At 39.5% G+C, this 71,463-nt stretch overlaps 3 protein-coding genes and 1 long non-coding RNA gene across 8 annotated transcripts; 2 read left to right on the top strand and 2 right to left on the bottom strand.

The window, feature by feature from the left end:
• Positions 1–4,438: 4,438 nt before the first annotated feature.
• DNAAF10 (dynein axonemal assembly factor 10) lies at positions 4,439–12,550 on the bottom strand. Of its 2 annotated transcripts, none has more exons than XM_068408730.1 (8): positions 12,325–12,550; positions 11,383–11,483; positions 10,101–10,231; positions 9,538–9,639; positions 8,161–8,276; positions 7,675–7,809; positions 6,067–6,164; positions 4,439–5,313 (listed from the first exon to the last, which is right to left on the bottom strand). In XM_068408730.1, the coding sequence occupies exons 1-8, from the start codon at positions 12,511–12,513 to the stop codon at positions 5,106–5,108; spliced, it is 1,080 nt and encodes a 359-aa protein (XP_068264831.1). In that variant the 5' UTR covers positions 12,514–12,550; the 3' UTR covers positions 4,439–5,105. The 2 variants fall into 2 exon arrangements, with proteins under 2 accessions (XP_068264831.1, XP_068264832.1); XM_068408731.1 differs by having other exon boundaries at positions 4,441–5,313; positions 12,434–12,455.
• A 42-nt stretch (positions 12,551–12,592) lies between these two features.
• On the top strand, positions 12,593–18,248 carry PNO1 (partner of NOB1 homolog). The gene is made up of 7 exons (XM_068408743.1): positions 12,593–12,839; positions 12,963–13,112; positions 15,410–15,493; positions 16,151–16,211; positions 16,935–17,052; positions 17,578–17,648; positions 17,950–18,248. Exons 1-7 carry the CDS (start codon positions 12,663–12,665, stop codon positions 18,015–18,017), a joined length of 729 nt encoding a protein of 242 aa, XP_068264844.1. The 5' UTR covers positions 12,593–12,662; the 3' UTR covers positions 18,018–18,248.
• Positions 18,249–19,717: 1,469 nt separating this feature from the next.
• Positions 19,718–61,074, bottom strand: PPP3R1 (protein phosphatase 3 regulatory subunit B, alpha). Its single transcript, XM_068403912.1, has 6 exons — positions 60,838–61,074; positions 37,202–37,241; positions 27,689–27,865; positions 25,332–25,391; positions 24,177–24,361; positions 19,718–21,910 (listed from the first exon to the last, which is right to left on the bottom strand). Exons 1-6 carry the CDS (start codon positions 60,838–60,840, stop codon positions 21,863–21,865), a joined length of 513 nt encoding a protein of 170 aa, XP_068260013.1. The 5' UTR covers positions 60,841–61,074; the 3' UTR covers positions 19,718–21,862.
• Positions 61,075–61,245: 171 nt separating this feature from the next.
• LOC137665162 (uncharacterized) lies at positions 61,246–70,286 on the top strand. 4 transcript variants are annotated; one of them, XR_011048452.1, is made up of 10 exons: positions 61,246–61,590; positions 62,498–62,966; positions 63,895–64,005; positions 65,765–65,827; positions 66,257–66,327; positions 66,603–66,730; positions 67,858–68,008; positions 68,102–68,336; positions 68,592–68,635; positions 69,967–70,286. It is a non-coding gene; the product is annotated as an uncharacterized lncRNA (long non-coding RNA). The 4 variants fall into 4 exon arrangements; XR_011048466.1 differs by having other exon boundaries at positions 68,592–68,669; XR_011048456.1 differs by lacking the exons at positions 67,858–68,008; positions 68,102–68,336.
• Positions 70,287–71,463: the final 1,177 nt, after the last annotated feature.

Raw genomic sequence — 71,463 nt, 5'->3', positions numbered from 1 at the left:
CTGAAGTTATCACTAGAGGACAGGTGTCTTTTTTTCCACACAATTCCCTGTCTTCCTTCTGTGCACCAGTTCCGTGATGTCCCTAACAGCATCAGTGGTTGTGAAGGGGCAAGGGCATGTGAACTTCCAAATGTCAGTATAGGCTGTGCACCTCACAGGTTTGCCATTTATTCCCTGCTTCAGCTCTGCCCTTCAGAGTTACAGTTGCTACCTTGGATGGCACAAGCAATAAGTAATTACAAACTAATACAGTTCACACTTGAGCCATTCTGACTTCACTGGGTAATTCTCAAATGCTGGCATGCTACTTAACTTTTTCCTCAGTCCTTTCTTCTGTCATGGCTCTTTTGTTGCTCATTCTGGTTTTGAGTACCTTCTATATCACACCTTTGGAAAAATCAGAGGCAATAGGTGATGTTTCACCCACCTTGACAGCGCATTGTATCGTAGCTTCTCATACAGAGTTGTAACTTGCCTTGCTTTGCTTAAAATACAATCCAAAGCATGGCTAAGCTGTAATTATTTTTTTTTTTGGTGATGAAAACTATATAGTGTAGGCCAAATATAGACTACCTGCCCAGAAATTTGGAGGGCTGTAATCTCCAAGGACCTGTACAAATGGTGAAAGTCAAAGTAACTATATTGATGTAAAAGAAAAAAACCTGATTTGTAATAGCTGAGGATTTGGGCAACACCTGGTAAAAAAAAATAATCAAACAACTGTGTAACATGTACTTATATTCTGGCTGCAGTCATGCCCATAAACAGATTTTTCTCTTCCATGAGCATACAGGGATGGTTTGCACAGGAAACAAGAGAGAGCTGCCAAGCAGATACACTTGTTAAACGCGATCACTCGCGGTACAGCCGTCAAACTCGGTAGCACATTCCATTCCCTGGCCAAGGCAGGGGTTTTCCAGAGTGTGCCTCAGTGCTGCGTCAGAGAGGATTTGGCCCCGTGCATTTCATCTCTGATGCGTTATGATTTTATTTAGAACACACTTTAGTTTTCAGCCTCCAGGCTGCAAAGGCAAGGTGCCAGTCTTCAGCAAGAGGGGGAAGGACTATAAATAGAGCAGGCTAGGCTGCCACAGGCAAGCTTTTGGTCTGCTTAAGTTTCTTCTTTAGCCTGGGAGAAGCAGAAATCCAATCTGCTGAGGAGATACAGCATAGTACAGGCACTAGCAACAGCTCTTCTCTCCAGCTAGTAACTTATCTTTAATTTTTTAGGTACACAGATACAGCCACTTACCTTTCCTGAACAAGAACAGCACTATCATTCATCTATACTTCCCTAAAGCCCTCTCAGCTTTTTGCAAACTCTTGCCATGCAAACCATCATGTATTTTCATGAAACCAGCTATTCATGAGGGAAATGCATTCCTTCATTTTCAAAACGACAAATAAAATGAATCCCAAAATTTAAGTACCCAGAGGTAACACACATTTCATCTTTTGTCGGTCCCTGGAGATTTAAAAGTGTTGTTTATTAGTTCTTGCTCTAATTTGTATCACCATCATGTAGGCTCACTAGGAGCTCTCCCTGGAGTTGTTTATATAAGTGTCCTGGTTTGGCCCAAATCAGGCCAATTAGTCTTAGAGAAACCAAGGTCACTGCTAAATTCCTCACTGCTTATGAGTGAAGAGCCGAAGGGGGCTCGCACCTGCAGGGAGGAGCAGACAGGGCAGCTGGCCCAGAATTGACCAACGACGTATTCCATCCCACACAAGTCATTCTCACTTTCCTATTTATCACTAACCCACTGCCTCCTGGAGGTGGGGCCCAGGAGGGAGGGGCCCTCCTGTCTCCCACTGATTGGTACCAGCTTTGCCAATTCTCCAGTTAAAAGCCTGCAGGTGTGATGGCAGGGGAGCTACTGCATTTTCCCCTCTGCCTGTGCTGGGGGGAGCTACTGCATTTTCCCTTCTGCCCGTGCTGGGGGGAGCAACTCTGCCTGAGGAGGATTTCCAAGCTCTCAGTCTTGGTTTTGTATATATTTGTATATATTTGTATATATTTGATTATTTCTATTATTATTGTTATTATACTCTTTTTCATTATTATAGTTTATTAAAACTGTTTTAACTTTCCAACCCATAGTCTCTCTCCCTTTTCCCTTTCCCTTAGGCGGGGGGGAGAGGGTTAACAGAGAGCATCTGCCACCTGGTTAATAGCCAGCCCAGCTTTAAACCGTGACAGTAAGGAAGGGACATTTTTGCTGCAGGCCACGTATGTAATAAAAATACCACCAAGAGCCCAGTCCTGCACTCGAGTTCTTTGTTTTCCCTCACAGGTACCTATACTGAGAGCTTTTTCTTCCCTTACTCTGCACTTGACTCAGAATTACTATTAAAGAGAGAAAACGTATTTCCACAAATTTCTGCTGCCTAGCATACCTTTCAGTGAGTCTATTTATTTACAGCACAAAGCTAGTGGATGCCATCTCTGAACAGTACATTTTAGACTCAAAGCACTTCAGTTGATTCTTTGAACTCCATACCCCCCGCTTTTCAAACCAAGGGAAATTTAAAATAATTTCAGAATATGCTCTCAGCATTACACTATGCACGCAAGCAGATGGGATTACTTGTGTCAGGAAAAAAAATCATATACTAAATATTACACTTGAAAGCAAACCATCAAGTCTTCCCTAAGACAGCTGGATGTCATAAATCTTTGCCTTCCACCAAATATTTTGCCTCCATCTCTTGAAACACCACTTGCAGACCTACGTACATCTAACATGCTACACAACCTGCCATTTGCTTGCCAAGCCAGAGTGAAACCTGCACATACACCTGCACCAGAGGTTAGCACGCCATGTTCTGACAAATGGACAGACCTCATTAGCCCTTGCCCAGGGATCTTGAAATTCTGGGCTCAGCCTTCTCAGTTCTGGTGCTGGCCCACAGCACTGGGAACCCTCCTCGCCACAGCATCCCCATGGTTCTGGCCACACTGAGACACCTTACTGGTGCCAAGCCACTGAGCAAGATGCTCCTTCACAGGGGGATGGATTCCCACTGGTCAAACATAAGGGCTGCTTTACTGGAAATAAACTTTTGTTACAGTTTCAGATACCTCCCAGTCTGTTACTGTCAGTTACTGTGCTTTCATCCCTGCTGGCTCGCGCTGAACCCCAGATATAAGAGACTAAATTTGAAGGCAAGCTAAAGCTGAGGATCACTGACCTACTAAAACCATGTACTTCCACAGACACGCTGGGTTTATGGTCTATTGCAATCTTCCTGCTGGCTCCTCTCTGCTACAAAAGCATTAATGATTTTTCCATTCCACAAGGTTTAAGGCTTAAGAGCATGTGAGCCTTTTCTACCCACAGGTGCCTGCTCTCTTTTTTCCTCAGCTGGTTTCGTCAATTAACATACCCAGGAGTTAATAAGGACAATTATCTCTCACTTGTATTTAGCCAGAATTTTAGATCAGAGAAGAAAGTCTGAGCCCGAGGATATCACATAGTGCCAGGTTTGCAGCCTTAGCATTGCCCTTCTGCTACAGCTCCTCGCCTCTCCTTTCAACCCAGTTTCCCATGCTACTTTCAGTAGTCTCTGGCTTCCACACCACTTTCCCCATTTGCCACTTTCCCTACCTTAGCTTTTAGTATGTGGCTGTTTCCTCTTCTTCCTGCATCTTGCTTGGGCGCCAGTTGGTGGCAGGACCAGCACAGACATAAGGCCCTGGCGCCTCTCTCCTGCAGAGCAGTCTCTAGTTTTCAGGAGCAGCCCCTGGAAGGTCAGGCTTGATGGGGTGCAGGTGACTCACCCGAATTTGTGAGATACCAAATCCTCATTCCAAAGCCTAAGAAAACAGAGGTTCTTTGCAAATGGCCACACAGGGGCTTTTTGGTTGTTAACCTGGACAAAGCCACCACTTTCCCATCACAATCTGGTTTCAGAAATAGTTAAATGCTTTTACCTGAAAACTTGCATATGTACATACAAATCAGCTGAAAAGCTAATGCCAGACAAAGAAATGACAAATGAAATCATTAGAGCTTACTGAAATTAAGAAAGTCCCCACCATACATCCACAGACAGAGGACAGTAACTGGATGTCCCTGCTAAAAAGAACTGGCCGCAGCACACACTGGTAAAATCAGAAAAGAAACCAATTGGAGATAAGGGGAATTACAAAGAGAAGTTCAGGTGAGACTACACTAACAGATCTAATCTGTCACATCAGGTTTTGAAGAAATACTGAATCTGTTAAAAGAAAAAAGACAGTACTTTGGCTACCTTATAAAGTTTTTCACGATGGAGGTTAAGTTTTCATGACTTTTGCTGCACAATGAGTTTAAGTTTTATCCAAGTACTGCACACTGTCCTTGTAAACCTGTACAAGTACATTCCTCCTCTAAGTCTCTGGATGTTTGAATAATAGACTTTGTTTGTATTAAGACAACACTCCATATAATTTTATTTGTAGAATACCAAGTTACAAACAACAAGTTATAAAAACAACAGAACATAAAAACTTGTTACAAAACCAAACTAAAATAATAAAACAGTGCATTTTGCTCAATAGTTTAATTTCAGTACTATCTTCAATAAAAGCTTACTCCATTAAACCTGAATATTTCAGCATTCATTATAGTTTCTATAGGATATTAAAGAATCCTAAGTCACTTTAACAAGTACTCTAATTAATATATCCAATAACACAAAGAATTTCTGTGAGGGAGTAGATAGTAGTTTCCATTGCATGAATGCATATGGACAATACTATATATAAAAAAGCCAAACCATTTAACAAGTGTGAACAGATTTGCACTGTGATTAAACTGAACACAAACAATTTAGAAGTGATTTCTGAGATTACAGGTTGTGCTAACACAAAGGCACATTTTATTTTAAATTCACATTTCTAGAAGGTAAAAGTTTTGTGCCCAGGCAACTTCAAGTCATTGCGGCACAATCAGCCAAACAACTCTAACTGCGTGTATCTGAACTTTCAATAGAAAGATCTGGTTTCTGTTTCTTTAATCCAGTTTTAATAACAGAAAAATTAAATTAGAAACAGGAGGGCTCTCCCATATTTACAGACTGCAAACTATATTGCTTTCTCATCAGAAGTTTTAGTTTTCCTGTCAAACTTTGTTAAGCTTGGTAACTATCAGCACCCTCACAGTTTGGTCAAAGGCACCACAAACACACAGTCCCTTTTTGTCAGGGCTCCAGTCCAGGCTAGAAATCGGCTGCGTTGACAGAGTCACATTCTGCAAGAGGCTGACAGAACCCGCCACCCCCATCTCAGCTCCTTCAGAATCCTTCTTCGAGCGCTGAGATGGGTACTCACTGGCAAGGAGAAAAGTAAAACATGGGCTTAGAATTTACTGAGGCAAACACATCATTATCCTCTTTCTTTTCAAAAGAAAGGTTTCCTCTGTTTTCAAGATAAGGCAAATAAATGTCTTAAAAATAATGAATAATCATGTCCAGCTATATCCACACTGCATACTTAGTAAATATTTCATGAAAGAAAAAATGAGGCAGAAGTTTTGAATCCTTACACCTCTCTCCTATAGCCCTTCACTTTTTAACTGTTTGGCTTCTGCCACAGGTAAGAAAATTTCATCTCAGCTATCCCTCAGAATCAATGTACCTACTTCACAGCATTTAGGATGATTAAATTATTTTGCCATGTAATGTAAGAAGATGTAAACATAAGAATCATTAAAAGTCTGGGCTTTCAATATTCTTCTCAGACATAACTGCTTCCATATGAGAATTTTAAGAAATCCATTTTCTTCCATTTATCACCTTGTTAACCCAAGGATATAATTAGATCTTGATTATGTTAAGGAAATTGCCAAGGGCAAAACTCACCTGTGCTGTAGTCACATTCTTTTAGGGATTAATTCAAGATTCCAGATCAAGTACTGACACTGAAATCACCCTTTCTACTGCATTTGTAAGCAGTAATTTTAGCTAGATATTCTGAGGTTGGAAGCAGGACCCCACTCATCCTTTTCAGGAAGATTCTTTCTTAAAACATCAAATGGTTGGTTTCTTATTCCCCCCGTTGCAGGCTGGAGAGCAATCACTTACTATTTCCAGAGATGAAGGCTCCCAGCTCCTCCACTCGTCATAAATATATCTCTATTCTGTGGCAGGTGCCGAACCTGCCATATGGTAGATTTTTGCACCTAATAAAAAAAAAAAAAAATCAGTGTTATATAGAAGTCAGTTACAGACGAGCTTCACAAGAAAGGAGGCAGAATCTTAAAACAGCAAGCACTTGTACGAAGAGAACCTGGCCTTCTCATGGTGGATATTGGAATGTCCATTCTGAGGTACCTTCCCTTCCTCCAGCCTTGTGACCTGCTGCCACAGGAGCGGCCACTTCGCACACAGGAGAAACCAAGTCAGGCCTCCAGCACACCCTGTTCTTCCGCAGGGATAAGGCAGCAGCGCTACCAAGGCTACCGCTCACTAGTGCTTCAGCTTCTTTGGGACTGGCCATGCGAGCAACGTTAAAGAGAGGTAAAGTGGCGCATAAGCATGTCTTTTGGAACTGATTTTGGAACTGAACTACAACATTCCCAGGCTCTTAGGTGACACAGTCACCACAAGGTTAATTTCACTGTCTGATGTCTCTTAACATCATTACTGGAAGGGAATATACTACAAACACTGTGCAAACACAACAATCTACAGTTCAAATTTAAATCTCAGCCAGGGCACAGCAAGATCACAGAGCAACAGAAATCACTTAGGGAAAAACCCCAACACACGTACTCTGACTTAATGCCTATCTGTCTGTAAATGTCCAAAAGGAAAAGCTTAAATGCAGTGAATGAAAGATAACAAATGCCTTGTTCACATTTTGATTATTACAGACACTAATTCAGTAAATACTTTTGTGTTATCTAGTCACAGTACTTCCAGCATCTTACCTGCTTTGAATGGTGGTATGGAAAACATCAATTTAAAGATATGAAGTTGAAACTCAGCTTTTTCTAATTTAGGCAGTCCTGGAGAACTTTACCACAGAAGTTCCTTTTCTCTAATTAGCATCAGATTTTATTCACTAAAATAAACAAATAACTAACTACTGCTTTATAAAGAACTTAGACTAATCAACACAGTAGTCACAGATGGGAGAAAAAAAGTTGTAAGAGTTCTCCATATTTAACAGCCTCTGGGCCACTAAGTCTCTCCTATATATCCTTTCACTCACTCCCAATAACCCAATCCAAAAATGCTTGGTTCTGAAGAAAAATAATGATTTCTAGGTCTTATACGAGGTCTAGTGACTGGAGGATGAAAAGTGCTTGCAGAGGGCTCACTTCGTTTTGGGATATATTTAAGATTTGAATCTGCAAGCTCATGACAATTTAATATGGCCTCCAATAAACATGACTCCCAGCCTAGGGGCACAGCTGAGTGCGCAGAGGTGCAACTGCAACAGAACCTAAAGACCAGAGAAGCCCAAATATCAGGTTATAAAGGGGAGGAAACCTGGGTGAGTGCTGACAGCTGGATGCACAGGGGCCCTTTCACTGCTTGCACCAGCCATGCTGCCACACAGCCTGTGTCCCAGTAACCTGTGTGTCTGTTACCTATCAAAGACAACAGTTTTAGACCTGTAGTACTTTGACAGCATATATTCAAAAAAGTTTGTCTCTTATTAAGAAATTCTCTGTCTCCCCATACCTTCTCTGAAACAGAAGCAAAACCTTTGGTTGGATGCTGAGTTCTCATATCAAAAACATGAAATTTTCCCTCAAGCGATGTAGCCACCAGCTTGTTCATATTTATATCTTTTCTGTCAAACTCCACACTGCAAACCTGGAAATATAAAAAAAAAGAATACATTCAGCCTTGACATTTAGCCACTGCTAACAAAATGGGGGGGTTATCATTTGTAAATATATATTAATCATTGGTTATTTTTACAATGAGATCACCACCAATTTGGAAATAACAGAACCATCTGAAAACAGGAATCCACTGAAAAATACCCCATGCTGCCCAGACCAAGAATTTGAGGGGTATGATTTGGTGAACTTAAAGAGAATGATTCCTTGGTACAATCTCAGCAGAAATGTCTTCTGGGTAAATTTCAGGTAGACAGCATCCTTTTAATTTTTCCACGCTGCATAAGAGCTGGAATGAAAAATACTTTTATGGTTTCCTTACCCCATTCTTAATGTTGGTCTCCCATCGTAGTGACATGGTTTTTAAGTCAAACAATTTAATGTCCCCGTTGTCGTATCCAGCACATACAACACGTTCTTCTTGATTGTAAGCATTGCCTGGGCACAGAGAGAATCAATTGGAATACAGAAACCCTCTTTAGTCTGCACATTTCAGACCTCCTAAGCCTCCAATTTCAACTTATATTTATGCCAGAAATATATTACTATTGGGATATTAAGAACTAATCAACAGTCTGGTTTTCAAACCTGAAAGGTATAGAAAATATAGCTTCAAAACTGTCTGCTTCTTTTAAAAATATGAATAAAATTCTTATTCCCCCTGCCAAGCACTGCCTAAACCGCACAGACTAAGTACTGCACGCTGTTCTTGTAAATCCATAACAGTACATTCTTTCTCTAAATCTTCACCTGCTATAAACCATGCTCCCCAGACAGCACCATGGCAGAAAGCGGTTCAGCGGTTCCTTAACCAGCCTCTCAAGCATGAAATGTTGGTGGGACAAGAAGACTCTTCTGCAGACACAGACCCGTAGGGAGGCCCTGGGTGTTACCATGGCCATCACTAGACAGATGCAGAAGCCTGCCTCCAAAAACTGTCAGCTGACAGGATCAAGGAAGCACATCAGTGTCTGAAAGAAGTTAGCCCAGGGCAGGTAGTTCAAGATGGACCTGGCCTTGGCTCAAGCTTCAGTAACTCAAAAGAAAATACGAGGTCACTTTTTTCTCTGCGTCAAAGCAGAAGACAGATACCAATAGCAGCGAGCATTTCAGTTGCACCTACTTGCCAGGAAATGTCCTCTCCTTACTATCAATTTTGTTATTATAATCTATACACTTATTAGCAGTTTGTAAAACTCACTCCCTGATTGTGGATGCAAAAATGGAGCTAATCCAGAAATACCAGCTTGTGTAGAACACAAGCAGCTTGTTCTCTCCAAAGGAAAAATGCAGAGCACACATCAAGGATCTCCGTTGTCTGTAGCTCTTAGCTTCAAGGATCTTCTCTTAAAAGAATGCCTTAATGCTTGCTAGTTGGAACTATGCTACAACAGCAATAGATTCCTTGTGCACTGTGACATTTACACTCCTTCAGGACAATGCAGCAGGATATACTGTTTTTACATTCCTAGGCATAGAAATAAAGCTTGGACAGCTTATCTGTGAAATGACTGATTGACCAAAGGTGGTAAGAGGAGGAGGCCCAAACCCAGCCATCACAAAAATGGCTTCTTTTAAAAAACACATTAAAACCACATACGTTTGACAACATTGAAAAGCAAAACCTGCTACTGATTGGTCCATACAAATTAAACTATTCCATAACATCCTGAAATACGGTTATAATCCGACAGATTACCAAATGCTACTGTCCAGCAGTCTCTTTTGCTCTCCCCCTGTACAGGTTCCATATTAGCGACAGGAGTATCTTTCTGTCTCGGGTCCCATACCTTCACGGTGCCTGTGAAAGAAGGACAACAGACTTTGTATTATGGATCACTGTCATGTTGCGTACATCTTCCCAGGGAAGGCCTTTGCTCTTCAGCCTGATCATTCAAAACACAGGAGCATCTTTTTCAATTCCAGAAAGGCAGACTGCATTTAGCAGACAGAAAAAAAATAAAACAGAAATAAAGCAAAAGTGTTTGTTAAGGATATATTTTCTTGAGCTGGTATTTTGCATTTATTCTGCTTTGTATTCCTTCTGTCCCAGGCTTAGTGACAACAGTATCTTTTGCTTATCTACAGCTTCTAAAAGAATTAGAGAAAATTTGTCCCGAGCAAGATTCAAAAGGCAGCATACAAAGAACTAGTTGCAACGGATGTGTAACTAGTTCGGATGGCAGACTGCACCCTGCCATCAAAGCTTGCAGACTACTGTCTCAGGATAACTGAAAAGACTTTGAGAGTTCACTAACTCACCATCTCGACTGCCAGTCACAATTTCTGGTGCACCTTCCCCAATTCCTAAGCCACCTACACCATCTATACTGTTTATGATTTCCTTATGACCTTTCACAGAATACACTGGTATTTCAGGGGCTTCTAAATTCCTAGGCAAGAAAGAAAAGAACAGATAACATGGCATTTTCTTGACACTCAGGATTGAGATAAAAATGAGAGGAAACTTGAGCACAAATTATATACGCTCAGATTAACAGTGGGAACAAAATACAGATATATATAAGAACCACGAGTCTTTGTTCAGTTCCTTCTTTGGCTACTGCTTTAGACTGGTGTGAAAGATTTTGCTTAGTTCTGGACTTCCCTGGTTGTAAAGGCAGTTGTGGGACTCACCACAGCAACCCTTAAGAACCGTTTTTTATGTTGGGCTCAAAACGAATCACACTACAGATCAAAATAGTCCAATTAACTTTACTTTCAGTGTGTAGGGAAAATGACCTTTTTCACTGGTCCCCATCTAGCTCTGACTACTGCTCTTCCTCTTCAAAGGAAAGTCGCAACCAACTGTGGGTTTCACCGGTCTTTCTCACTGATTCTCATCCTTCAAGAATCCTTCAGAATTTTATTTTAGATTTCAACTAGTGACTAATCCGTGTCATTCTTGCTATTCCAACAAAACAGAACCAACAGTTCCTTGGCAAGGGAAATATTATCATAATAATAATAACGATAATAATAATAATAAACAACTCCTTTTTTACCCTATAACTTTATTTGATAATCAATTTACCTACACAAATTAATTATACTAATTTGTATAGCATATATTTATATAATAAAGTATATTTATTTGATAATCAATTTACCTACACAAATTAATTATACTAATCATTCAGAGATCTGAAAAAACATTTGAATCTTCAAGATTGAAGTTATGTATTTATCTAGATTTAAATCTACATCAAATTTAGGTTGAACACAAGCTCTTATTTGTGCTCACGCATCCTTTCAAAAGCCTCTTTTCAGAGGAGCACCTAGAAGACCTTTATCAGGTTTTTGTAGCTGCACACAGAAGATGCAAGTGAAACAGCACGGAATTAAACCGTTTTGCAGAATTCATGTCGTTTTCACAAAACAGACACTGTCCAAATGCAGCAGCCAGTAAAGCTTACGACTGGGTCCCAACCACATGCAGCACAGAGAGCATCTCATACAAAAGCCAGCTGCACACAGAACCATCAGTCCAGGCAGATACGTACAACATTAAATGGAAAAGCTTCGACAGAATACACGCGCTTACCATATGTTAAGGTTTCCACCAAAATCTCCCGTAGCTAAGTATCTTTGCTGCAGAGATGTAGCACCAAAAGTTCCACATTTTAGAGGTTTAGCCTTTTCAATCTTTTAAAAAAGGATACATTCTGTGTCAGCACATGGGAAAAAAAAAAAAGCAAGACAAGCGTGGACTGCGGCAGCAGTTTCTCGAGAGTCCACGAGTGGCAGATTTCAGTGAAATGTGGGTATTTGGGGTAAAACACAATCAAAATGCTATCAAATTACACTTTGTGGTTATTTATTTATGCACAGAAAAGTAGAGACTTCAGTTTAATGGTCTTAAGAAACCCTCTCACCTCAGCTTGCTAATGATACTCAGAGGCCGCTGTCCCTCCTGATTTACAAACACAAGGCGCAGGGAGTCCCAGCCCTCCCCAGAGCCCCCAGGTACCCCAGGAGAGGCAGAATAACGCCATTCTTTCGGCTCATCTGCACTGCCTCGTCCCTACAGGGCCGCACTGACTAAGAAAGTCCATTCGCTTGGGGCCCTGCGGGTCTTTATGCCCCTGAGGCACCGTTACCCCTGAAAACTGGCAAATCCTCAAAGGTCAGTTTGAGTTAAAAGCAAACAACCCCCCAAATCCAAACACAACCGGAGCCCTGAGCCTCCGGCTTTCCCTGTAACGCGAAAACCATGACAACAAAACAGCGCGGCGTGAGTAAACGGAGACGCCAGTTACGGCACGAGCAAATTTAACCCCCAAACCAGGCCCAATATCGTGGTTTTTCTCCTCATTTTTTCCCCGCTAGCGAGCCCCGCTGGCTCTGGGTCTCGGCGTTCTCACCCTTCCTGAGCGGCATCAAGGCCTCGGCCTGCGGCCCTCCTCCCCGCGGAGGGGATCGCCACGCTCGGGCCGGGGATCGCCACGCTCGGGCCGGGCCCCCCCCGCCGCCGCCCGCCGCTCACCTCCCTCAGCAGGGCCAGGCGCCCCCCCCGCAGCTCGTAGAGCTGGAGGAGGCCGGTGCCGCGCGCGGCGCTGCCCAGGCAGAGGAGGCGCGCGCTGCGGGGCACCCACTTGCAGTCGAACAGGGTGTAGGTCAGCGCCTGCTGCACGTGCGCCACCAGCTGCGGCCGCTCCAGCCCCGCCGCCGACATCGCCGCCACCCCCCGCCCCGCCCGCAGCTCCGGCACCGCCGCGGGCACCGCAGGAAGCGGGCGGCCGGGGCGGAAGCGCTCGGTAGGGCCCCTTCCGGTCGGCGGCGGTGGGGCACGTGGGCTCGCGCTCCAGCCGTCGCCCCGCTCTAATGGCTGCCCCGTCCGTCGCCATGGAGACCGAGGCGGCTGCGGGCGAGGGCGGCTTCACCAGCGTCTTGTCCAAGCGGAGCCGGCGGAAGCGGCGGGCGGCGGCGGCGGAGCCGACGGCGGAGCCGCGGCCCAGCAAGAGGCCGGCCTTCCCGCCGGTGGCCGCTGAGGCGCTCGGGGTACACGGGGCGGGGAGGAACCGAGTGGCCGGGGCCTGCGGGGGAGCCGCGGGAGGCTGAGCACGAACGGCGTCCGGTCGGCGGCCTCCCCGCGCCTCACGCCCCTCTTTCCCCCCCCGCTAGGTTGGGAAAGGCGAGCTGAGGAAGGTGCCGGTGCCGGCCAACAGGTACACCCCGCTGAAGGAGAACTGGATGAAAATCTTCACGCCGATCGTGGAGCACCTGCAGCTGCAAATCAGGTTTAATTTGAAAACAAGAAACGTTGAAATCAAGGTAAAGAAGGAGAGCGCCTTGTCCTGCTGTCCCCCCTCGTACCTGATGTGCAGTGCCTCCGCCTGCGCGTGCTTGTTCCGTGTATTGAGGAGTGGGGAAGCGACCTAAATTCCCCGTAATGCTTGGAGAAAGTGATAAGTGATAAAAGCCGTAAGACTTGAACAAGTCTTATGAGGAGCGGCTGAGGGAACTGGGGTTGTTTAGTCTGGAGAAAAGGAGGCTGAGAGGAGACCTTATTGCACTCTACAATTACCTGAAAAGAGGTTGTAGTGAGGAGGGTGTTGGTCTCTTCTCCCAGGTAACAAGCGATAGGACAAGAAGAAATGGCCTCAAGTTGCGCCAGGGGAGGTTTAGGTTGGATATCAGGAAAAAGTTCTTCACCGAAAGGGTTGTCAAGCAGTGGAACAGGCTGTCCAGGGCAGTGGTGGGGTCACCATCCCTGGAGGGATTTAAAAGACGGGTAGATGTGGTGCTTAGGGACGCGGTTTAGTGGTGGGCTTGGCAGTGCTGGGTTAACGGTTGGACTTGATGATCTTAAAGGTCCTTTCCCCCCAAAATGATTCTACGAAAAATGGAAAATGCATAGTTTCACCTAATCAGAACACCCTCACTGGGAATCAAAATAAAATCTGCCAGTTATTGCTTACAAGCAAGTCGTTAGTGCAAGTAAAATTCAAAAGTGTTAATTTTTTCTGGAAGGGGCCAGTATAAGCTGGTGGGCTTTTTTTTTTCAATTTTTAATAGGAGAAAGTTATATACTTGAGAATTAAGGAAGAATCTTAGTCTGTTCTGTGTGATGTTGGAATGCAATGTTCTCCAGCTATTTGAGGCTACTTGGGTGACAATTTTGAGTTAACGGTGTCTTTCTGAGGGGGCCACCAAATCTTCTGATGTCTTTTGTTTGTGGCAGAAGAGTTTAGCAGCTTGTGAGTTTTCTTTAATGGATTTCACTGAAACAGCTTCGGGTGCAGATAGCAATATATAATTATAAATCTTGTAGACGCTCTTTCTTCATTCTTATTCCCTCTCAGGAATACTCAGGCTAGCTGCTTTTAATCGTACATCCAGACTTTACGCTGTGCCTTTGACATACGAGTTACCATATTAGCAATGTTGACGTATGAGATTTTACAACATAATGGTGAAAATATAGACACCAACAGTAATTTTGCTTCCTAACCTCGAAATCTTACCACAGGTTGGATGGTAGCAATGAGAGGAAAAAAAATTGTATCATTAGTGACGAGTTGGCCAGCTGATTAGGAAAGGTGACAGCCCTATCCCTTATTTACGCTTCCTGGAAAGAAATTAGAGGGAAGTTGGGGCAGAGCAGGAATGCTCGTATAATTCCACTAAATAACTACACAGGTGAAAACCCTGGGGTTTTAACACCGCTTTTTGATAGGAAACGATGCCTGGTGGAAAAGCAGGTGGTTTTGTTCTTGGTCAAGCTGATTGAAACTTTGAACTGAGTTTCTGTCTTTTCTTTGTCATGGCATGGAAGCTGTAAATGACATTTATTGTAGTCCAGAACTTAACATAATTATCTTCCTTCATTATCATTCCCTGCTTTGCCTTTCTTACAGCTTCAAAGACAGCTCTTTTCTAAGTTGGCCCTGTTAGGATCTGTAAACGCAGACGGGCACAGGCTTTTCCACGGGTGGCAGAGGAATACTTTGGCCCTGTTTTACAACATGAGCTGAAAAAATGTCCCCGGCCATAAATCCTGTGGCCTCTGCTAGGGGACAAGTCTAAAACTTAAACACACTAACACTTGCTGATGTGTCAGGTTGATTTGTTCCTGTTCCAAATATCTTATTTCTCGTCCCATATGTTTTACTGAACCTGTCCATGTTTCTAATCACCTGGTAAAACATCTTTAGGCTGTTGTCATTAGAATAACTTTCCTTCCTCAAGTCACCTCCTGCCATCATCCTTCTCTTTTTTCCTGCTGTTCTGTATCGCAGTTTAGTTTGGGGCTTTTTGGTTTTGCTTTTGTGGGTTTTTTTTCATAAAAAAAGGTTCTTCTCAGTCACTGGTGATGGCAGTGACAATTTTTGGCAGATTCTCTTTTCCCTTCCAACAAGGCTCTGATAGTTGATGCATTCTTGTGGTTGAGGGTCAACATTATAAAAAAGCACGAAGTTTATCACTTGGGTCTTTCAGTAAAACACAATACAGGAGCATGACCCAAGTGTGGCTTTTTTTATGGTTAGCCTTCATCATCTCTTGGATTTTTCAAGTCCTGATCCTACTTGCATGCTCTTAATTTGCAAACGTAACTTCTTGTCTTGCAGACTTGTCAAGAGACAAAAGATCTCAGTGCTCTAACGAAAGCAGCTGATTTTGTGAAAGCATTTATACTTGGGTTTCAAGTAGAGGTGAGTCTCCCAACAGCTCACTTGTAAGATTGCTTGAATTTGCTTGCATGAAGTCTTTGGCCTCTCTGCAAATTACAGTCAGAAAGAAATAAAAATCCTTAGGTGGTTTTCTAGACGTAAATTTGTTTGAAATTGTGACCGTAGTGGAAGTCTAATTTCTTAAACTGATGCAGAATACAAAGGTAATCTTCGAACAGCACGTAATTAAAATAATGGAGAAAATATTTAATGCTCTGTGAGAGGCAAGCAGGAAATTGTATTCAATGCTCATGTAGAGACTGTTCTTTTTGCTTTAGTCCCAGTCAATAACCATCAGTCTGTTCAAAACTCAAACTTCACTTGGAGAAAACAAACCCCCTTTTTGCAGTATCATCCAGGCTGCTCGCTGCTGCAGACCCATACTGACTTCACTAGTGTAGGTGGGGCTGGGTGAATGCAGAGGGTCTAAGCGTGTGTAGGGTTCTCTACACAGAAATAAAAATTTATATTGCTGTTGAAAAAAGAGCTGATCTAACTTTAGCTGACTGTGGTTTGATGTGTTAAGTGGGGAAATACTACTGATGTCATATGTTTGTATGTATAAAGAAAACATAGAAGCTTGCAACTCTGTTGTGGTGCTGTAACACTCATGCTGATAACAAATCTCTTTCATTTTAGGATGCTCTTGCTCTCATCAGATTAGATGATCTTTTTCTAGAATCATTTGAAGTTACAGATGGTAAGTGGTTTCTGCTGCGGTATTCAAGTAGCTGTGTGTACCGTCTGCAAATACATGTTTTGTTCCTTTCCCCCTGCTCCACATGTGTCACCCATCCTCAGGGCTCAGGAAAACCTTCACGCCATTACACAGAATTATTGTCTAGGTACAGGTGGCTGGAAAGGGCTGTCAGTTTTCTAAGATGTCCCAATAAAACCCCTCCAAACCTTCATCCTTCAAAGTGTGTCCCTTTGTCAGAGTGACTGTATTTTTCTTGTCACAATGTAAATGTTGTTTTAAAGGTGACATGGAGTGTTTTGGGGAATACATCCATTAGATTTTTAAACCAGATTGGGCTTTGTTCCTCCCTCTACCCTGACAGCAAGGGGTGGGAAGTAGGCAGCAGAAACATCTATTATTTCATGTATTCCTGGAACTCCTCGGCAGCATCTAAACTTCATCTATTTCATTTCTACTGGTGTTAATTGCTCAGTGATGAAGGGAATGCCTTCCACTGCAGTGCTGGATGAGAACTTCTCTCTGATGCCAGAGACCCTGGTGGTCACATACCACTGGATGCCATTTTCACTTCTAGTCATGTAAGGTGAACTATGTGTGTATTGATATTCACCACAGTAAGGTTGGTTTTGTATTACTGAGAATGAGTTTCCAGTAACTTGAACAAGGGAAGCACGACAGAAATACACACCCCCCGTTACACCGAGCGCCTTATTCTCGTTTTAGTCAAACCTTTGAAAGGAGATCATCTGTCAAGAGCAATAGGGAGAATAGCAGGGAAAGGCGGAAAAACAAAATTCACTATCGAAAACGTCACCAGGACACGAATTGTTCTTGCTGACGCGTAAGTACTGACTTCCTTCTGTCTAAGCAGAGCGCAATCCCTAAACTAATCCCTGTCCTCTTCCAGGAACAAACATAACTTGAATTTTTTTAAACATTTGTAGAGCATGGTAAGACAAATTATTTAAGTGCTATTTTTAATGTACGCTATTTGAATATTTATTTTACTTTTTATTATAAGAACGATATGACAATGTCCCCAGCACACCTAGATGAGTAATTCCCCATAGCATAAAAATTCCTTCTTATGAATAATCAAAGCTGAACCCACCAACTCTGCAACAATGTTTTCCTCCTAAAGCTGCTACACTGTTAAATTTGCAAATTGTAAATCTATTTTAGAAAGGATTTACAAGAGGACAGGTTCTATGCTGCAGGTTTTGAGGGTTTTGGTTTTTTTTTAGAAGTGTAGAAAAGGGACTAGTACACTGATCTGAAATTCTACATTCATCTATAACCTCCAACTCAATTACATAATCAGAGGTTTTTTTCCATTAACTAATGCTACTTTGGCTGCTTTTTACAGGAAAATTCATATTTTGGGATCTTTTCAGAACATTAAAATGGCACGAACAGCAATTTGCAATCTAATTTTAGGTAAGTCCTGTTATCTAATCTTCTCTGTCACATATCAATAAATCTTGCAGTCTCAGACACTGCTTTCTGGGGGTCTTACCTTCTTCCCTGGTGCATCCACACCGGCATTTGGAGAAGGTCGCTTGCTGGCAGTTGTCTTGTTGCCTTTAAGGGTTTGGGGAAAGAAGCAGGGAACCCAGGGCTTGGTTCCTGGCTCCAAAACCCTCTCCATGGTGCAGAGGAAGATTTTCTGCTTTTTGCTATAGCTGCAGCATTCCCTGAGGGGCTATTTTGTATGCTGAGTTTGTGCTTTCTTCTGCAGGAAGTCCTCCGTCAAAAGTTTACGGCAATATTCGGGCAGTGGCCAGCAGAGCAGCTGAACGGTTCTGAGCTGCAGCACAGCTGCACCACCAAAGACTGGGGCTGGGAGTCGCGGTTTATACACGACAGGCCTGGAGCTACACAAGCTATCGGACTTCTGCTTGCTTTGGAAGCCCAGAAGAGAACCAGGACTGTTTGTGCAGTCTAACATCAAATCAGACAGCACATCTGATTTGAACACACTTAATATGTCTGTATAGTCATTAAAAGTTATTTTAAATTGGTTGTGTCTCTATCAGAGGTACAGGTGTCTGGTTTTACTTAAACTTATCCTCAAACGTGCTTTATTACTGACTTTCTGAACATGCAAGTATTAAAGAGACTGCTGTGAGGCCTTCGGAAAGCCTTTGAGCCTAAAGGAATCAGCATAATTAAGTGTTCAGAACCACACATCACAGATGAGTATCTTCCTGGAAAAAGGAAGAGTCAACTGGAACACCCAAGTTCAAGGGCAGGCTGCCCAATGACTCTCTGCTACTGATGGGACAACATATCACACATAAATGGTAAGATGACAAAGAGGTAAGGAGCATATTTGAACTTAATCCTAGAGTCTGCACCTATATAGATTTTATTTATTTTTATTCTCTCACAAATGATCTGTAAGGGCAGCCTAGTGAATCTCAGAGTTTTTAGGTTAAACACTTGCTAGAGTAAACCAACCACAACGTGCTACATGCGTGCAGCAGAGCAGAGCCCAGCCACAGTCCCAGTTTGACTTAAACAAGGGCCCTTTCCCTCCTACCCGTCAGCCAAACTTGTTACCAAGCCTCTTGTAAAATAATTTTTTAGGTTTGTGAACAAAGCCAAAAGCTGAAATGAGATTATCCCAAACACTAGCACATTGAGTAAGCGTCTCTCCCAATGTCTGAGTTTCCAGTGCAGCACTTTGTAGTAGGAGATTATTATTACAGCCAAATTCATTCAAGCCTTCAGTTGCAGAGATACAAGACTTGCTGGGAGCTGTACACTGCGGTAGCTCAGCAGTCTGAGCTACCTAGGGGGGAGCGTGTCCATTCTGAGCAGCTCAAGGTAAAACCATGCACCTACCTGGTCAGCACATGTTCTGTTCATTGGCTGCTGATGTCATTTATCTCAATTAGCTTGAAAGATAAGGGCAGAGCAAGGCAAGGACATACAGAAGTAATCTAATCTTTATCCTAAAGCAGGTGCATACCAGTACCAACCAAAAGCAGTAGAAAGGGAAAGGGCAGCAGCCTGAAGGCCCAAACAGCCACACCACAAAGAGCAACAGCAAACAGCTGCTGTAAAGGACATATCTGCTGCAGGGAGGGTTGTTTTCAGCAGCAGAGGTCTTGGGCCTTGCTGGAGAAAGAAGCTGCCTTTCATTTCCTACCTACATTAAGGTTAGGGGGGTTTTTTGTTTGTTTTTTTTAAACCACCTTCCACTTACCACAATCATTCTGAATTTAGTAGGATTTAAACAAGGTTATTTTATCCAATTTGGACATGTCACAAAGAGAACCAGATGTGCCTTTAAGAAAAAAAATACCTAAGTGGTCTTGAAACACTGAAATGAAGCCTGGAGGTATTCAGGGGACTGTCTGCACCCTGTACAGTTTTTCAATAAATCTTGATAATCGAAGAGGGGACAAAAACCGTGATGAGCAAGTTTTTCTTCAGATCAGGGTGCAGAGCTGCTTTAAGAGGAACAGGAAAGGTCTAGATAAGTACTGAAGCACTGCAGCCAAGGTTCAAATATTTTATTTTGTATTCATATAGTATGAAGGTTCTTATAGTTCCCACAACATATGATGTCGCATGCAGAGGAAAAACTAAACATTCAACATAAATCATTTTTCCCCACACAAACTAAAAAAAAACAAACCAAACCCTCATCCCTCCCCTTCCAATCCCCCTTAAGGAAATAACATTAGCACTAATTTCTATAATGCCAGCCAAGATATGCACAAGCAAGTAAGAGAAATCGAAAGCATTTGCTAAAATGTTTGTAACAAATACTTATGTACAAAAAAATTCACAAAAGACTAGTTCCCCCTTGAAGCAGAGCACATGGCAGTTGACACCGGAACAGATACAACCACTGGCTGGGATTATAAGCCACGTACTGATCCAGAGGAAGAAAAGTTACATGTAGTGGAGAGTTTTGTTTTGAACATTAACATTTACCAAAGTTTGGCAACATTATCTTTTAAATTATGCAAATTATGTAAACAAGAGGAACATTTCAAATCGATCTACATGCAAAACTTCATGTCATGCAAGGACACCAAGCACCTGGATTTCTCTCTCACAGACAGAGCCCATGATGTGCAGCACTCAGTTGAAGGAACAGCTATGGCAGACAGGTGCTTGACTGAAGGAGGTTCAGACAACCTGCGCTTTCCACTGCTGATTATAAAACAATTCTTTTTTTTTTTAATAGAAAAACTACTATACAGGAAAGATGTACTGTCCTACAAAAATCTAGCAAATGTTTTTCTTCCAGCCAATAGTACCATTGCAGAAAAGGGAAGGGATGATATAAAGTTGTAAAACATGGCTCGCTACTTTTATGTCACACAAATATATCAAGTTACCATCCGTTACAAATTATGATATGGACAAATCTAGAAAAGAAAAAAAAATTCTCCAGGCAAAGGCCTGGAGAACCGCAAGAGGTATAAATTTAGATAGTGTGAAGTTTTCCTCCTCTATGGCATAGGTTAACAAGATTTTCCCTCTGTATGAATCCTATATACATATATATATATATATATAAAATATTACCAGTTATTTATGCTACCTGTAGTATTCTTTAAATGCAGAGGGGAAACTATCATGGTTGAAAAAACAGAATTTAAATGGCATGAACGTTTTATAATCTAAGTACTGTATAAAATAAGTAGATGGGAATCCTGCACAGTTACGTCGATCCTAATTTCATTAAGCTAAGCACAAGAGAAAATCCTGAATGCGTCTAAGGCCTTGAGCAGCCGTATCTAAAATGGATCCAGAACAGCAGATTTGCCTGAACTTCAGGACAGCTGTAACTGCTCCGCGTTCCCAGGTGACAAAATCGAGCAGCCATCAAAGCATTCCACAGTTACTATATGCACACGAGGGCTAGTTCTTGGCAGTAGCATTAAACTAGATTCTCCTATTACGTTGAACTGTAGAACTAAGTTATTTAGCAAAGAGACACAGTCCCTGGTAATATATTAACAGGTATAAATAAACTTAAGTCTCCTGTGTTACAAAAAAAAAAAATGTAATTAAGGTGAATTAATAAGAAGCAATGCTTTGTCAGCCAGTCAATATATAGAAACATCTGAACAGTCACAGGAAGAGAGTTGACCTAACACCCAGGTAAAATTTTACATTCTTCTACTATATATATAAAACTGTGTGAAATAAAAGTAAGGATGTATATCCATATATTGAACTGTTAATATTCTGCTTGGCACTTTGTACTCTAGTTTTGTTTCTGAATCAAGTATATTAAATTAAAGCCCACCTAGCTACTACATATAGAAAGCTACATATATATCTATATATAAATACACACACACATATATATATATAGATAGATATTTCCTTGTTATAAAAGATGAAGAAAAATAAATTAAAAAGCCAACCCCTTCCCTTTCTCCACCACACTGATATGCTCTTTCCATCTTTGCTGTCCTTCAGACTTTAAAGTGCTACACTGAGTTATTGAGAGAACAAAAGTTCAATAACACTTAGTTGGCTTCATGAGGCTCATGTTGGAAAATGTGGCTTCACAGAGAAAAATACTTCCATTTAAATACACAGAGAGCATTGCTGGACGTCTTGAGCAGATCTTCAGAGATGGAGAAGAAAGCAAAAGTGTTGGGTGGTGCCCTACAGAGTCACACATCTACGACCATCTTTTTGTGGATATCTAGGCCTCCTACAACCTGGGAGGAAAAAGAAGTGTTCATAAATAGATGAGAATTGGAAGTTAGCAAGATACAAAAGATCACACTTTATTCAGAAGATACATTCAGGTCAATCATAATTATGGTACTTCCCTGGCCTACCCAAACTAATTTAACATTCCACAAGCACTATGTGATATGTGAATGAATTACGTATGAACCAAGGTAATTATATTAGTACAATTTACACACTCATGGGCCTGAAAAACTGCCTAAGTTACACCATTTTGGCTTTCCTCCCCCATCTCACATTCTGACCTTGTGTTGTGTTTCAGCACATTAAATGAAATGCAAACTTTATTTCTAAAACACCCTGTAAAACTGAGCATCCTGACATGAGAAGCAAAGGGCCTTAGGAAAGGCGGGAGGATTTCTGACAAAACTGCATGCACCCAAAAAAGAATTACCAGTGTTCAAAGGCGGAAGATTCACACAGAGAAAAGAAAAAGAAAGGTGTCAGAGGAGCTTTTTACAATGCGGAAATAAAATTCAAAGGCCAAATACCACAAACGAAAAGGTATTTTTGTAGATAGCACAAAACTCAAAGAAGGTAAAATGCAAGAACAAGAGGATGAGAGCTCACAGGAATGAAAGGTGTCTTGTCAGGAGGTCAACAAAAACTGAAGACATTAAAGGAACGGTAGAGGAAAATCAAACAGTAGTACAAGACCTTGGGCAGAAGCCCAAGGACAAAAGAAAAGAAAGGGCAACAGCGTATTTGATGGATGGCTGGAAGACAACGGGCCAGTGCAAGAAATGAACAGGTATTTCACTAATCTAGGTGTCTGCAGCTGCAAAGAACTCAGAACGAGTTGCAGCATGACCACGTGTTTTCACATGATGCCACAGAAGTAACTAAACACTACAAAAAAAAAAATATGCAGACAATAGAACTTTTTGCTTTAATAGGTTGGGGGAGGGCAGATTTTGTTTTTCCTTTTTTTTAGAACTTTCATTGATCATGAGTATGAACAAGTTCTGTCTGAACTGAAGTTGTAAATTCAAAAAGCAGGAAACAAAAGCAATGCTGGAGTGCCTATGAACTCAAACTGTGCTACCCAGGTATATGTTCATTAATACACCATTTAAAATTAATGGGTCAGCACTCATTATTGCTCTTTCCAAACATTCAAGTTTCAATGTGTCATTTACTTTTTTTTTTTTTTTAAGGAGAGAAGGAAGTTAAAACTTGCTGTCAATTAATTAAACAAATACATGACATGGGTGAAAAATCAACCACTTCAAGTGTCAAGTGCTACGTTCAAGCATTCTGCAACCCAAAGTTTTTAAAACATGCCTTTCAACTGTTTGTTCTTTTTCAAGAGCAGCACTTGAGGGGTTACTCTCCCTGTAACTGACACAAATCCGCTGCCCTGGCCTCTCTAAAATCCCTGTGGCCTTTGTAAAATCCCCCTGTTCTGCAGATGGTGATAATCTCCCCAGGCTCTCTCCACACCCTGCAAAGATAAACCTTTCTAAAGGGTGATTTGGAGCAGACACCTAGTTTAGAGATTGGGAGATTAACCTAAAGTTAACCTCGGTGGAACACACCTCTCCCCCTCCATGCACCACCCTGACAGTGACAGGTTTTAAAAGGGAGCTCTGCCCTGACGTACTCTAGTTTTACAGCCTGATTCGGATGGTTTGAAGCATTTCCCCCACCCCTGCCCACCATGCTTTGATTTTTTTCACTCAGTGTATTCTACTAAGCAGCTAGAGACACTTAGAACTGAAAGCCTTGTTTCTTTTTTAATCAAACGTAACTGTTGAAAACAAGGACAACCAGCCTCCTGCAACAAGCCAGTCACTCGCAACTCATCTTTAAAGCTGCTAATTTCTACCAGCACAGAGACTGGAATCCAATATACGTCTTCATGTCAGGCTAGCATTTTAGTCTAGATACAAAAATAATTAGGACTGGTCTTGTGTTTAGTATGTCGTAAAGTGACATAGAAATTACTTCATAAAAGTTGCTGTGCTCTGAACGAAGCAATCTTCTTCTGGCACGTTAGATTCAACCTGAAGGAACCCATTCGTGACTTGCTCATAGGCCATAAAACACGTTGCTCTGTTGGAAGCCGCGAGACAAAAATGCCATCGATAATAAAGCTGTGTCAAAGGGTGACTGTTGCCAGATCAGAACAAACACGCTGCTTTTATATAGTTTTACTCTTTATACTTTTTACTCTTTTTCCTCCTTTTTTTAAATTCCAAATTAGCAAGGTTTTCTTTAGAGGTTACTTACAGCACAGAATTCTTCAAAGGATATTCTTCCATCACCATCCTTATCTGCATTAATTATGGTTTTATCTACAATTTGCTGTAACTGAGTGTCTTTGAGATTGTTCCCGACCATCATCTTCAGCACCTGGAAGAGCTCTCCATTTGAGATATAACCATCTTTGTCCATATCGTAAATGCGAAAAGCAACTGCAGAAGTAAAAAAAAAAAAAAAAAAAAAAAAAATGTAAAACTTTCAGGAACAAATGTGGTCGGAAAAGAGCAATAGGAACAAAAAAAGCATGTGCTTTGCATTAACCATAAGTGATGACACAATCCTGCACAAACTGAGAAAAATACTGCATTTTAAGTGAGATTTCTAACCTTTCCGTTTCATTCTGACAAACATGAAACACCTGGAACAGTGCAATGCATGGTGCTACTATTGAATTTAAAAGAAAGAACTCACTTTAGAAATGTCAATCAGGATTGTTTTAGGACCAGCAGTAAAAGAACTCTATAATAAACACTGAACTGGAAAAATCTTCACCACCTTAAGTAAAGCACCCAGGTAGCAGTTCATTTGCAAGGAGAAAAAATTACAGCCTTCCAGGGAACAGATGAATCAAAATCCCACCTGGTTTTACTTCACTGCCAATAATTTAGCATTAAGACTAAATTTATTTTTAAACGTTTCAGTAAAGCAAATTTCTTTCCTAAGCCTATATTATGTCTTAGTTATTGAAAGCTACATCTATGACTGAACCTATCCCTTCCCTGCTCCAAAAGCCTGGGTCAGGTTGTATTCCTGAGATGCAGTCCTCAAGCAAGAATTTAATGCTGGTCTACTGCAGTAGCAAAAAGTTTAACATTATTTTATGCTCCCATAAAGCAAAGCACATTGCTACGCTGTTTTGTGAATCCTTACATGATTTTTTTTTTTTCAAATGGGAAGCAACTGGAGATATTCAGAAGGCAACCTCCTCAAACGTTCCCCGCAGAAAAGGGTACTGGCAAATTCTTCCCACAAGTGACGACGTGTGCAAAAAGCTTTACAATCTGCCTTCATGATTTCCCACTTTTTAAAAGAATCTGTATTTGCTGATTTCTCAATGTTAACTAACCAAAGGGTACTTCTGAGGATCAATAAATTTTTGTTAAGGAAAATCAAAATACTTACACCTCAACTTCTGTTCCTTATCTCCTTTGACACTGAACTGGGAGACTCCTTCTATAAATTCTAAAGAATACAATAAAGAAAAGCATTTATAAAAAAAGTCTGTTTTTTAATAAACCCAGGAAATCAACATTCAGAAGTTTTTTAAAATTGTAAAGAGAATCTAAATTACCTTAAAATCTTTAAAATATTGCCTACCCTGTGACACTTAAGTGTCCACATACTTTGATACTGTAAATGTTCTTTAGTGGGAAGTACTTAATCCAATACTGTGCTCACTAAACAGACTTGTTCACACCAGTATTTAAGTAATTTTGTTACTAGACTTTCACCTGAACCTGATATAAAACTCCATGGAGATCTCTACTAAAGCTGCTCCAGTGGGGATTCTAACTGTACAGCTCCTCTCAGGAGGTTTCTCAACTTAAAGCAAGAATTACAGGAAAACTGCTCTAAAACAAATTCCTAAAAAAAACATTATTTCTATAAGAAATAGGGTTAAAAAAATTTACATTGTTGAACAATGAAGTCATTATCCCAGGAGCAAACTCGAGTTGCCAAAAAAATAAAACCCTGGGATGTGACGGGTCAGGATGAGATCCTGTAACTAGACTTCTTAGAGCTTTGGGTGGTAAAAAAAGACAACAGCACAAAACTGGAAGCTAAGCTATGGTATAGAAAGAACAGAGAGGTATTGCAATGTAGCATTAGGTTGAAAGGCCTGCTACAGTTTCAACAAGTTTTGTGAAATTAAGTCAACAATTCCTATGTTATTTATCAACAAAATGCTTGACTGGTAACTTGAGTTTTACTGTTATGTTTACGCAAGATTAATCTAAATTTTGGGTCTTTCAACAAAAGACTGCAAGTTTCCTCCCACTAGTAATTTTTCTTTTCATAGAATCACAGAATGGTTTGGGTTGGAAGGGACCTTCAAAGATCATCTCGTCCAACACCCTGCCACAGGCAGGGACACCTTCCACTAGACCAGGTTGCTCAGCCTGGCCTTGAACACTGCCAGGGAGGGGGCATCCACAGCTTCTCTGGGCAACCTGTTCCAGTGTCTCACCACCCTCATTGTAAAAAATTTCTTCCTTATATCCAATCTAAATATACCCTCTTCCAGTTAAAAACCTTTCTTTTGAACTTCCCTCTGAGACAGAAATAAAGAAATTAAAGGAATAAAACTTGGCCAGATGACAACAACAGAATTCACTGCCACTTACTACAGCAGCATCATTTTACTACGCAAGATTGATTTTGACAGCTTCCTGTTCCCACCCAAGAGGAACAGCTCTTGGTGGTTATATTAATCACAGCTCAATGTCACATACAATACAGCATCATCTTTCATCACGGCCTATTTTTCACAAGGGGATTTTGGACAGTTACATACAAAAATTACTGCTTTGGAAACTGATACCAAGAAAAAGTCTCAAAAAACTCAACATTCCAGTTACACTGTAGTTCTCCCTACAGAAATTTACAGGCTTTTGTAAAGGTTAGCAGCTTTTGTATTTTAACATTTTATTTAACATGTCAGCCTGTCAATATAAATAAGATTCAATAACTTTCTCCAAATTAAAAAAAAAAACAAAAAACAAACTCTCAAGAAAAATTAATTAACCTTTTCTAGTCATGAGCAACAAGAGACAGTAAGTATTACCTTGAACGGAAACTACAGACATCATCACTTCTAAGGGTCAGTGCCTGTTTTAACATAAACTAATAACAAAGATTTTTAACCTGCTGGCCTTTTTAATCTTGAATATTTAAAACAAGTCCAAAATTTTGGAGGAATGTACTAAATGTAAACTTGGTTTTCACTTTAATTATCTATCTAAGATCATAAAAAGAATCCTGTAAAGGTAGTAGCAACAGAAAAATTTGGACCGCTTTCACAATTTAGAAATTGTTTTCAAAATACTCCAAAAGAGATGTCATAACAACATTTGGATAAATACAACATTTGCCCAGGTACGACACTTACACAGTCTACCCCACTTTTTTCATAGTCTCTTCAGCCTAAGAATATACTTCAGATATCACCACAATTAAGGGTCTGAATTAGTGTACTTTAAGAGATAGTTAATGAGTAGTCCTAAATCAGTATATGACCTGGAAAGCTGCTACTAAACAATCTGCTCTTTTTAAGCATTTCATTCAGAAGTGAAATGAAATGCCCTACCATGCCAGAGAAACTAGTTGTACTAATATTCAGTTTCACTATGAATTAGCACCTTATTTTGATTAACAAGTTTTCTTCACTTCTCCTTTCTCAGCTAAAGCAAAATTTGAATTCCAAGGCTCCAGGAATTCCAACACAATACCCCCACCGGTCGCAAAGCACTGTGTCTTACCTTTGAAGTCCACTTCTCCATTTCCATCCGTGTCAAAGATATCTATTACTCGCTGTACTAGTGGGTTCTGTTGCAATTCAGGTAAAGACATGAACTCTTCCACGCTCAAAGAACCAGAGTTGTCCAAATCAAGCTTCTTAAATCTCTTTCCTAGTCGTTTTATCTCATCAGCATCAACTGAAAGGCAAAAAAAACCCCACCACACCTATTCTCAGAAATGCTTCAGTAAACCCTTTGCCAGTTAACCACAATGCACATTTCATTGCTTTCCTACCAGAATTTCTACGTTATTGCAACTATTAAACCCTCTCATGGAAGATTATAAAGATATTGTCAAATTCTGAGGACAAACACAAGCCTTTTCCTTTTATTTTAAATAAAGCTTACCTTTTTTCCTCCCTGCACCAGCCATAATACAGTTAGACTTGTGACTCACTGAATACCACATGCTGACACAACATTTTTAAGGACTGAGGGTGCTTAGCTAGTTCTTAGTCAGACAGCTCTAATAAATACCAGGTATGAAGAAATTAGAGACTGAGTTTTCTTTGAAGAAGCTACTATTACATTCACGCTAGACTAACGTAATAAGTTAGAAAGACAATTATATTAGTAACCATGTTAGCAAAACTAGTGCTTCTTCAGCACACCGAACACATGAGATCTGCTGGGATACACGCCAAGTTAAGCAGGTTAACACAGTCCCACTGTTGACCAGTTATCACTCACCTATTCAAAACATCACCCAGACAGACCTAAGATAATTTTTCTTCCTCCATCTCAAACAGAAAATAGACATACATGTAGTCATGATGTGCACACATCTATTTTTTTGTCCCAGAAATTAAAGCAGATTCAGGTTCTGCAGCAGTACCACTTCATCTATCCTCTTAACATTTAAAGAGCGTCTCAATTAAAGCATATACCCTCTGCTTTACACCTCTGATTTTGCCAGGAATAGACTAAATCTGTGAATCTATAAACACCACTAAAAAATCTTGTACTCAGTACTGAAAAGCTTGAAAAATTTTCCCTGTAACAAGCTGAAAATTCCCTATCAGCAGCTTGATTTATGAGACCAAAGTTAGTTCACGAATTGCTCACCATGTTTGGGTATAAAGGAGGAACTGAGGTTCTTAGTAAGTCCTAGAAGGTGGCCAGCATACAGCAAACCACAGCGAACATATCTTACAGAGCCTGAAGCTTTCAAACTCCACATACCAATTTCTTTTCTAACATGAAGTCTCAACATTTCTTAGCTCCATTTAGTGTGTTTGCTCCAATAGTAAAAGAAATTGTTTCTTCACTTCTACAAGGCACGTATCTACCACCTGATCCACTTTACATCACATTAATACCTTCTTAGGCTTTTGTAAAAGTGCAGCATAAAAACAAACAGCATTTAGTCTTTCCAGCACATAAGGTCAGCCAATATACAGAGCTTTACCTTTGGAAATTGTAGCTGATTCAAAGACCTGATTCTCTACCAAACCAGTAAAAAAAAACACCTTCCACTTAAATTTCTTAATATCCTTGTCTAAAAACCAGACACAAATCCAGAGATACACACAACTGCAGTATTTCAGAATGAATAGGAGAGAGCACGCCAGAAGTCCAGAAGCACAAGATGATTTTCTGTCAAGACTTATTTTGCCTGAATAGTAAATTCTGACATTCTGCAGTTCATCTTAGTCACCACTTGCAACTACAGAGGCAGAAGGCAAAAAAGGGTCAATACTCCCAGAACAATCTTCCCTTTGCTGTGCCAGCAAGTGACAGATCTGGTTCTGCCTCTCGGGCTATAAAAATAAGGCTAAACAGCACTTGCAAAGGCTTAAAATCTCCTCAGTTTCCAGTATGCAATTTAGTATTTCAATTAATTAGGCTCTCGACTGCAATACAGCCGCATTCCTTTTTTCCACCAGTTTATGCGAAAGCCTAGAACACGACTGAAGGTGTGTCTTTAACAGCACGACACTGCACCGCAGCGTCAAGAGCGCATTACTGTCGGCATAGCTACACAGAAACCCTTCTGGAGCCCTGTCACCATATGGTAAGCTATATGTAGAACATAATCACGAGACTAAAAGAAGACAGTATTAAAAGAGAGTGGCAAAACAGAGCTCCGCTGGCAATTAGCCCAAATAGTTGCTTATGAGTTCTGCCAGCACAAAATGCTGCTTCTCACCAATATCCTGCAGGTATTTGCCAACTCTTGCTTCTGTCCACTGCAACCCCTTGGTTCCCATTTTCCTCAAAATCTTAAAACTCTAAATGGAGTCAGTCAGTCTTTGAAATGGTAGGTGCTATCTACCCTCACTCCTTGCCCTGCCACCCTAAAGTTATCGCACCCACTACAGTTTAATGCAAAGCCAGCACCTTGGCACGCTGTTAACGTGGGAATCTCATTTTTACTGCAAGCTCTACTCCAGACTTGCAACTTGCATACAGAGAGTTAAGATCCTAAAAAAATCCTCACAGCATAAGCATTTGAAAAAGCACAAAAACATTAAGCATGGCTTGTCACACTACATATGTAACACATTTCCCAATGTAAAATGAATGTATGAATAGACATAATTTATACCTATAATACAATAATGTATATAAGGACTTGTCCAGCCATGACATCAAGTCTCTCTACTTTTATCAATGTTTAAAATGATGGCCCGGTCCAACCACAACTCTCCTGCTTCCTTACCCGGACTCAGAAATCACAACATCTTTCAAGTAACTGGCCATAACCAGACATTTGTTAAGACAAACCCCTCAACAAATGATCTGGTTTTGAAATCAGAAGTTTGCAGTTGCATCTAGAACTCATGCTGGGAAACCCTGAAATAAGTTCTGTGATGGTTACTATTAACTGTTTCCTACTGGAAAACAAACAAACAAACAAACAAAAAACAAACAAAAATAATAAAAGGTACATGCATTATTTATTTCTTTTAAAAAATTAACATCATTTTAAAGCAACTAAGCAGCAAATTGAAAGTATTATCTCTAGTGTATACAATGAACCTTCATCCTCTTACCAGATCAGTGAAATCTCACTTCCAATATTCATAAAGACTAGCACTGACTAAAACTGAAAGATTAAAGCCTCCTAAGCAACCTGAAATACTTCATAGTTCTGTAATTTCACAAAATCACAATGGAGAAAAATAAAAGCAGCATTAACATCGCTAGATCTCTTCTCACTTGCCACACAAACTAATGAGTTAATGAATTACAAGTTTTGAAACATTTCTAACTTACACTTAAGAAAACTGTAAGTATCAGAACACAGCAGTGACATTTTTACAAATCGGGATGGAAATGAAGAGATGCCTGAACCAGGACTGATGACCAGCAGCATTTGCTCAGAACCCCAAAGTAACATGAAGCAATGTCTTACTTCATGACTCCAGTCCATTTCCTGGTTTGGGAGCTAAAGTCCACAGTATTCTCCCTCACAAGTATATAAGCTAAGGCTGGAAGTGAGACCCAGAGTCCTGTCAATGTTCTGCTACAAAGTGGAGCTAGTTACCATGTATCCAAGTCAGTTAAACACTTCTAGGTAGCTTTAAATTATTACAGTTGACACAAAAGACAAGACCAACTCTGCCATCACACCGGCTGCAGTAGAGAGGTAAGATCTTCCATACAAGGTGTGCTAAGAAAGCAAGCTTTTGCCAGGAAGGTATTTTATCTCAAGCTAATCTTGTCTTTTAGCAGGATCTACCAATATGAATTAAAAAAGAACATTTTATGGGGATATTCAGACACTGATCCACAGCATGCAATGTTAACGAGCAATACTACACTGAAAATACATGCTCTGCCATCACCTGCTGGGCATAAGACCCACTGTTCAGTTAAGCTTTGCATTTGCAATTAGCCAGACACTTAAACTTACAAACCAGCAATGCTTAAGAAAAGATAAAATACCAATTTATTTTTTCTCTTTTAAAGATCGTAGTCAAGGAGGTCAAGATTATGGATGATAAAGACAAGAATCAGATGATGGGAAGGGGAAGAGGTTGGAGAGGCACGTAAGAATATTTCTCAAGAATGTTTTTTTGTGTTTTACCAAACTGTAGCAAAGCAACAACCACCTAAATTATGAAATTAAAGTCTTCACACTTAGAAAATGTTAATTACTCGTTCTCCACATAGACACACATGCAATTTCAGAGCTCATACAGTCAATTCCAGTTCAACTGCACCACACAGTCCAGGTACAGATGTTTAGCAGCAGTTTCTACGAGACATGGGATTACTAATTTCTCATTCCAAACCTTTAAACATTCAAGCAAAGGGTTTGCCTGCACTAGAGATCAGAGAGAGGTTCTACTCTTGGGGGAAAAAAACAAGTCAAAGAACAGTACTGAAGAAATTAGTCTCCCTGCCAAAAGCTGACCAAATAGCAACCTCGTCCAACGTTTGTTTCTGGCAATGGACACACAATGGAGGAGAGGACTTAGAGGAGGAAATAATGAAAAAGCAAAGTAATTACAGGAATAGGAAAATTTCCTTTAAGAGTTCATGAGCGTAAAAGCCTCTGTTTGTAATGAACATACACAGACAACATCTGCAGATCAGTGTTTCGTAACTGACTGTACGAGAATCTCATATCAGAACGTTTTCATTATTTTTTCCTTAAATATATTGCAAGTACCTCACCTACCTTTAAAATACTTTACACAATCTGAAATTTTAAAAGCTTATACACTTTTAAATATTCATATTTCAGTGACATCTTTGTCTTCTTAAAATGGCTTTAAAAAATAAGAATAATATAAAATAAGGGATGAATGCATTACAGTATAAGCCTTAAATTTGCATAGTTTTTGTCTATTCTTTTGTCCTTCAATTCACAGTCATCATTTCTGCTGACTCCCTCTGCCTGGGATGAACTTACTTGAAAACTATGTAGGTTTTCTGGGTTTTGGGGTTGGTTGGTTTGATTTGATTTGGATTTTTAAAATGAAAACAGCATACATTTACACATAACAGCAAATTTCAATAATATCCTATTCATTTTTTGTTCAGCTTTCCTCCCCAAATGCACATATACAACAGTGCTCGTCTATGATGGATGTGCCCCTTTTTACCAGACCGCTTTTTCCTCAGTATTTAGCAGCAGACTGACTTTCTGAAAATTTCACATAATAAACTCTGAAGAAAATACTATTGAATTAAATTGTCAGAGCCTGAACAAAATACTACTTCCCTTCTTCTCTGAACGCTCCTTACAGGCAACCTAGTGCCCACACAAACATCCTGAAGCTATACTGCAAACGCAAGGCACAGAATGGTTCAGATACAGCGCAGGTTCCTGAGCTGGAAGGACTGATGGTGGCAGCAGCAGACAGAATTCTACAAGACAAGCTCAGGAGAGCAGGATAGAGAGAAAAACACCAGGAAATCCAAGTCCACAATAGTGTAAACCGGGTGATAACATCACTGAGCAATATAAGGAGGCTCAAGCTTTGTTTATATCATTTGAGGCAGAGTTTGCCTGTGACTCATCCCAGTGGTCTGAGCCTCCTTGAGCTCTGGCCGCAGTGAGTGCTCCTCTGACCTCAAACTGAAGTTGGCCTTTTTCTGTGCTTTGCTCACCAGCTGACATGAGGCTCAGCAGAATCTGAAAGTATCCCATCAGTTGGGCACTGATGCCTGAGCTTACAAGCATACTAATTGGCTAGAAATAATACCTGGCAAATGTTTTTCTTTAAAAGGCTTTGGTAGCCCAGTAGAAACATCAAATTATTCTGGTTTAAAGCACATTTATGTGCTTTAAACTATTTATTTCATAATCCATTTTGAATTTCATTCACCTTGTAAATAACACAACAAGGTGTTGTGTTTTTTAAGCAGTTCCAGTATTAAGGATTTTTTGTTAAAGAACTATCAGTATTTTCAAGATTCCTCTTCCATCCAAGTATTAAAATTCTAGAGCAAACAATACCTGCTTCATAGCTTTAATTCTTCTGCATACATCTAAAAATGGGATGAATCAGGTTAAAAATGCAAGAACTCCATGCTTCCAAGAAACCACATGCAAATGCTCTGTGTAACTCCCATTTTAGTACAGTAGCTTTATCTTTCAGCTGGACAGTCTCTAATATGTTGATACCTATTACTGAATACCCCTCTCCTTTCCCCCAACACAACAGCAGAGGATGATCAGTGATGTTTTAAAACCATCGTTTGTTTCAAGCTGTTACTCACATAACTGATGCTCAGACAGTATTGTAAAAAGCAGTCAAGTGGCAACTCAAAAAGCTTTGCTAAAAGCCAATTTCTGGAGTGCAATGTGCTCTATGTGAAAAAAGTAATTTCAGAAAATTTGTTTTAATTATATTTTTTCTAGTCAACGTAAAGTGCATGGCTAGTTTGCTATTAATATGACAATCAAAAGTAAAGAATGCCTTAAAAATACAGATCTCTCTGAAATTCACTACATTCACTGATATTTTAACAGGATAATTGCTTATGTATTCAGAAGCACTGTACATCCATTGCTGCAGAGTACACAGCACTTACGCAGCCATGTGCAAAGCGTACAAACCTTAGAAAAGCTGTACATCTCTCAGCAAAGAAGTGCCGGGCAGCTCTGAAATCTAAGTGTTTACCTAAATGTTTAAACCTGTATTTAGAAGATTGGATTTTCAGATACTCTTTAAAATACTGGCTCAAAGTTACAACTAACAAAAAACAGACCAGAGTGTGGTCACAGAGAGCCTAGTTTCCACATATTTTTCAAATATGAGATCATTATAAACAAGAATATTGCGAAGGTATTAGAAAAAATATTTTTGTAACTAAAACATGTTCTGAAATTTATTTTAAATGTTTCCAGGTTAAAAAAAAAAAGTTTTTTCCTCCATCAAAATGGATTACAGAGATCTCAAAATAAAACAGACCTTCAGCAAAAGCTCTCACCTCTATCTACAGTCTCGTCTGATTCACGAATATAATGTTTCAGAGTAGCAACCAAGACAGCCATTTCAGTCTTGGAGATCAGATTTCAAAAAGATGACGCCCTTGAGAACACATTCAACCACTTGTCTTGTATATGCTTACACGCAGCTGGCCTAATCCTTTTCATGACTTCAGATGTGTCAATTACAATTTTTTAAGTTAGAAGAGAGATACTAGTCTCCTTATCCTAAAACCAAAACATATTATAAAATATTGTTTATTAGTGTTAATTATTTTCTACTATAAAATACTATACTGTAAAATATTGTCTACTACACTATAAAATAGTTTTCTTCACAGCTTTTTGCCATGGTAAGTTTCTTATGGATAATTTGACATAGTTTGGCTGACATCAAATTTTCACCATGTAAAACAACACTAGATTTTCAGTAGTTTCTCAGACGCAGCGCAGCTGAGAAACAAAACCATACTATTTTAAGGAATCCAACAACACTAATTCACCCACTGAAATGAACTGATGTTCTAAAATGAAGGGTAAAAAGAGTATTCTTGTCTATTTAATGGTTTGCATCCTCTGCATAGTATCCTGAATTTGCTTCCTGGAACTGCCAACTTTAAAACAAAATTATTCTTATAAAATGAGACACCAAAATAGTGACTGCAGTGCCCGGCAGAGGTTACAACCCAATGCCACCCTGCAAACAGCATAAATACATTATTGCTGACAGCCTCCCAAAAGCCTGAACATCCAAAAACTTTATCAAACTATCTTAAAAAATATCATCTGGTCTTGTCCTGAAAAGCTTTTGTCCTGTTAGTGACAGCTACTTGAAAGCATCATGAACATTTAACATTTGAAGAACAAGGTGAATACCTACTTAGTGGACTTACTCACAGACATGCTACTGTACATGTCTGTGCCCCAAACCAACCCTGCTCTTTCAGGATATTCAGGCATGCAGAATCTTTCAGCACAGTGCAATCATTCCAGTGATTAGGCACAAGCAAGCAAAGGGACATCTGTGATAACTACATCCTCCCTAGTGTATGTAGTTATGTTGCCCAGAGAAGCAGCTGACTTTCTCTCTCTGTGAGAAGGGCCACCAAAGCAGAAAAAGATTTAATCACACGAAACCTCAGATTTACACAATGATATCCTCAAAATACAGTTTAACCACAGAATATGATGCAGAAATCTTCTATTTCTCGGCAATAAAAGTGGGCAAACAAGCTCAGTAATAAATCTCTATGTTGGCAGTAGCTACCAATGAATATAGCTTGTCCTAGAATCCAAAGTTAAGGATGGCAACACACTGCTTACAACTCTGGCAGAGACTATCTAGTTAAAAAAATAATCTTCAGAAGCCAGTTTGTCCCTAAGGAAAAACTGACCAGTGGAGCAGTAACCTAAGATTGTTGTACATGATTCAGGATGAGACTACTGAAGTCGTCATCAAATATGAAACTTCCACCCACGTAGCCATATAAAAAAATATAAACTGAGAGCATAACACAGCAACGCAGTGCTGTGGATAAGATTCTCAAGTGCTTACAAACTGATGATTCGAATTATAATTCATGTGGACATGTATATTAAGCATAGAGGACTTGCAAGTTACTAGCTAAAGTCTCATTCCTCTGAAAAACATATTTAGAAAAAGATTATTCTATGATTATTTATTTTATATTACCATTTGACTTGTGAGAGCTGAAGTTCAGTTATGACTAGCACTGTGAAAGCAATCTAGAAGACAGCCCCTATCTTGAAGAATTTATTATCCTGTTTAAAAACAAGATCCGATTCACCGAAGATGAGGAATGTTATCAAGCAGCTCATACATACATAACACAGGTCTACACATGACTTAGTGCTGAAGAAAAAAAAGCAGTTAAAATTAAGTATGCTTAGCATAAGACCACAGGGACACTTCACAAGACAAGCCTTTCTTTGGTCAGCTTTAGGCAAGAAATACTTTGTAGGGCAGACCAATACTTTTTTTTTTACAGGGTACACTAACCCCATGAGACAGAGCGATGAATTTTATGCTCACATGGCCAAAAGTAAGTAACACCAAGTGGCTGCTCACCTAAACACCTGGCTGCAAGCATACACAGGAAAAAAACCGCTCTTTTAGCCTCAACCTCTCTTTCCTCTGAGGGTGCAAAGGCAGCGTAGGCAATATACTTTGCTCCTAACATAGCACATACTGCACCACAAGCTGTTCCACATCTCTGAGGAGCTGGCACTAGGACTGATGGAAAAGCCCCACCAGCTCATCTACCAGCTATAACGCTTCACTGTACAGACATCAAAACTATCCTAAGTTTGTTTCATATTCTAGTGGAAAAATTGAAAAAAAATCTTTGTAAGTGATTTTTTTAAAAGATTGACTGGTTTTTCATTTTACAATCTAACAGCAAAAGCTATATTATTTCAAATTTTCACCTTTTAATTTAACTTCTGGTTAGTTTATAAACTGCTTGACTTTTCAAGCAATAAATTCACACATGAAAGTTTTACATATAGATCTCCAAATAGGATTAACCTCTCTAATAATATAATGTAGCAATTAAAAAACTTACAGTGCGAGCACATTTCCAAAGGGTAGCTTGCCTCATTTCCCTGAAACACAAAAAAAGAACAAAGTTGCAATTATTCCCAAGTTAGCTTAGAGGAACTATTTTAAGTTTCAGCACTGTAAAAATCTTGGGCAATACAAGTTAGGTGGTTATTTAAATATATATACATACATATATATTAAACCCAACCACCAGGGACAGTGTTTTATTTGGATAGGTCTATGTTACCAAAACATACAAAGAAATTGAGAGGTCTCCTCTGATGAGAATTCCCATGAAAGTATCAGCAGTCCACACAATGACAAGAACTTCAATCCCATATTCTAAACTTCAAAAATCAAACTCACTACTTACATATTGTGCAAATGCTACTTTTCAAGTTAAAATAATATTTAGTTTCAAGACTTCACATAATCTGCTTTAGCATTTTATTTTATACACAGAAATAGACATGTCCTTATGAATTACCATGACAAACCTTACTCAAGGTAAGAAAATCACAGCATATTCTCTCCCCAGAGCCACCTGCCCACTCCCCCCAAAAAGGATTCACACAGGAAGAATGATGCAAGAGTGGTTTACATGACTAGAAATTCAGATGTAACAGCTTTACATTTAAATACTTTTGTAATGTACTATGTTAATATGTTCCTGTTTTGTAGCTGAATGGGAAGTTCAACTAAGATTTTTAAATCCTTGCTGCACTACAACACAGTCATAGCAAGAAGAGTCACAACCTGGACGGTACAGTCACTTTGAACTTGCACATACTGACATCCGCAACTACTGCAACATGAACATGAAAAGACGCTAAAATTCAAAGTTGGTATTTTTTCCCAAATGCCTCACTTTGAGCCAGAGAAGATCACAATACACACATGCTTAGTATTTTTTGGAATCAGTCAGCAAAGGAGTGACCAGATAACTGAAGAGATTCATAACCAGACATTTTCAAAAAAAGTATTTTTAAGGGAATGTTTTATACAAGAAAACAAAACATATTTCAGATGGGTCTAAGACACATTCTACTCAGCAATGATTCTCTTACGGTGTGGAACGTAAGGGATTCCATAGCTGAGCACTTGCACAGAAAGACTCCTCAAAATTATACAAAATTGAACAGAAATACAGATTACTTGACAGAATAAAAAAAAAAAAAAAAAAAACACTACATTTAGCCTGGAAGCATGCAACTGCATTTCCTAATAAGGACAGAAAGGGGCAGAACAAACATCTCATGAATATAAACATGTCTGAGAGGAGATATGTTGGTGGGGGGAGTTGTTTGCTTTTTTTTTGCCTCCAGAACACATACACTTTGCTTATCCCCCACAATCCACAAGCTCTCTTGCTTCTTTAAAAAAGTTAATACACTTGCTTTATTAGTAGAGCCGCAAAAGATAACAGCCTTAACTTCTTCCCCATTTCTACTTATAACCAAAGTAGCAGAATAAAAACGTAGACGAGGACCATCAGGTCCCTAAAACCTCAAAAGCGTAACTGAGGTATTCTACAAGAGAAACTTATTCCACTGTGGCAGGGAATCCAGGAGAACAGCACCACATAGAAAATCTTGGACAGAACCCAATCAGAGTCTTAGAAAAAACAATGAAGACCAAAACAGGTAGTAAAAGCATAGTGTATGTATATGAATATAAAAGGGAAGGGGATTTAAAATGGGGGACAGCAGAATTTTGAAACAAGAAGAAACAGGAACCAGGGGATCCAGCTAGGCTGCTCAAGACACGAGGTCATGAAGAGGCAAGAAAAACACCAGACTGGAAGGCTGCAAATCAAAGGAGAAAGTTGAATTAAAACCAGTGCACTTATGCACATGCACACACAAATATACAATCATAACTACATTAGAAGACTGTTCTGGGCACTTACATCCTTGTTCAGGTGTTGGGAGAAAGTTCATTTCTAGTACAGGCTACTGAAATCAATCTGCCTAAAGAAGCATAAAATGCTTCTGAAAATTGAGCAGGAAAAATTAAAAATGGGAATAACTTTTTTCAGTTCACAAACTAACTGTAATATTCATAAGGAGTCTTACTATGCATCTAGATGCACATGGTGGTAAGCCATAATGAAGTTAGCTACATGAAGTAGCCTAAAAAAATATGTGGAGAGCAGAGAAAAAAGTGAACAGACTTCAGCTTAGTTTTTCTGTGAAACAGTTACTGCTAAAAAGAAGTGTTAAGAATACTTACCTATCCAGGACTGGAACTTGGATATCTACAAAAAAAAAAATAGAAAAATCTAGTAAGTAACAATTTAAATTACATGAGTATTCAATATTTGCTACATAGTATTTGAAGAAGGTATTTAAAAAAGTAGTTACCTGCTATTGATGTGCTGAGTGTTCATCTTCACAGGAGAATCCAGAAGTCTATTAAGTTTTAAAGAGATTTTAATCCTTTTTTTTTTTTTTTTTTCCCCAAGCTACTCATGCCACGATTCCTGTTTGCACAGCTGTGACCTGGACAAACACAAAGGTGTTCCTCTATACCAAAGACTTGATCCTCAGAAATGAAGATTAATGATTTGGTCTTGTGGGCAGGCATTTTTCATCGTATTCTGAACAGCAGTACAAAAAGGTCCCTTATTTGTCCCCAAATACAATCAGTATGTGGATACGCTGTATGAGATACAATATAAGCCCTGAAACACAAATGCTAAATAGGCTGAATGTTTTCTTGCTGTTTAAGAATAGGTAGGTAGTCAGAGGTAAGATGGAAGGTCTAGCTACAGCCACATTAATGTGTTATGAAAAAAAGCAGGGTGGGAAGCACAGCTAGGAGACTTCATGAAGTATCAACTGAGCCCTTAACGAAAAGGAAAAAATCACGTACACATTGCCATCTGTACAGTTTTAATGCAAAGAATTACCAAAGTTTAAGACCAGGACTAGGTAGCATTCCAAAGAATGCTGGAAAATACAACTTTGTTATTGTACTAAGAAAAAATTTTACATCATAATTATAAACCTTATTTCACAAAAGAACACTGCAATGACATATTTTATTTTATAAAGTTTTAAAAAAAGATATGCATTTGTAAAGACAAAAGTCACTGTAAAATCTCCAAACAGCATCTGCCACTTCATCTCTGATGCAGAGTTCATTTATACAAATAAATGTGTAGAGTAACAAGGTTCTGATACAACTCTCAAGATTGCCAACTTAAAAAACCCTCATTACCATATTAGAGTTTCCTGCCAGATATATATTTAGCATACCTCACATGAAGTGAGAGTATCCTCTCACATACACCATATTAACACATTTAGAAAAGAGTGACACATGGTTTGTTGAAGAAATGCAGCTTGAACAGCATCAACACTCCACCACAGATCTACTTGGCACCTACGCCTAGTATAAAACACGCTTTCCTCAGCTGCATCTGGGTATTACTACCATACTGCTGGAGTTCAATTCTTTTCGCCCAAGTTACACGCTTAGAACAAGCGGCTGGAACACTATGGATATTCTGAATAGCCTTATCCTTTTAGAATAGTCTTGAATTTTTTTTTAATGCTGTTAGATCCCTACAAGTTAATTCCTGGTTAAACAGCAGCAAACTCATGGCTTATACACAGAAATAATCACAGATCAGGAACAGTCCAGAGTCTACTAACAGACCAAATTCTGAATACTGCAGAAATATCAGTTCCCTACAGATAAATCAAAACATGTCACTAAAAGTATTTCAGAAGATCATATGACATGCAGTTTGTTCCTTTAAGACTAAAAGTGCTCTTTGCAATTTATTCTCTACTCATTATTTTCCTTTTCTCCTTTCAGCAGCTGTGCCTTTTATTGATTAAGAATAACCTATCAATGAACTTTAGTGTCATTTCTTCTGTAGATTATCCATAACAATGTGCTTCTTGATTTCTCTTTCTTTGGCAGTTACTTCGAATGCTAATAGCTCGCTCTTCTTAAGATCAGTTTTGTACGTGCTCCTCAGAGGTAGCGTTGACAAGTTTCCTCTTAGTGAAAGACATTAAGAGCTGTGGATAGAAAATAAAAAAAGAAATTTGCAATTAGCAAAATTAGCAACAGAAGCTAAATTCTTAGCTGAAGTTATTTTACGAAACAGCTTGTACACAGAAAGACATCAGACTGCAAAACAGTTCTTCAGCATATATTAGTAGAACACACTTTCTAGATCTGTTTAATTGTCTGTTACTTTTCTGCATGATATACATATTTCTGTAAATAGTTCAGAGACTTAAATTATAGTGTCAGCCTTCAATTAGTTTTCTGCTTTTATAAAAGCAGAAAAATGTGTTTAAATGCCAGCAAGCCACAAGGTCAGCTTGGGACTCATCTCAAATTTAGTTCTCAAAAGATGATGTGTGAGGGACTACAAATATCTCCTGGAACAGTTTAAAAGTTAGATTGTTTCAAAGCTTTTGATTTGTTTCCATAGCCAGAAATGCATTAATTCAACAGTGTCAAAAGTGGTCCCCTAAAATGTGTTTAGTATATACGTACAGGAGTAGTTGTCTGAGATTTACTATGGCTTCTGCAGCAACGTACAAAGAAGCGTTGTAAGCTCATCCTTCTTGTAAGTGGCCCTAAACATGCAAACTGCCTTGACACTGCAGCTGGCTGTTACACCTGTGCACCAAAGCTTCCCACAGAAACAGAGCATTACTAATGTTTCTGCATTCATGTTTTTGATGTGTGGCACCTCGTGGGGTGCTGTCAACACACTATTACGTTGCGCTTCCTGCATTTGCTCCTGCACCTTCTACACTACTAATTATCTTTGTTATCACAAGACAGAAATTACAGTGTGCAAGTGAAACAGTTAACCAAGCCATGTCAGCTGAGGGTTAGAATGAAGGATTATCAAGATGACCAATTCTCAAATTACACAAATTTTTCATCAGCCACTACTACAACTAGAAAAGAATGGGAGTGTTAAGGGGAAGGATGACAGAGGCTGGCAGTCAGCATTTAAAAAGAGCCTACTCAAAGACAGTTCTTTCTCTTCCACAAACACACAAAATTATGCTCTATCTTTTCTCATTCTTCTCCATACCACCAAAATTAATGATTAATGAAAATTACCTGTTGCAGAGAATTCTTCCTCCTCCTGGTCCTCCTTCAAGCTCTTTTTCCATGCATTGCCATTTTCACAAAGCTTTAACAATGAAGAACTGCTTGGTGAAGAGAAGTTTGTTTTATTTTTTAAATGGCCCTTGTTTAACAAGTTACTAGAGCTTTGGCTGTCATAGGTTGGCACTGTATTCTTCATCAACAACCACCAGGCAAGTTGGCAAACTAAAAAGGATGGTACTTGTTATCCAAGCTGCAAAAACTTCTGCATGAATAGAACATGCCACACAGCCACATCCACAGTGGTTTAAATATTTGTTAAAATGAATTTTAGACAAAGCCCAGAGGCTTTAAGCCACTTCAATATTTGAATTTCAGAAAAATCTGCAAGATCTCACCTACTGTAATTTGTACATTTCATATGCAACTTACCAGAGCAATTAAAGCCTAACAGAAGTTTACCAGAGCACAGATGAAAGACATGCCCAAAGTTTCTGTAGACACCACAACAAATACTGCTTAAAACAAGACAAAGAGAAATAAGGTTTGGAAAAAAAGCACCAAGAAAAACACCTTCATCTACCCCACTTAGAAACAGCGTGAATATACCTTTTTTTGATTAAATCTGATTAGAAAAAGCAAAACACCCTCATCAAACAAACTACCCAATACAGAGAAGTTGTGTCTTAGCCTGAGAAGAGCTTGTGAATCAAGAAAAACCTGTTACTGATTATCTTCCAGTACATTTAAAAGGAATATCTAATTTGTACACTACAAAAGGAAACTTGTAAAGGAGATGTCACAGATAAGATTGTTAGGGAATCTGGCATTTGTGTTTGACTCAGAATAATTAAGTCACCTTTTAGGCTTTTCATTGCAGTCACTAAAAGAAACCTACTTAAAATTGGGGTATTACAATACAGTTACCAGAAAACAAGACTAGACTTAATTTAAGAGCTATTAATAGTGCAGACTAACTGCCAAAACTTAGAAATTAACATTTAAAACAACTTGATAACTTTTACATTGTTTTATGCAAAGCCACTACTAAGTACTTGCTTCGCATAAAAGTATTCCAGGCACAGGGAGTGCAACTCCCCCAAATACTAGCTCCTCGGAATTAGCAGCTCTCTAGCACAAGACTTCTACTCAAATACTAAGAGAATAAATCTACCTCTGAGGTTCTCATGACTCAATATTGAGTCAGATATTGTGATGCAAAAGAAATAAGTGAAGCCAAGAAATTAGAGGGCATTAAATTAGAAGACATGTAGACGTTTGAGCAGCTTAAGAGCAGTGACAGTTTCACTGTTGACCCCAAATTCTCAAGCTAGTTTCTAAGATCATGGCCCACAGAAGAAATTAAATATATAAAAATGCCTGACACCTGCCTCACATTCAGTAGGTTCCAAAATTAAATATCTTGAAGCTGTATGCTATACTACACTTCCCAATCTTATGTTATTGTTCCAGGCCATCAACAAATCCATTCACTCTTCTGAGGGGCAGCCTAATTCCTTGCCCCTCTAATGCTGAAGCTAAGATAGTATGACAGTAGTTTAAGATGCAACACTTCCAAGCTGAATCCATCTAAGATGACAATTTATTGAATCTTCACAATTACACAATTTTCACCCCCTCAGCTCTGCTTATGCCCCACTCATTTCTGTAACCAAAGCTGTGGAAGAGTCCTGCTCCATATTTCCTAGCCATCATCTTGTCTCTCCAAAAGTCCAATATAGCACCTGAAAGGTGGAAACCATCTCATTTCCCTTCTGGCATTTGGACTGTCCAGTCTAGGCACCTTGTTACCCTTTGGTGTGAACATTCAGTAGCCCACATGTGCAACAGAAGGAATTAAACAGGTTAAAAATGAGCAAAGAATTCTTACAGAGTATTCAGAAAAGCAAAGGATTACAGAAGAAAAAGAAGGAAAGAAAAGGCAAGAAAGAAAAAACATAGAAGCAGCAGCAACGGTACCAGATAAGTAGCACAGATCACAAGCATGACAGTAAAGGACTCAGGCATTCAGTTGGTACTTAAGAGTTGTGCTGCTCTTTGAGTAAAACTTCCCATTTAAATTGGTAATTTTTATTATTGATGAAACTCCAACAGCTAGAATTGCTATCATATATTGAATTCACAGAATGGCATGGGTCATGAAAGAAACAGAACATAGTATTTATGCTATTTTTATGGAAGAGTATCCACCATTTGTTTCTTTAATCAACCAGAAGTAAGGTGAATATTCCAACAATGGATTATAGCTATTTTCTCCTGGGCCTCTGAACATAAGATACATCTACAGAAGCAAACTATGAACTTTATGTATTGACCTTAAATCTTGGTATTTAGTTAGTACTTCCTATGAGCTGTTAAGAGTTCTCTAGGCATACAGAAATAAGGAACGGATTCAACATCCACCAAGTTTTAGGATGCATCCTAAATATTAAAAAACCACACTTGAACTTGCTTTTAAGTTATTCCAAGTGGTTTTGGGACACATTTGCTTTCCCAGCTAGGACTGTTGGTCACAGAGAAAACACAATAAAGCAAGAGGAAAAAAAAGTTGCAGGAAGGCTATTTATTCTAGTACAAGAGTTGATTTTATTTAGGAGTTTTCTCTAATGATTTTTAAATTCTCTGACTCAGCTACAACCCAATACTTGAAGCTTCTCATGTTGAAGACACTAAAGCAAATGTGTCCCACAAAGAAATAAACAAGAGAAACTGAAAACTGCTATCATCTAATTCTTGTGCCCTAATGCAAAAATGTACACATTTTTCAACTCCAAACTTGCCAAAGGACTGCTAACATGTTCTCCTCTACTTTTTATTCACATACACAAATATTATCCAAATATTGATTCTACAAGAGTTGAAAATACTGGGAAGCATGTTTTTAATGGCCCAGATAATGTAATAACTGAAGTGTCAGATGCTTTAGGAAGTCTAATAATCTTTTCTCTTTAAAAAAAAAAAAAAAAAAAAATCTAAAAGAGCTAAAGAAAATGGAGGAGTTTCATTTGGGATACAAAAAAATCTCAGTTATATTTAGTTAACACACTGTTGTCCAATCAATTTATGGTGTCCTTTGAGGAGGTGGAGGCATTTTCCATTCTCTGGCAGCTGCAATTTTCAAGAGGATACAACTATCTAGCAGGATACATCCACAACTCCTCAGCATCTCTGTTACAGCTCCACCTAGCTGTTGAAGACCAACAACATAAGCCTGCCAACATACTTTTCCATGCCACCTCCATCTTTGGTTACAGTCTCCATTCTGGGACTCAGCATCAACTGTGCTCTCCCCTATACCTGCCAATGACTGTAATCACCGTCCCTTGAAGCTATGGTAACTTCTTGCCCAACACTTTCAGTTACACTTCTCGGAAGGTTTACTGGAATTCTGATAAACCACTGAACTTGTATCAGTGCTCAGTTTTTAGGTATGACCTTAACTCAAAGGTGAAACTACAAAGGTACAAGGGACAGGTCTTACAGCTGCTGTTAATATTCTAACTCAGTATCTCACCTGAATGCTAATCAACAGCAAACATGAAGGAAGGCTAGAAGCATTTTGTAGTCAAAAAGGGCACTGCTGGAAAAAAGCACAGCTTGTTTTAACTTACCTTTGGAAGGAGAAGATTTCAAGTTTTAAATGTGTTATCCCCAAAGTAGCCTAAAGTTGTTAATCCTGCCTCTAAAGAAAACACTCTGCGACCTTCAGTACTGAAGGAACTCAAAAAAAGATTAATACACAATTCTTGAACATGGCATTTAAATTGCAGACATCAGAGATAATGAACCAAGGCAAAGGGGATTGGCGGATTTGGGATTACAGTAGAGATCAAGTCGGGTTAAAGCTGTTACAGCATACTGGCATTGCTGTTCTTTGCAAGTACATAGAATAAGTGTTATAATTCCCTTTGCCACATATAACAAAAAACGTATTTTGGATACATTTATTCAATTTATTCATAACAAATGAAATTATGATTCTTTACAAGAGTCTTCCCTCTCGGATGTACATCAGGTTCTACTACACCCCGCTCAGGAGGCAGGAAGCACAGAAGACCGTACAAGTCTTAAGAAAAGCCTGCAGTTTACTCCTTAGTCATCACCTAATCCAGTCATGGCTCTGCTCAAGCTCTGTCAGTCATTTGAAGGGAAGCCACTTGTTCTCTGGCTGGCAGCTGGCCAGTCACTTCTGCTACGCTTTAAATCCTCACTGTCCACGGGTCTCCTCCAAAATGAGATATTAATGGCTTAAGGCCATCACAGTCAAGTAGCTATTCTAGGATATCAGAGGGAAGCCCTAAACCAATGAAGCAAGAAGCAAACCCAAAATTAGCTATAGCTACTGTTGCCAATGCCTCTACCAAACAGGAAAACTGAAGAAATCGAGAGTATAACTAGAAGAGGGTTCAGCCTTTATCTTTAATATGCCCTTTTGCTTTATTAATATTCAAACATATATTCAAAAATTCAAAATTCAAAACATATACCTAGTCAAATAGAATAAAATTTTAATGTTTTGAATTTGAAGTGTTCAGGACCAAAAAGCAATCTGTAAAATCTGTCCAGTTATAGCAGGGATTATATGATTTATATTCATATACATAAATGCCATAGCTTTTCCTGTCTGAACTCACTCACAGTTACAGAGCTTTCAGCCAAAATCTAAACTTGCATGACCTTGAAGGTGTGATAAAGTACTTGGTTTAATCACATATCTATACATACATACAACACTGTATTTACTTATCTGCAGATAAACTAAAAGTGTCTTCAAGGAAAAAAAATTGTCCCCAAATACAGAATGAGTAGTACAAACACCAAATAAAAAAGTTTGTAAAACTCCTTAAGAAGAAAGCACTATCATAGATGGAAAACAGTTTTACTGCAGAGTCCTCTTCCTGAATTTGGAGGAGAAAAGAAGCTATTAAGTCAGACTGCACAGTTAGCACTGATAATATCACTCATTAGACACGTGTCTATCCCCAGAAGTTATCTTACATAAGTTTGATGTAGACAAAAACCTAAAGGATAACTGGATTGCTTTAAACTTAACGTAACTCCATTGTTGCATCTGTAATGTGATAATATTACAGTTTTCTGTTCTATTTAATGACCTCACTGACAGAGTTTGCAATGTCAGGTAGAGATAATTAACAGTGCTAGTGACAAACATAGAGCAGTTTTTAAAACAAGGTGAGGCAGAGCAAAGATTGTGCCACATTTAGAAAACTAACAAATAAATCTTGTTATTTGAAGAAAAGCAAAACCTCCTATGTACAAGAAACCACAAACTCACACAAAATAACAAGATCTCTCATTGCAAAAACTTCCATTAAGCACTGCAAGCTGCAAACAGAACTTGAAAGAAAAAGAGTCACAGGAACAAAAGTGTTAACTTTATGAGCTAAGGCACGATTCCCTGTGTGCTATTAGACAATTTCACTTTTGGCAGTTCCCAGCTACTACTCTTGAGAGGCAACAACCCAGTCTATTTATGCAATCACTACAGAGCTGGCATTTCTAAAGGTTGCATCACTCTTGAAAATTCTCAGAACTCTGTAATTTTAAGTGCATAAATGAATAATGAACTCTTCAAAAGCCAAGGAAAGGAGTTTCCCAGAAAGATTCTGAAGCAACTCAAATCTTCAGTAAGGGAACAATAAAGTTCTGTCACCACTAAAAGTAAGTTCTGATGCAATTAAGAGTTCTCATTAGAAAGTCTTTGGTGTGAGACAGGTTGGTCGTCCACTGCTTCTGGAGAAGTGACAAAAAAATTTGCAAGACACTGATTTATTTGTTAACATACTGGTTTCACCTACACAACCTCTTACTAGGTTTACTACACAAGCCTCTTCATTGAAGTTTATTCAATTCCCGTAGCTGAAGAGACTTCAGCAGCCTTCTTTCCCAACTTTAAAGATAGTTGCAATAAAGTTTCCCAACCAATCCACCCCATGACTGTGCAGTTACATGGACAAAGACCATGCCAGCGAAAACAAAAACAAGCCCATGCTGTCCAACCAGAAAATTTGTAATCCAGCTACAAAACAAGGCAGAAGTAAAGAAGACTGCAACAGGCATATCAATGACAATTTTTTTTAAAAAATACCTAAATTTTATGCATATCAAAGTGGAGTTGAAGACTTTTAGAGAGCATTTCAAAGGCAGCAATTTTGTTTGTAAATATATAGTACAAAAGTTTATAATAAACAGTATGGGAGGAACCATAAAACGTAACTGAAGATTATAACAAGTGACTAAGGTGTCATGGGATTATCAGAGTTAAGGGTCAACACCTTAGTAACAAAGAAATGACAACAAGTAGGGTGTCAAATAGGCCACAAATTCCTTTAAAATCAAAGACACTTTACACTTGAGGGGATACCAAAGGGAAACAAAATCCAAAGCATATCATGTTGATCTTGTTCTTAGGGACAGTAATGGATATAAATTGGATATCAGCCATTTATAATCTTCTCTGATTATCTGATTAATAAAAAGTAATGTTCTTCCTTCACTGTTGAATATGAACAGAAAACCCAAGCAACTGCAAACAGTAAATTGTGTACATGTTTGTGTAAAAGAACAACAAATTCAGATTTGGAAAAATAAAGTAACATGTAGAACAAAGGAAACAAAACTTCTTCCAAAACATTAAGCCAAAGTATGCAACCATCCCTGAGAAACTGGAGGGACTACGAACAAAGTCACACAGTTTTCACCAGTAATTAGAACAAATTACACTTAAGGTATTATTTAGCATCTTATAGTCTGTCAAATGAAGAAAGACAAAGCTACCCAAAAGAGTCAAAACACCTGTTTTACAGGTAAAATATTTAGTAGACAATTAAAGCTCTTAACAGCTTTTCCATTTCTCTGCAACAATTTGTAGACAGAACAGTTTCTGAAGTACCTTCCCAGAAAACAATGTTCAAAACTTCCACTCCAACACAAAGCAATAAAAGAGTGGCTCACCAAACCAGAATTAATCACTGGCCGACCTACATAGAAAGAGGAACAGAACAGTTACTTCACAAGATATTAACTTGACCTAAAGCCGTATTGAAATATAATTTGCTATATATAGATATACTCTCATAAGGCTGCTTTCAATTATGCCAATCTGATTCTCAGCACTTCCAGGTACTATAAAATCAAAAAGAACTAGGGAGCTTCAGCAAACAGCTCTCTAGAACAATCCCAGTAAAAACTCTGCCAAGTTAATTACTAGTTCAATATCTCCCTCCAAAATTAACAGAAACAGCCAAAAAACTAGTTATATTTTCTATAATACTTCCAGTCAAGCACTCTTGCCACTGGATTGATGAGGGGCATGAAAGGTAGGCTTTCTTTTCTCTGCATTGTTTTTTAAACATGCTTTAGTATGTTGTGGAAACTACTGTCACCTACAGGTATAGTACTTATTACCATGCTTACAAATTTAAACTTTTTTTTGGAGTATTTTTCAAAAAGCTAAAGGCAAGTGTTATCAACATCTATAGAATCAAAGACTCTACATCTTAAAACATGATTTGTGACACTCCAAATACAAAAGAAAAGTGAGTAAAACTAAGGGTGGCCCAGTGTTCCAAAGTTTCTGAACTTCCTGATTTCGCTTGTACCAAGATTAGATGTAACACTGAAAGCCCTAACTCTACAGGCAGGAAGAAAACTAATAATCGTTAGATCAGTTTCACACTCCTCAGCCACACTACGAGCATTAGAAATGAGTAATAATACTTCTCTTTCAGAGGGTCTTCCAAAAGCAGAGAAGGACCTATAGTAGTCACAGAACTCCCAGCAGAGAGAACAAAACCACCTGCCTTCTGCAAGAAATGGCTACAGGCCTGCTTGTGACTGATCAGATGTATCTCACGTATGTATTGGGCTGAGGTAAATATGAAAGATGAGAACCTATCTGGAAATGAACTGTAGCATGTTATCCTCCAACAGCAACTGACAAACACAAATAATTAATTTATTTGTTCCCAACATATCTGTTAAAAGTTCCCTCGCCACAAACTGGTCACTGACTTGTGAGGGCAAAGAATTGGAGATGAGTATCAGTTAGGAAATAAGTTTAGAAGGCTTCATGTTTTCAGAGGGTTTAGACACAGCAGATTCACTGTACTGCTGCAAGTGGTATTTGTAGAGGGAAAAGAAAAAAGCAAACATATATTCTAGAAACAAAGATAACAGATTATACTGCATCATATAATATTATTATACTACTTACTGTGAAAGACTATACTACAGTTGAATGTAATTCCCTATTCACAGAAACGTTGTAAATACTCAAGACCCATGTGACCAGCACACCTTTCTCTACCAACTGATTATCTTAAGTTTTTAGATTTTAACAGTGTATTCAGTAATGAGTGAACCGCAAAGGTTAAAGCTTTGGGAATAGATATTTTTAAATGGATCTAAGAAGGCCCGAAGGAAGAAGAAAGCTAAAGCAGCTCAACTGCATACAACAGTCTGCTAACAGTTTAAAAGAGTCAAGTTGAACATCCTTGAGCTATGAAGTTTAAGTACCAATTCAGAGTATCACCAATTCACACAGGCAGTGCCATGAGGACTTAAAGTTTCAGGAAGGTCACACAGTGTTCAGTACTTGATCAAATGGTGTAAGAACACAGAAACAGGTTCCATAAGTAGATGCTGTCACCAGCCCGTCTTCCCTTTTAAGATACTTATGAACAGTTTAATACCACTCAGTGCGAGAAAGGGAAATCTGAGTTTGAAGGAAGGGAGATAGGTGTCTTATGGCTGGCCAACAAGAAAAAATGGAAACAGTACATCAAAAAAATCACAAAGGAAAAGCAGACAATTAATAAAATGTCATTCATGATCTATCACAAAAGAGGCTAAGAACATTACAAAGAATTGTGTAAAGGACATGCATCTGAAAACAGAAAAGATAATTCAAAAATGGGATTTGATTTCACGAGCTGACGAGAACAGAGAACAAGGAGGCAGAGATGCAGAACTGGGCAAGATGCGCTAATGAAGGGAAGAAGCAGAATATGCTGAAAGGGAATTGTTGCATAAATACAGAATCTGCAAAATACGAGATTGTATTCCAGTATTCTAGGTCATCCTTAATAGTTAACACTAATCTTAATACTTAGTTCTATTTTTTTTCCCAAAAGGAAAATAACTTCATCAGAACTTACAGCTGTCAGCTATTAAATTGAGATATTTTAACAAGCTCTGGTTTAGTTTATGCCACTCAAGGACTCATGAAGAATTCAGTAAAGAATAGAGATGAGTCACATGGTTTGAAAACAGGCCCTGCCAACACTGTGATCCAATACAGAGAGATCAAAACCACTGTAATTAAAATATCAAGAATTTTACAAAATATTAAACAGGTCTTCCGAGCATTACCAGCCTCCATTCTAAGCGAATACTTAGAATTTCCAGCAAATTAGGAATTTATTTTCTGAAAAAGGTGCACTGCAAATTTCCAAAGTCTTCCAATTATCATAGACTTCCCAATCAAAGGAAAGCAAAATGAAACATAGTAAACCACAGAAAAATACCAGATTACTTTCAATTAAGGTTTTCACTGCTATGGAATATTTCAAAATCTTGAAACAGTTTTCTTTATATGATCTGTGTCATGGAGAAAATACAGACTTTTTAAAAATCATAATGCTGAGGTGATGTCCATTCAGGAGTTGGTTGTATGAAGTAATATTCAAATGCAATTAAAGAGATAGAATATTTTAGGTTAAGTTCTTCAGGGCAGGAACTGACTTGTTTGTTGTATTTATGTACAGGAATGCAAATATTTAACATTGTCTCAAATAGAGACATCTAGCACTTCTGCTACAAGCTAATAAAACGGTACTCAAAAGATTAAATTAGAATTCCAACCCAGTTTCAGTAGCTTATAAACAATCATATGTCAAATGTTTGAAGAATTGAATACAAAATCTCATTTACTTACAGATGTTAGCATTATTTTTGGTAAGGATTCATAGCACTTGCCAAAGAAAAGATTCCTTCATCCTGTCAGAAATCAAAGCTTACTAATTGCTGTAACTAGCAATACAATTAAAAACAGCTGTCCTGAAGAGCTGTAAATTTTCCTAAGTTGTAAATGTACATAAAAACAAGCATAAAAGTACACACAAAGCAGCATTAGAAAAATTACTGCTATTTCAAGGGTCCACAGGTCCCAAAATATGTCAAGTAGATGCACCCCTGCAAAGCTTCAGTGACTTCCAGTAATAATTACCAGTCACTCCGGAGGTTCACAATCAAGAATCTAGTCATTCTACTCCACAGCACAGGACAAGTAGCTCCATCCATCCCCCAAGGACTGACACAACTGTGCACACATACACAATCTGCCCACAGAACCACAGGGTACCATCTTTCTGCTACCTCCCATCTTATCTCTTCACAGGCTGTTATTTCCAAAAATTTACTGCTTGAAAACCTTAAAGGCAGCATATAATATATATACATTTGTACACCAGTCTGTAATATGAACTGCGAATCAATCAACACATCTAATTTTAAAGTAAGTGTTTTAACTGCCCTTTGTGAGATGCTAGGTAACATGGATTGACTTCACAAAACATTCATGACACTGCGCAGATGCTAAACGATACTTCTGAGAAAGTAGCCAAGGTAAAACTATTGCTAAAAATCACCCACTCTCTCACTCAAACCAAATCTTCCCCATTTTTCTGGAATCTTCAGCTGCTCTGCCCCCCACTATAGAGCAATACAGTACTGCTATATCATTACATACAATGCCTAAACCTTAAACCACCTTCTTCTACTTCCCCTCAATTTTAGTCCCTTTTACTCACGTGACTTTTTGTTTTCTCACCAGGAAAGGGAATTTGGCCACCTTCTAGCTCACTGTTCATTTTTTCAAGGCCTTGCAAAAGGCAATTTTTCAGAATTGAACTCTGGCAAACTCAGCCACACCAACACTAAAGTTTCACTCTCATTCAAGACAACACAAGATTCCAACTTACTAACTTTACATATTTTATAAATTACATTTATCATTAATCTGATTTTTCAATGCACTGAAATAAAAAACTAACACCAGCAGTACCCAATGTAAATGCTTTAATCTTATTACTAAAATAACCAAACTCAGTGTTCTGAATAGAATACTTCAGGAAAACTAACATCATTTTTATAAGAATCCCTGAAAAAGTTTAAGAATAAGTATGGAACAGATATTTTACTAGATACCCCTATGAAGAACAGTGATTAGAGTGCTAGGATAGTCCACTGAAGTGAAATATAAAAACTAAGTCTATTTATTAATTTGTGGCATTTTTTTGTTATTGCTGTTTAGAGGTTCTCCTATGTACCATGGGATTTTTAATGGACTTGTTAGCAGATCTACATGCAATCAAGCTTTTATCTGTGAAATCTGTGAAGTGTTCCTTCAGTGTTATCAGCAAAATTGACCCATGACTGCTCAGACACCAAGGTGCTCAGCCTGTTAAGCAGTGGCTCAATACTAAATTAAACTTCCCCAAGGGAACATCATTACATACACAACACTGAAAAAGCTGTTTAGTCATCATGCCTCCACAGTACATGAGTTCTCCTTCATAAACTCAGGTCTAAAGTCATATCCATGGAGTTTATTTAAAAAAACCCCTGTTTTTAAAGTCCTCTCTGCTAGCCATAGTATCCTTCACCAGAGGGAATTCAAGAGACTTCTTTCAACTTCAGCAGTGATGCTATTCAGAACCTACACAGTCAGCAGTGAAACAACAGTTTTGTCTTTTCCTATTGCAAAAAAAACCAAACCAAAACACCTGATAGATGTACTCAGAGGAGCTATTCACAGGGTGACAACAGAGAAGGGGTAGAGAGGAGTACTGTAGCTAAGGTCTTCCTTCCCAAAGTTCCCAGCTGCTTAAGATAAAGAGTAAAAAGCCTCCATATTTGACACAAATATACCAGAGGAAGAAAGGAAGTTCCACAGCATTTAAAGATTATCCTAAGATTATATTATTGTGAGAATCACAGCTGAATCCACTTTTCCAGTAGCTGGGTTTCTTCCCAGAAACATATTAACCCTGGCCTTCATTTCTGTCCTTCCTATTTGTTACCCCATCCCTCCCTCTCCTGCCCCTCCCAGATTCTGACTGAAGTTCTTCAACTAACAAACGTCTTACTACATCTTTTTAATTCCTACTTTACCTAACTTAGACAACGATATAAAGTGTTTGTGAACTTCAAGCTGACTGCATAAGCTTTTTAAAATAGGCACAGTATCAGCTTACGGGGGGAGTTCCGGTTCTTTGCCTTAACAGTTTGCTTAAAAATGTCCATCAACACAGACTTCACAAATATTCACCTGAGCCTATTAACTGGCACAACCTGTTTACAGCTTGGAAGCCAAGATTTTTATTGGCAGTTCATGAGCAATGCTGTCCTTTAATCCAAAGCATTTCAAGAGTTTCTGAGACTTCTTTAACGCAGTTAAGGGTTATTATTTATATCGCATGGGATTCTTCCTTATTTGTGGAACAGAGTATCAATAGCAGGGCCAACTCGCTGTCAAGTTACAAGCAAGTCAGATATAGTCTCCAGCCTGTTTTGCACCATCTACATAGTCTACCCAAGCAGTTAAAGTAACAATGTGCTTGTGGCTGTGCTAGGTACAATCTAAAAGCAACATATAAAACATTTTAATGGTCTTTTTGTATGTGGAAAAGACCTAATAAAGTATAATTACCAAATTAATATTTTCAAGTTACACATTTAGAAAACTACATAAAATGTCAAGATTACATTTGCCTATTTAAAAGAACTGTCACTAAAAATTACTTCACATGAAAAATGTGGTTTTAGTCTTAGACACACCTGAAACTTTAAAAAAACCCCACAGCTCTCCACAGACTTTTGCCATTCAAATTATATAGAACAGACCTGAATAGGAAGACAAGCCATAGTTTAAGTTTAACCAGGTTAAACTTATCTCAATATTACTAAGGAAATATAGTATTTCAAATAGTGACCAAAATAATCTAGCTACATCATACGTCAATCAGAATCTATTGCTTCTAGTCTTATACTTAAATCATTACAAAATTATGAATTTCAAGTCATTTAAGCTCCCTGATCATCGATCCAGGAAAACAGCAGTGAAAACATTCCCAAGATACTTGAATTGGTATACTGAACGATCTACCTATTCCAGATTAAAAGACATTGGTCCATATCCAAGTCTGTCCCACTTCATTTAGCACATTAAGGCGATCTTTGTAACACACCTTTCTCCAACTGCTAGTGTCAAGATTACTTTAGGCCACTGACATAGAAGAAACTGAATAGCTTTTATTGGACGTAAAAGGCCCATTTCCAGGTGTAATCTCTAAAAGAAGTCACTTTAAGTGGCTAACACAATGCTACAAAGATGTTGAAAGAAGGCAGTGTACAACCAAGCTTTCAACCACTGCACACCATCGCACGCCTTAAGCCACACAGACAGCGTACAGCATGTTTTCTAGTAGCTGCATTCTAACTCCAATAATTCATCAGCCCCAAGACCTCAAAATCTGTAGCAGCTAATTTGATTTAGACTTCTTATTTATTTTCAGAGCTACAAACTCATTATCCATTTCTGACACCACATACTAATGTTAACTTCTAAACAATAAAAAGGGCTTTGGATAAGTTATTACCCTGTCATGACCTCAACCTTTTTCATTTGTAGAACAAGGACAATATTTACCAGCTTCGCAAGAGCAAGGTGAGATAAAACTCTTAGGTCTTTGGGAAAGAAAGAACATGTTTAAGTAATTTATATAATCAAGTCAGCCAATAAAATTCTTAACAGTTTCCAGGAGTTCCGACTTTTTTCTGTTTTAATTAACAGGCGCATGCAAGTAAAACCAGATACTTATTTTCCACAAGGTTCCAACTGCGTAACCTTTAAGCATAAGCACTTTTCACTCCTCTCTTTTGACGTAGATCCATGCTTCTCATCATTCCTTCCCCATCACGCCAATCTTTACTCCCCCGTCCTTGCAGTGCTCGCTCCTCCAGAAGCAGAGGAGTTTGATCATGACAAGGACATCACACAGTAGCACCTTCCCTATTTCTGCTGATGATTCTGGCAAAGAGCTAGCATGTAGGCAGCATGGAACAGCCAGCCCCCTTTGCCCCTGCGGTCCTTCTGTAGGGAACACACAGGAATAAACAAGCTTAGGAAAAGAGAAAAAACATATAGGAAAGAAGAAGGAAAGGATGGAAAATAGGGAAATGTGTCACTAAATTAATTGGCCACTAATCAACAGAGAACAGTGCAATGTAATTTTTCTTCCGATTAGAAATTCACAAATGATACTATCCAGAGCAGGGAGAACAGGCTTGGGAGGAAAGAGGAGGGGCAAGGAAAGCAAGAGCAAACTGCTTTCAAGAGGTCATATATTAGCTCAAATTACAAAAAAAGTTTTTCCTATGAAGACAATTTTTGGTCACCATTTCATATAACTAAACCAAAGTCTTAACAGTTTCATGCTCAACTACCATTCAGACTTACAACATTTCAGGAGAGGATACAATTTTCTTTAACAAAACTCAGCTAAACAAAGGCAGTAAAAAAAGTGCAGGGAAAGCAAAAGAATTCTTTTACAAGTAAGAAAATCAAAGCAATGTTGAAAAATCTTATGCAAATGCAATTTATGAATTACACTATTAAGCATGCCTACAATTAAAAAAAGCTATTCCTTCTGCAACACTGCCAAGTAAGCACTGATTTAACACCCAGCTGCAAGAAAGCTCTAAGATCTTCATTGCTAGATTCATTTCTTCTTGAAAGTATGTATTCTGACAATCAAAACTGATAAATAATTTTCTTATAGTAGCCTGGCTACACCTTAACAACTTTTTGTATGTCTTTCTGACATACAAAAATGAGGGAAATGAAGAGGCAGAAGCAGACCAAGAAATGGTTTGGCCCTAAAATGTTCATTTCTGCCTCATTTGTTTCCCCAGCAATACCAGAATTACTGAAGCCTCCTTTTCTGGCACTGACCAACAGAAGATAGTCCCATCTCCTTTAAGATATGAATAAAAAAACAATTAGATGTTATTAATCTCACTCCTTTAAAGCTTCCCTTTTAGTGCTAAGTCAGATGTCTTAGAAGATGAATATTCTGAAGCTCCTGAGGCATGCCCACCACAAACCATTTTCCCTTAAACTACTCAATTTTCACTCTTATTGTTAAATTAATAGTTTAGCCATATAAAGACAGAATTCTACTTCTACTACAGAAACAGTGAAAAAATATAATTACTTTTTAAAAACTCTTTCCTCCTACATTAATAGGATCTGTCTTCCTTTGTAGATCACAGAGTTAAGTAAATGTGCATATTCGAATTGGCCTCTAAACTATGCCTCTGAAAACTACTTCCAAAATGAAAACTTTTATTAAACAAACTGGCTTAAACAAGCCTACAAAATACTTAAGACCTACACATGAGCTTCACAGTTCAAATCCTAGATCAGTTATTCCACCTGTAGCAGAAGACCACCAGTAGGCTGTAAGACGTAAGACAGACCATGTGAGTGTCTCTCAGTTCCTGCCACCTGTTACAAAACTCAACTGACTCTTCAGATGTTTGTAATGATAGCAGTGAAATTATGATTTGGTAATGAAGTAACTAGTTTTTTTCTTCAGCTAAGAACCAACTCATTTAATACCCTCCCTGCTAAATAGTAAACAATGATTCAAGATGGACTTTTGGGGTTTTTTTTTGGTTTATTGCAAAAAACATTTTGGTGGTTCGTGGCTTCAGTAACTTAGAAACAGTGTTAGATCAGCTTCAGCTGGAGAAAATGCACCAGAAGCACCACTACTGAAGTACAGTGAGTCAACACAACTGAATAGAGTCTAGCTAAGAAAACTGGTGCACAACATAACATGGTTTGGGAGACTCCTGTGGAATTCTGTGTCTTCTGTCCTGGAACTAGCTGGATATGAACCAGAATGCATACCATCCCAAGAAAACAGAATTCATCTATCCAAAACCCAGATTGTTTAATAGCATCTATCTGTGCTATTTACTTTTTCCTAGAAAATACTACTCATAGGAAAAACTTGCTAAGTCAACTCTGACAGAAATAGCATATCAACATTACTTCTAGCATTATGTAATGGACTCATCATCTTACGCTCTGCCCGGTAGATTATTTTAGAACTGGCTATACCAAAACATCCAGAACTACATTCTTTGACTCACTAGATGTTTATGTTTTATCCTAAGCTACCTACTATGAACACAACAATACATGCACTTCTTTCTGCACTGTAACTGCCAGCTCTCTGGTCCTGGAAGAGCACAAAAGAAATGTTACTCCAAACTGGGAAAAAGAATGGCTCTATTCTAATAAAAGAAAGGGTGAAATAAGGTCTACTCTACTTCTTCATTAAAACTGAACTCTTTCAGTGAAAACATCCACAGGGTAATGTCAGTAAAAAGAATGGCAACTTAATTTTTTTTTATGTTTATCCACTGTTTAGTTTTAGCTTGGTTTTCAGACTACAAGGCACCTAAGATCAGGTGTTATCAGAACCAGAGTACTGATGCAGCTGCAGTGAAAACTCTCCTGGTGGTGTTACTGCTTATGTGAGCAAACAAACGCTTTTACTGGTAGAGATAATATCCAGCATGCCTTTTTTCCCCAGCATCTGCATTTACACATTGCAATCGATCATACACAAATACTGTTCAACAAGTCACAAAGTAATAATCAACATGATTGTACCACCAAAAGATGCTAGGACAGCTTTAGTTACAACAGAATGGAGGGAAAAAATAATCAAAGTTAATCATACATGAAAGTCCGGTTCATTACAGGTCACTAACACACACATGGGCATCATGGTTAAATAACATTTTATTTCCTTTGATGCATGTTAGCATATCTCACCAGGCAAGTCCGAGAACAAAATTTTCACAGAACACCCAACTAACAGCACTATGAGCACAACAGTTTTGTGGAATATGATCACTGTTCATCTATATAGTCACAGCAATTAGCAGTATTGCAACCATGGCATAATTTCTAATCATAACTTTTTTAAGTCACAACTTCATTAATACCTTTTCTCAAAACATGAGCCTTCTTTTCTCAGTCTTAATGTACGCCAAGACTGCGTGAAGGCCTTCCGTAAACACATTGGTTTAGTCCCCAACTGAAACCAAACCTTTATACATTTCAAAATATTTCTCCAAATGCACCTCTAACAGCCATTAAAGCGTACACGCAAAGACGGTCTGAGCATGGTGCATCAGTTTCTGCTAGAACTTTATTTTTTAAAAGAAAGACTGCAATCCCCTGCTTAAATATAAAAAGGAAACCCATTTTTGGCTCCCAGGCCCTGTGAGGTCTGATGTGAAATATGATAAACAGCTGGCCTTGCTCTTAAGGGGTTAAGAACAAAAAAGTTTAAACCACTTATATTTCTCCAGCCATAAAACCAAAATATTGCCAGCATCTTCCTGCAGCCAGGGTACTGGATAATTTAGGCTAAAATAAATGTTTATTAAATAAGGGCGTTGATTTCTTGGCAGCGGTGGAAAGCAGGAGACACCCCTAGTGTCGACGTAAAATACTACAGGACTCCACACTGTATCTCTGGGTTAATTTCACGGCAGTAAAAGGGAAATTTAAATCGTCATGATTTAAAAAACAGAGCAACTCAAACACACACACCTGGACATACCGCATACCTTCTTTCCTGCAGTCTCAAAACCCACATGCCTATGATATTTGAAGTGTCAGCTTTCTAAACCCGAACCAATTAAAGTATACATTATCTCAGCCCGTCTCCCTGCCATGGGCTACGTGCATTACAGCTTTCTGGTCTGCACATGAACAGAAAAACGCTGCTGCACCAAGGGCGGGGGTGGGGGGGAACCCTATTGAGATTACAAAACAACCCCGACAAGACACCGCTACCAAAATGCCGGGCGCTGCTGGTACATCTGGAAAACAGATGAAGCGCAGGCCCGGGAACGCGAACCGCCGGTCTGAGGGGATGGAGGTGGGGGGGGCGGCGTTTGGAGACGGGGGTGAGGTGAGGGGGTGCCGGGGAGCGAGGTGGGAAGAGGGGGAAGGGAAGGGCCGAGCCCTGCGAGCTCTGCCGCGGCGCAGGGGGGAAGAGGCGGCGGAGGGAGTAGGCGGGGAGGCAGCGGGGCGCACGGCGGCCGTGGGCGGCGGAGGGGAAGCGGGGGGACGTATGTGCCCCCGGGGAGAGGCGCGGGGCGGCCACAGCGGCGGCCCAGAGGGAGAGAGAAAAAGAGAGGGAAGCCCAGCGAGGCGCTCGCCTGCGGGAGGACGTGGACGGCTCAGGGGCGGGAGGCGGAGGAGACGGGTCAGAGGCAGGGCAGCAGCAGCGAGGCGGAGCGGCGGTCGGGCCAGGCCGCGGGGGTGGGGGGGGCGAGGCAACGGCCCCGCGGCCCGGCCCGGTCTGGAATATTCCGACAGGGCGGGAGCGGGGGGCTCTGAGGGGAGGGGAAAGGAAGGAGGCTCCTCACCATGGCGGCGGGTGGGCGTCAGGCGTCTCCCCCGCAGCTAAATCTACCGAGCCCCGGCCTCGCTGTGCGTGTTCAGCGCCGCCGCCGCCGCGCCCCGGGCCCGCTGCTGCCCCTCACCCCGGCTCCGCTTCCCCTCACTGCGGCACTGGCTCGCGCTGACCCGCACCGCCGCGCAGGGAACGAGGGAGGGGGCGCGAGCGGCGCTAACGCTCGGGAGCGGGGGCGGAGCCTCCCGCATCCGGGCACCCGCCGCGCCGAGCCCCGCCCTCGCGGGAGGGGGCGGGGCGCGGCCGTGACGTCAGCCCACGAGGCGGGGGAGGGAAGGGAGTACAAAATGGCGGCGGGGTGAGGGCGGGCGGGGTGTGGGGGTGTAGGGAGGCGGGAGTGGCCGCGGCGGCCCTGCTGGGGTCTCTGAGAGCGGCGGGAACGCTCTGTGAGGGTTGGCATGTGGGAGTCTGGGGTGGGGGGCTGCTTTGTTGCCAGGAGATCCATTTTGTAAGGCCTTGGGCGTTGAGTGTTGCCCCAAGCTGGGCCCGTGCCTGCTCCCTTAGGCTTCTGCCTAGGGAAAGATTCTCCCTGGTGCTCCAGGGGCTGTTAGAGCTGCTGGTTGTACTTGTTCTCCCACACACCCTCTGCTTAGGCAGGTCCCGTTCAGCTGTTTCATAAGCTGTACTGCTGGAGCCCTTGCTTCTCTAGCTTCCTTTTTGCTCCTTGTGTTACTTCAGCTCTCTGCAAAAGAAAAAAAAACTCCAGGTAGGGAGAAAGCTTAGTACAGGTGGGCCTTGGGAAGTGTGGCTATGAGTGGTGCCTGCTCTTTTTATGTTCTGGCTGTTACTTTACTCAGGCTTTCAATATTATATTACAAGAGGCTATCCAGGCTGGAAGGTGCTCAGTACTTAACAGATTTTAGGGTATTTTGTTTCAGTAGTGTTCATAGTTAGTTATACAGAACTAAAGGAATTGTGCTGTGGTGAGATAATTCTTAAAAGTGTTTACATGTATGTTTGTGGTTTCATGCTGGTAGTTAATGCTTTGTACCTTGGATAGTTTATAAAACAAAATGATACAGTTGAATGCAAACTAAGATGAAATATGTAGCCTTAGTAACCCCTTTGAGGCAAGATTTAGGGCAATGTAGTTGCTTGCGTAAGGCTGACCCTCAGGGAGTGATCTCTATATATTGTAAAGTTTTAAGTAGGCCAGATGACACCTTTAAAAACCTCTGTGAAGGGTAAAGTAAAATAGTGAGTAAAGATGGGTTGATTTCACATTCCCTTTGCTGTTTTTGCCCTTCTTTCTGTGCTTGCTCTGCTGAATGTGTTTATTTTGGAGCACCATGACACAGCGCATAACACTGTGACAAATGAAGTGGTGATGTGAAAATAATAATTACGTATAAAATATTGCTGTGTTAATGCTGCCAGAGAGAAGATTCAGTACCATGTTGATGTTGTTTTTCAGGCATTTGCTATTTGGCTCACAATAGTTAGATGCTTTGCCAGGGAAATGCAAATCAATCCTGCCAAGTTCAAGGTGAATGGCAACCTAATTTGTGGGGGAAGGGGAGACTGGATTATTACTTTAAAACCAGGTTATTTTTTTAGGACCATAGCTGAGCATGGGCTTTCCAGTCTAAAATGGTAATTTCCTCTCCCTTCAGCTTCTTCTGGAAAAGGAACTGCCTCATCACTGTTGCCCTGTTTGTGGGAGTCTGAGCTGGTCTAAGGCTAGAAAAGGTTACCTTAAGAGTTCCTGGAAAAACCTGGAATCTTGAAATGAAATGCTGATGCAAAAATGCTAAGAGGAATGGGGAATCTCCTATAGAGAAGCCTGCTCAGGAAACTGGATAAATAAAGGGTGACCATGAAGTTCCAGAACAGATTAGAAGTTCTCATCTAGAAGATTGAAAGAAAGCACAGCAATAAATGTGCAGTTCTTAGAAACTGTTAATGACTGACAAAGGTTCTGCTCGGAAACTGATATTCAGCATGCCCTCATATCTGCAGAAAGGGGTGAGCTAGACCAGGAAAAATGAAGAGTGGATTAGGGAGATTGCACAGAAGAATCTAGCCAAAATGAGTAAGTGAAGAGCATGGTGATGAGTGAAACTAAGTGGTGGCGAGCAAAAGGTAATTTGCACCAGAAGAAAGCAAACAAACACTAATGCATAACTGTAAGCTTTGAGTTAATAGCAAATCAGAGAAAAAAAAGCCTTGCTGGTAAGAACCTGGGCCTGGCCATAGTGAGAGGTTATATGTGGTAAAATGGTCTGATCCAGGGAAGGAATTTCCTGCCTTTTCTTATTAACAGATACAGGTGGCTAGGATAACTCATCTTTTTTTTTCGGGGGGAATTCTAGTTGCTAGGATGTCTAGGAATAAAACATTCCTAGATGATCTTAAAGGTCCTTTCCAACCAAAATGATTCTATGATTCACTGAAAATTAGTATATTAAAACTGACTAGACTCTAACAAAAAAAAAAAACAAAACAAAAACTTAAGATCTAGAAAAGAAAAAAATTCTGGTGTAAAACAGTCTTGCTGCTTACATCTCTGTCACTACAGCATTATCTAGCAGATGCAAATCTAGAGTAAAATCAGCTAAATTAAGTTGAATATGGCTAGAATTTCCGTTGCATAATGTAATGGGACTAAAATAAACAGAAATGAGGAACACAATACCTTAATTGCTACCTTTTTAAGTTCCAAGTAGAGACAGCCAATAATTTATGAAAATATAATTTTTATTTTGTAATGCAGTTATGTCACTGCTAGTAGTTTTGAACCTCTAGATGCAGTACAAAGATGAGCTAGTTAATTTTTAATTCCTTTTTCTGTTGTGCAAATGTGTCAAAGTCACTTTTCTTATATCTGACTTCTAAAAGAAGTTAAAAATACAAGATGGCATTTGTTAGTGTGTAGATAAGTCTGTAGAAAACCATGACTTGCATTTAACGCTTGGCATTGTATTATCTGTATTTCTGACTAGTATTTTTGCAAATATAGATAGTGGAATTTTTTTTAGAGTAAGTTTCAGAAAATGCTGTGTTTTGTCAGTTTCTGGTTTTAGTAAAGCTCCTCTTGCAGTATAATTACAATCATTCAAACTAGGATAAAGAGGTATCTCCATGAAATTGGAAGCTGTTTTAACTACAGATAAATAAATGGGTATGTGATATACCTGTTTGGGTTCTTCAGTGTTATTAACAATAATGATGTGGCTTGCATAGTGCTTGACCTAATGTCTGGAAAACAGTTTCCATGCTCCTGCTTATGTGTCTGGACTCTAGCTGCAGTTCTTTTCATAGCATGCTTCTTTTGAAGTGCTATTTGTGATGCCTTATCTGTCTCTAAGTTTTGAGTTTGTTTTTTTTTTTAATATAGCATGTGTCTTTGGTTCCCTGAGCATATCCTTCTTTGTCTTGCCTTGTGCTGGTCTGCATATAAACATCCCTTACTCACAAAGGTAGCTGGATGCAACTTGTATGGAGCATTCCCCTCTCTGTTAACCCAGGGTGAGGGCTGCCACCTAATTAAATAATCTTCTGCCCTGACCCTTAACAGGCTGTAAGCAGCTTTTCCCAGCAAAGCAGGTAGACTCTTGGAACAGTGCAGTAAAGCTTGAAAAGATATGATTTTTAAGCATATGCATGTTCTTATGGGCTCCAGTAGTGTTTTATAAAAATAAATACACTCTTATTCTTCTTTAGTGCTCTAGAAGGAAAAAAAAAAAAGCCCCCTTTTATGAACTGGTGTCGAGGGAAAGTGCTTTCAGCTACAGTGGGTAGGGGAAGCTGTGTTTTATCAGCAAAAGAGGAAGCCTTTTTAGATAAAAATGAAAACTGTTCTTTCTCAGCATGGTTGAATTGCCCTATTAGTGCAGGTCCTGAACTCTGTTTGTAAAACCAATGCACCATATTTATTAATGTCATTTCATTTGTAATAACAGGTAGAATAATAAGCAAATCTAAAGATACAATACTGACTAGAACTGACAAACAGTTGGAAAGATAAAGTGCCTCTCATTGTATCTCTCTTACACCTACATCTGTCTTTTCAGTTGAAAGAAATGAAAGGGAGTCTGCCCTTATTTTCTTGCATATTTGTGAGAGCATGTATAAATTGCCAAGATTTGGGAGGAGAGCTGATAAGATTTCTTGATCCAGTAAGGCACAGATGAAAAAATGATTAAATGAAAGGAATAGGGATGCAGGGGAACACTGCTCTCTTTACCTAGAAAATTAAGAACAGGACTCTCCTTAAGCCTAGAAGAACAGCATGGGCCACAGAAGCCTTGTGAAGCTGTAGGTTGAGTGATTTTTGGTTACCCATTGGTTCATTTTGCATTGCTGCAGGATGCTGGATTTCAAATTGCTAGAGCAAGTGCAGATGTATAGTTGTCTCTAGCATATGTGCATTTATTGAAACAGAGTGGTTGTAAATGCATCTGTGGATCTTGCTGCCCAAGGTGGTGTGAATTACATGTCCTGATAGTGGGATTATTTCTTTGGGTACCCATTTCAGTTCTTGGTGGTCATTAATAGCCCCCAAGGACTCGAATCCACAGATCGAAAAATCATTGCATGAAACTTTTTTTTTTTCTTAACTGGGTTATAAAGAGTGGTCTTCTGATTTCCTGGTCTTACTGCCAGTTCTGGCTAGGATAAACTGGGGATAAAAAATGCTTTCTGTATATTTGACCCTGTGCCTGTAGTGGTATCACTGTATCAGATAGCTCTCTGCTGAGCAAATATATGGAAACAATTTGCAAGAAAGATTGAGTCTAAAAGGTTACATTTTTCTTGAGACTCTGCTGTTTGCATAATAATTTGATGTAGTGATCTTATTTGCCTAGCAGCTGATAAGATTTCTTGATGGCATCCAGCTGTAGCTAGGGCTGGTATAATTGGCTGCTTTTTTTCTGAAGAGGTTTGTTCTGGGGAACTCTGATCTGTGGGCTGACTGCTCAAAGACCTTGCAACAACTGGAGGTAAGTGCTGCAAGCATGGATAGTGTTTGATTTTTTTTTTTTTCACTGATGTGCTTGTCTACCACTGTTGTAAAGCCTTATTGCTTTTAACTCTGCTCAAGATACACGGGTATTGGTGTGACTTGTGAAGTTCTTATCTTCCTGCAGTAACTGATTAGGCAGTAGAGATTGGCCTGCACAGGATATTAATGAGCTATTAATGTATGTAACTTCAATCTTGTGGAAACAATCACTTGAATTATTTTAAGGTGGTACCTGTTTTATCTCTGGTCATGTGTTGGCTGACTGGTTCAGGTTCGGGCCAGTACAAATTCTGAAGGTGATGACTCAGGCAGCAAACTAGACCGATAATTTAATAGTGAAACAACAGAGTCTGAACTGAAACAATGCCAAAAGGTCTTAATTTGTTGTTTCTTTTTCTTGTGGCAGAGACAAAACTGGAGAATTGCTTCATTGTTGATGCCCTGTCAGTTTGAGTTGGGGACAAATTCTGAATACCAGTAAGTAACCCAACTCCTTCAAAACTAATCAAAATAGATGTTGTCATGTGGAGTACCTTTTAGCATATCAGTATGTGTTGTGGGGAGTTTAATGAATGTAGCGTGAAGTTCTGTGTCTATTAACCCTTTTTGTTGCCATGGAAGAGAAAAATAGTTGCATTAACAAATGCTGTCTGTGGTATGATATGGTAGATTGCATCCATCTTAGCTGTGCATTTTTCGATGACTTTGATTGCCATGATCTCAGTGCTCATGTAATCTGTTTTCATTTACAGTGCTGTCATCTGTGTGAAAAATTAAGTAGCTTGTTAGAGCTTTCAAGAAAAACATGATGCAGCATGATCATGTGTATTCATGTAAATGTTCAAGGCCCCCTCAGCGGAGGAGATGAGACCACACTGAGGTAAGCACCGTGTGTGTGTGTGTGTGTGTGTGTGTGATTCTCCACCCTGTTTCTCTGTTCCAGGCAGACACTTTCTTGGGAGTATATACTGAGGACTGTGTGGTTTGTAGTTTGTTTGAGAAATAGGAGGGAGTATAACTCCATATGCCAACTAGGTCTGTTTGCCACAGGATATGATTTTTTTACCATGGGAATTCAGAGGTGTATCTAAGAACTCTGAAGGAACTGATTTGGTGCTAATACAGAATACTACCTGTACTTCTATAGCTGTGACAGGTTTTACTGCTTTAGACATGGTGAAACTGGTTTTGGTGATGCTCTTTTCATGAGGTGCAAAGCACCTAGTCTATCAGCTGTGCCTGTCCGTCAGTGTTCAGATTATCATTGGATATTGCCTTTTTCTTACCATAGTAGTCTTCAGATATTCTGGATCTGCAGCACAGGACTAGAAAATCGTGTCAGCTCTTTGGTGGTGGGTGTGAAGATTCAGTCCTGCTCTGCTGCTTTCAGTAGAAGAGAGGAGTTACTCTCACACTGCTGGATGGGGATTCTGTGTTTTGTTCCCATAAAGCAGGTTCAGGTCCTGAATCCAAAGTGTTTGGACATCCTAGGTTCTATCCTTTCACCCTGATGCTGGAAGGGATAGATTCTGCCACTGAATGCTTGGTCTTTACACTTTTAGCATAGTGTGGTCACCTAAGGAATCATAAAAATATTTAGCTTCCTGGCATCCTCTCTTTCCTTAGAGAAAGAGCAGTTAAAAGACCACAACTTCTTTTGTGCGGAGTTATTACAGCTGCTGGGACCTCTTGCTTTGCACAGAGGTTAAAGAATCCCTCACAGGAATTATAACTTCGCTGGATTTGCTGTTAATCTGTGTTAATCTGAAGATCTTGTGTGATTTAAGTCTTTGGGCCTTCATGTTGCAAAGACTGCCTAATTAAAAGGGGCACTTGCCAGGGATGATGTGCAGCTTGTTACCGTGGTACGCTGTAAGTCATGATGCTTCTGCCTCCTACCTATTTGGCAAAGTACCATCTACTTTTTGTTGTGGAATGGATTTATAACTTCAGTGGATTTAACATTAGTTTCTGATCAATCATGCTGTTGCTGAACTCCCCCACAAGAAATGTCCCACAAGAAAAAATGGAGATTTTCCTTTTCTGGAAGGACCTGCAGAGTTTCCAGAGGTGACTTAAGAAGTCAGAATAAAGACATTTGTTTATATTTTCATATCAGACTTCCCCCCAACTACTTCTGTCTTCCTGCAGACAAAAGGTACGCATAATGAAAGTGAAGTTCCTAAGTAAATACTATGAAATTTTGGATGACTTAGTCACATGGTACTATTTTTCTTCCCTCTGTCAATAGGGAAGAATTCTGCTTTCTGGAAATCGTGCATGTTATTTTGCAGCCTGCTTTGCCCTCTGAAAACAACTTCAGATTTTGTACTATAAAGTGCAACCATTGGAATTTTACTAGAGCCCAAACAATTTTACCACTGGATGATAATCTCCTCAAATGTGCTGTCCCCTCGTTTAAGCAGCATATATCATACAACAAGAGAGACTCCAGGCTGTCTTCAATGTGAAAAAAACCCACTCCTGTAAGCCTTGTCTGTGTCAGGAAGAATAAAACCAGTAGTTTTTCTAATGCTTTTCAGCTGGTGGGGAACTCAACATTTTGTGGCTTGGGTGCATGTGTTTATGCATAAATAACCAAACAGAGGTTTAAGAGAACAGTATCACAGAAAAGAATAGTGCAGATGATTCATTATTAGGATAATACTAATGAGATGAGACTGTTGAAAAAAATCATATTGTTGTGTAAAGAACTTCAACTTTGTCTTTTTCCCTTTCAGCGGAAGTTGTTACATGACCCTTTCTGCAGGCTTAAGGATAGCTGGTAAAATTGCAATGGAGAGTTAATGCACAGGCAGGTGAAGTACACAACTGTACTTCACAATGCCATGAGAGCTCTGTAATGCATGTAAATCTTGGTATTAAAAAAAATCTTGTTTAGTGTTGTAATAAGCATGTTACCTCTAACATGTAATGTTACCTTTAACTAAGTAATACTACAACTGCATGCGTCGAAACTGGACAAAGATTTACTGAGCTGTATACAGTTCTGCTGGACCCACTATTCCCAAGGTAACAGCACCCTGTGGAAGAGACAGTACTGCCATTCTGACAAACCTTCTTAGTGTAGTTGCAGTCAGTGTCTTTTTCCTGTTATAGCTCACACCAGTTATGGACTAGAATAAACAACAATGTAGTGGCTTTTTGGTCAATGTAATTTGCAGTTTTCTGCCTGACTTGTGCTCACAGGAGTATTTTGCTACCTTCCTGTTGCTAACCAGCAGAGCTAAAAGTGTAGGACATATCTGGGAAATGTTTATGTTCTGGCCCTCTTGCAAATAGAAACCATTCTGAGAAACACCCCTCATGGCATGCTGAGGCAGCACGCTACTTACTGATTTTGGCATACGTAGCAAAGAATAAATCCTACCTAAATACTACCATCAATACTGCCTTGCGCTGCTGGATATGAACTCTCTAGCTCTAGCAATACTTTGAGCTACTGAAAGTAGCAAGCAACTGAGAGCTTTCATTCCCTGTGCCTGCATCCTGTAATCATACCCTGGGATGAAAAGGACTAATTAATGCTGCAGTGTCAGGGAATACATACCCAGACTTCTGCTGATCAAATACAGTGGCAGTTGCTACTGGATTTAGCTTAGGGTCAGGGAAGAGCGAAGGACTGCTGTTAGGGAGAAGGAGGAGCACATATATAATCCTCCTGGGAGTGAATCCCTTTCTCCCTCTGCTGACCAGGACAGCGTTGATCCATAGCATGCCAGATGTACCCACATGTGGTACAGTGAGAGAATTTGCTCAGTGTGTATGGAGGCTTCCTCTTTCTCAGACACATAAATGGAGATCTACCTTTTGTGTTGAACAACCTGCAGCCCTTCTTGTGTGGACTACTCATTTTGTTTTAAGCACTGATGTTCTGAGTGCAATAAATAGAGCATGTTTTAGATGAATTCTCCAGGGAAATAACCATTTTCAGCATAACCTGGTTGTCAACACTCGGAAGCCTTAGGATATTGCCTGAAACTGTTTGTTGCAAACCTTGGGAGGTCAGAGCCTTTGAAATAGTTGTGTGGAGTATGCAGTGTTTTAAAAATAAAAACAAAGAACTTCCCCACATCTGAACTGTGTTGCTTTCAGAGCCTCCCAGTTCCTGCAGAGTCTTGAGTGACCCTATAAATGGACTTTTTAAAGAAGAAATGCTGGTACCTGATCAAGGCCACTGAAGGTGCTAGAAAAGAGCAGAGAATGTCTAAAGCCTGTAAAGCTTGTGGTACTAAGATGAAAAACATCCATCACTGAAGCAGTCAGAGCTGTCATCTTCTAAAGCACTTGGGATCTGTGGATGAAGCACTAGATTCTTGGGAGTTCTTTAACTGACCTAAAATACAACTTAACCACGGACTATGCCATCTTTTAATTCATGTTAATGTGAAGTGAAATATGTATAAGAATTTTTAAAAAAATATAATAAAAAAGAACAAAAAAGAAAAAAACTTGCAGTAGTGTAACTCCAGGTTTGGGAATATACCTTGTTTGTACAGTGTTCAGTTAAGTACCTGATTTGTATAATGATTAAGAACGAACTCGCTTCCCCAGTGCTAAGTCCTTTAGTTTATTGGTATTTTAGTAACGTTCAGTGCACATTTTACTGCTCACATGGTAAATATAATGGAAGCTTAAGATACATGGTTCTTGGCATCATAGTAGCCACTTTAAGCATTTGCTCAAGATCTCCATTCAGGAGTAGCCAGCTTTGAGTCTTCTCCTGAGTATCTCATGACAGTTTTGGGATAATTGTTGTGAGAGAGTTTGGATTGGGGGGAACTCTGCAGGTAACTTCCAGTTAGGAGATGCAAATGGTTTCCCAGGGATTGTCTGGTTCCACTGAGATAGGAGCTTGTGCTGAATCCCTGGGCAGACCAATGAAAGGCTGTTGCTGTGGGCCACTGTTGCCCACTCCCTTAGGGCTAGGATATAGGCTCTCCAGCATCCTCACAGTCCCCATGTGGTGTGGTTCTGTTCAGGAACCACACCTTGGTCAAATGTGTCCTAATGTATTCTGTAGTAATGTGTTCCCACCTGCTGCTGTAGTGGTGAAGACCACAGAACAGGTCCAGATGTTCTTACTTGCATAAAGTGTAGCTTACACCCTGTTATTTCTATTCTGGTTTGTGAGATTACTAAGCACTTCTGTACTTAAGCTTCCTGTAAAGTTGGGGATGCCAAACCTCAGTCATGACCACAGTGATTCTTTGCTACAACTATTTAACAAATCAATCACTTTAACATCTGTGAGGTGGATAAGTGTTAACCCTAAAGTCTAAGACAAGTTTTTTGGTGTACATGCTTTTCTGGGTGTCATTTTGGGAACACCTCCACTAATACTCTCTTCAAACCACTGAGTTTAAAGACAGGATTTTTACCACCAAATTGGTCACTCATTTGCTATGTGACCTTACACACTAGTTATATCAGGTGGGTATGTAAACTTTAAGGCCTCTTTTGAAATGTCCTCTTTGAAAGGCAATAGCACTACTTGGTAGAGGATTCAGAAATTCTTATACAAATACTTAGTGTATTTATATGTGCATTGATATTTACATAGTATAATCCATAAATATCTACAAAAAAGTA

The sequence above is a fragment of the Nyctibius grandis genome, chromosome 1, assembly GCF_013368605.1.
Source record: "Nyctibius grandis isolate bNycGra1 chromosome 1, bNycGra1.pri, whole genome shotgun sequence".
NCBI lineage: Eukaryota > Metazoa > Chordata > Aves > Nyctibiiformes > Nyctibiidae > Nyctibius > Nyctibius grandis.
The sequence above is the reverse complement of the archived record's forward strand: the minus strand, read 5'-3'. Positions and strand labels throughout refer to the sequence as shown.

Bases quoted from the DNA above. Each gene is read 5' to 3' on its own strand.
- PNO1 (XM_068408743.1), top strand. From the start codon at position 12,663: ATGGCTGCCCCGTCCGTCGCCATGGAGACCGAGGCGGCTGCGGGCGAG. The intron at 16,212-16,934 runs GTAAGTGGTTTC...TTCTCGTTTTAG, and splicing joins ATCATTTGAAGTTACAGATG to TCAAACCTTTGAAAGGAGAT. The intron at 17,649-17,949 runs GTAAGTCCTGTT...TTTCTTCTGCAG, and splicing joins AATTTGCAATCTAATTTTAG to GAAGTCCTCCGTCAAAAGTT.
- DNAAF10 (XM_068408730.1), bottom strand. From the start codon at position 12,513: ATGTCGGCGGCGGGGCTGGAGCGGCCGCAGCTGGTGGCGCACGTGCAG. The intron at 9,640-10,100 runs GTGAGTTAGTGA...CTTCTTTCACAG, and splicing joins TGTGACTGGCAGTCGAGATG to GCACCGTGAAGGTATGGGAC. The intron at 5,314-6,066 runs GTAAGTGATTGC...TCTCCTTGCCAG, and splicing joins AGCCTTCATCTCTGGAAATA to TGAGTACCCATCTCAGCGCT.
- PPP3R1 (XM_068403912.1), bottom strand. The intron at 25,392-27,688 runs GTAAGACACAGT...TGTATTCTTTAG, and splicing joins TGGAGAAGTGGACTTCAAAG to AATTTATAGAAGGAGTCTCC. The intron at 24,362-25,331 runs GTAAGTATTTTG...TTACTTCTGCAG, and splicing joins TAAGGAACAGAAGTTGAGGT to TTGCTTTTCGCATTTACGAT.